Raw genomic sequence first — 72,089 nt, 5'->3', positions numbered from 1 at the left:
TAAAGATCTGGTGAGAAATAACATCTCTACCCTTCCCTCTTTCCTTTTCCCTTTCACGCTCATATTGTGTTAGGATAGAGAAGAGTGACGCTGCTTTATATGTCTATATAATCTGTTCGTCATCCCCTCTCCAGCAAAAAGATCTCAGTGCTCCCCTAGGTACCCAACTATTAATGTTAATGTAAGAGAATGTAAGAGATGCATAAAAACTACAACTGACTTCCAGCCACAGCCTTAGATGAAATAAACTGAAGATAAAAGAAGACATTAAAGATCTCAGCAGAGTATGGTTAAACGATTCCAAAAACAGCATTTCCAGCTTCATTTATTACAAACTTTATTTCTGTCATATTTCTGTGAATTAACAGAGGTTTAGATGTTGATGTTTGGTGGAAAATGTTTTGTTTGGACTCACCATTATGGTGATCAGTGTTTGCTTTAGTTGGCCTCTTGACCCTTTACCTTTATTAACTTATTTCTCTTTCACTAATTGCAGTTGTTTTCAACAAATTATTCTGCGTTGATAAAGATCTGAAGCAGGTCAACAACAGGTCTGTTTTAATGGCAGTCAAACAACTGCATTAAAGTGATTTAAACAACTGCTTTTTCTGTAGTTTCATGATTGACTTAATTATGGAGTTGAAGCATTAATGAAAAAGTAATAAATAAATAGAAAAACTAACAAAAAAATCAAGAGCCCAACTACATTAAACACTGATCACTACAATGGTGACTTTAAATGTTTCTCTTTCCTTCAGTGATTTTTACTCATTAACATCATCACTAATGGTCACACTGGGCAGTGTTAATTAAACACAGGATTTTGTTGTGTAACATCCAACATTACGCCATTTTTAAGACAAAAATGTTGTGATCCGTAATATTTAAAGGACGTTTGAATGGTGTTTAAAGAATATTTTCTGCTAGCATTATGAGAACATTCATCAAATACTAATGACAATATGTGGGGATTTCATGAACATTGTTTTGAAAGTGTTTAATTCTAACACTTGCATTTCCTTTACATAAATTTAAGAGACAAGTTAGGAACAATAACTATGGGACAGGCTTTTTTTTTTACCCACTTCTGGGTTAAGTTTCTCTGACAGTAGAAATTATGCACCTCCTCACAAACTACCCATTATAGTAACCCACTGCTGGTTTGCCAAACTGGATTAAACCGGATGTTTTTTTTTTCCTGTCCTGAGAGAAAACTTACTGAGGTGATCTTCGTGAATAACTTTAAGGTTTATAATCACTTGTATATCAAATAATTACTGTACAGACAACAAATATTTGTAGTTTCAACTTTTTAAATTACATTGAGCTACCATTGTTTGCTCCGCTAAAATTATTTCACATCTGCTAAGAGACAGAAATTTTGAATTTTGAATTGAGTTTAACTGAGGTCAGGGACCAAAGGAAATTAAAGTGACATGTCTATATTATATAAATAAGTAAAACTGTTCTAGCTTAACTCAGCTTCGTCAGTAGGGGGCACTCTAAGCTTTACACTAGATTGCATCAGTAGTGTGTGCTAGTAGAGCAGAAAAAGCATCCAGTACGTGATGAGTGAGTTCAAGTGTGCGGAGAGCACTCCTAATCTGACCTGTGTTTTTCATACTTCTTACAGGTAAGATGACAGTAATTGATATTTAAGTAATATATAGATATATTGTGTTTCTGTAGAACTTTAGTTTGTATCGCAGATTAAAAATCGCCATACGTGGGCACCTAAAATGGTGGACGATAATGTAACTCTGGAAAAAGCTAGTACATTTCAGCGTGAGCAAAGTGAGAGAAATAATTGCTTAGAAATACGTATTGTTAAGATAAAAATGTGAGATGAATGACAGACAATGAACATTAGCCACGTGTTGAGCAGGCTAAACTAAGAAGCACACGTGTGAACAGGCTTATGATCACCCCGATCATATTCAGATCTAACATGTTCATACCTCAGCCATTAGTCTAACACGTCATGGTGCATTATTAGCCAGAGTTTGTTTCAGACTCAGTGATAAAATGTTTTATTATCTCTTCAGTGATAATACTGTGATTAAAACAGGGAACAAGGCAGTGTTAAAAAGAGTAATAAGGCAAGATCATACAATTATCAATGCTGGAGTAAGGTTATGAGTAACTGGTTATGTGTTTAGAGTTTATGCATTACTCACCTGTAGTTATGTTACTTTAACTCATCAAAATAAGTTGAGCAGTTATTTTTTTTCTGGAAACATATGACTTTACCTTCACTACATTTAAAAGACTAATGTCTTTTCACTCCAGTACATTTCTATCAAGGTCCTCAAAGGCGAAAGTTGTTTCTTTGTAGCAGCTATGAAAGTCAGTGGATGTTTTGTTTTTCTTTAAAATATTATGTTTTTTTTTTGTTTTGTTTTTTGTTTTTTTAGCAGTAGTAAGCGCTCTTGTTGGGTCATGTGACGTTCAATGATTTCCCTGGATGTTTTTGAACACTAATCAGTTGACGGGTGAAATGGAAAAAGACAGTTCCTCTGTGCAGTGCGCACACCCATGGCCATACTTAGAAAGTGTGTTTCAGTTTTCTGAAAAGATTAAAGATTAGTTTCATTTTAAATGTTTGCTTTGTTTTCCTAAATCTAACCATTTCACAGCTTTCAAAAACTTGCCGTGCAACCTGCGGAAGCATATTGAGGTATGTAAACTTTTAATTTCTGGTGAAAGCTTGAAAAGGAGATGATAATGTTATTGACTTCAAAACTCGTTTTCAAAAACTTGCATTTTGAAACTTACATCATAGTTTGGGTTCTTAGGCCACCAAAACGCAGTTGTCGTGTAAATGAATGGCCAGAAAGCATTGAAAGTTTTCTGTTTTCAGTTGAAAATGATGTCGTGTAAGTGGCCCCTAAGTTAATAACTGATTATTTTTACAACGGAAATTAATCAATTAAAAACTTACTTAAGCTTGATAACCCTTACGAAAAAGAAGTATACTTCAAGTTCATTTTATAAAGTATACTTAATTTTCAAGTATATTTTTAAGTATACATTATGTAGTAAGTATACTAATGTCAATGTACTAGTAAACGTACTAGTAAACGTACTAGTAAACTTGTAAGTGTACTATTTTAAAAATAATATATAAATGGTAAACTATAAGTATGATATTAAGTTCACTTAAAGAAAACTTGTAGTATAAAACGACTAAACTAGTTGCAAAGTTGCAACTAAAAAACTAATCTGCAACTAAAAAAAACAAAGTTGCTACAAGTATTAAAATAGTAAACTACTAGTATACCCATAAGTTCACTTGCAGTACAAATGAGAAACGTAATTATGAACTAGTTGTGCACTTAGCCCCCTGCCCGTCAGGGATCACTGGTGATCCCGGATTTTTGTTGTTCAAAATTCATTACTCGTCAAAACATCACACTCTTCCTTGATCTGGACAAACTCAGCATCATAAGGAAGGTTTAAGACTCCAGCTTCGATATTTGACCACTGTTTGTGATTTACGTGGTTTGCAGTGACTTTAATTTCTTAATGTATGCCAGGAGTGCAACATAATTCATCTGTAACGATCGTTATTTAGAATCGAAATTATCACTCACACAACATTCATTCTCATCTTCTCTGGTTTATTTGTGGTCAAATACATATAATAAACAGCATCCGCCAGGGTTATTAGTCCAATAGTGCGCATATTTGGAGAAAAATGATTAATTATCACATGTTAGTAAAATATTTTGGTCATACAGAATAAAAACTATATTCATTTTCCACTGAATTATGCGATCTGAAGAGCTCAAACAGCGCACAGAGCTAGATGTGTTTCTCCTCTTCCTGATTTACGTCAGATTTGACCTCAGGCATTTATCATTCGCTGTACCAGCTGTCAATCATCTCACGTGGTTCAACGTGACCTCTTCTGCATGACGCGTCCTGTGTAGACTTCCTGATTCTGGAGATCCGTGATAACAAAGCGAAAGTGACATCTCTTCACCTGAAACAAGTAGCTAATAAATGCACAATACGAAGTATTTGTGTTTTGTGGGTGATTTTCGTGCGATTTGGGGTTTTCATATGAATAAAGAATGTTTACAGAATGCATATGCTAGGTAATGATAGCCCATAGCTTCATCTAAAATGCTAAATATAACATATTTCAAAATCTTTTTATGACTTGAAACAATTTTAAACCGCGACCGGAATATGATACAAATACCCGATGGTGTTTTAAAGTGACCTTTAATTAAAAGTGTAATATTAATAAATTAAATTTTGTCATGTAGCTTGAGGCTACCTGTTGTGCTAATGCACCTGCTGCAGGAGCTTTCTATTCCATACAATCATTTTTTTAAAAATAATTTGCATTTAAAAGTTCCGAGAATAGTTTTTTGTTGTTTGTTTTCTAACAAGGCTTAAGTTAATAGGTGGATTATTCGTCTATAGGGGGTTACATTATTTGTAAATGGCCAAGCATTATGCCTAAAGAAAGGCTATAATGGCTGAATTCAAACAAAAGAATAAGGCTAAAAAAATAATGAAGATCAAGTATCATACCGGCAGAGGTCTGAAAGCTTGGTCGATTTAAATGAAAAGAACATGAATGTGCCAGTTCTCCTCGCCAGACATTAGTCAGAGACTGTAAATGGGTGTTTAGAGGGCAATAAACTATTTGACGAGATTCTTGTTAGCCTTCTGAAACTTCACTGACATGGTCTCACAATAGGCTTCATAAAATGCATAATTTTAGTTTTATAATTATATAATAATAATAATAATTTTTGATATCATCCTCAGACTTGAAATGAAGCATGACCACAATTGTGGCTACACTTTAGTTGTGGTTATAAGTTGCTATCCTAAATTCACATAATATTTTTATACATTTAATAAATATATTCTTAATATTTGTTGTTTTTGTTTTTATGTTTGAGCTTATATATCTCAATATTAATAACAGTCTGGTTAATTTGAGTCTTGAACTATAAACTCTCAAGGGTTGGCTTTCTAAATATATGTTGGTTATGTGTCTATTCAGAATGACTTATGAGCAGCAACCTTTTTATTTTGGGTATGTCATGTATGCATCACTTGCCAAAATTGGGGGTGATGAGGAAGGGGCTTTAGAATTTATTACTCTTACACTTATAGTACACTTAAACATATACTTTTATATACTAAAAGTGGGCCAATTTAGTCCCAAGCGGTATTAAAATAGTACACTTACTCAGACGCCAGAGCACGAGTACTGAATTGAGTTCTCTTTTGCATCTTTTCGCACTTGAACAGACAAATACACACAAAATGATGTCCAAATGTCAGTTTTGGAGAGTATTCACATGTAAAAAGTCTATGATATCTTAAGTGAATGTAAACAGTTGGGAGAATATCAGATGTGTATCAGTGTATTGGATCCATGCATTTGGCCCTAAAGTGACAGCAGCCTAATAACTGCTGATGTCTGTCATTAATGCAATCAAACAACAAAAGAAAGAGAGAAAATTACTCAATGTTCTTGACTGAATAACTTTAATAGCTTTCATAAGGGTTAATCTATATAATACAACTATGTCTGCTTGAAAGAATGAAGAGTGTTGTATGCAATTTGTTATTAAGAATGCATTATTAATTAAAAATACCATGTTCTTGTTTCTTTATGAGAAGTGGTTTTATTTCATTTTTAAGATAAATAAAGATAAGTTACGTCACAACAGTTAAATATGTCTATATTCAGAAATTTTTTTTTTTTTAACATAATCTTGTCAAATAAACACAACGTAGAAACCTTTCTCTTCTAGTATGTTTTTGACTTGAAAAGAGCTTTATAACTTTTAAACAAGTATTGAAATAAGTTCAAGGTAGTCGTATGCTAGCATCACTTACTGGCTTAAACCACCATGATGGCACAGCGTGCACTCATTCACAATGCAACAACAATAATAATTAAATAATGCGTTGACATAAAAAATTAAATTTACTTACTTTTAAAAGCAAGTACCTCTGTACTTAAGTAAAAATTTGTCTTCACAACTTTCACTTGTAATGGAGTAGTATTTTACCAGTGGTACTTTTACTCCAGTAATGGAGTTGTGTACTTCCTCTACTTTAGAGAGAGAGAGAGAGAGAGAGAGAGAGAGAGTAGGGATGAAAATGGAAGGCAGAGCTCAGGTAGAGAGGAACAGCAAAGTCCCCCAGAAGAAGAGACAAAGAAAAGAGTGCTCAAATAAAAAAGAGACAAAAGAAAGAGCAACAGTTGCAATCTTCTTTTATCCCATTCTTGACAATGTACAGGCCTACATTTTAAGTCTCTCATAATTTGCAATGCTAACCTGAAATATTATTCTGAAAATTATAATTTAAAGTGTGAAATACTTTGAATTTCATTGACACTGTCATCAGGATTAGGTGTCATGTGATTAGACTTGAGTAAAAATTCTTTAGAATTAAAGAATATATGAAATATATATATTTGATGCTTATGTAAAACTGACAGCATACCTTGTTTGTTTAGATATTTTTAAAAACCTTGTCATATTTCATAATTTTAAATACTTTTGACAAAAAGCCACTGGCAGAAAAAATGGTGTCTAAAGAGAAAATGTCTTCAAGACCCAATGATATTATGTGTACAGTCTCCATCGCCAGATCATCTAGAAGACTTGGAAAACTGAGCATAATGTGTGCGGCCAGAAAAAGTGGATTTTTTTCAGTCAGGCTCACATCTCCTCCCATGTTTTCAGCCCTCTTCAACTTCATTACAGCGTCTTGAATGTTCATCTTGAGTACGTCTACAATCATAGACTTCACTCGAAACTGTGTAAGGAGCATAGCATCACCTTCTGTTGTCTGCTCTTGTCTTGATAATTTCACACAAGCAATAATATGTGCCAGATGTGACTTGAATGAATCTATTGCCTTGTCAGCCTTTTCCAGGTCAGTCAATGCTTGAGCAATATAGCCAGTGTTTTTCTTAGTAATAGTGGCCAGTGCACGATTATAAAGAGGAATAATCTTCCCAGATGCACCTTCCTCCAATGCTTTGGTGTACATCTCAATGCTCTCCGCAAGGCGTCCCTTCTCACGAAGATTGTTTCCAGTCCTTATGTAATAGTAGACCATGGAAGATGGGGACTGTTTGCTCAAGAGTTTCTGCTTTGCAATCAGCAAGTCCATCTTCAGCTGTTTCTTTAACATGTCAATGGGTTTTTCCTCACTGAAGTGCATCAAGAGCCACAAACCCCAGCACTCGTGAAGACAGGACACAATTACATCACGCTGGTCGGAGAAAACATTGTCTTCATAAACATCGTCTAAAATGTCAAGGTAAACAGAAAAAAGCTCTTCTTCTTTTAAGATTTTTGGAATGTCTTTTTCAAGGAACCTTGAGAGTCTGATGTTCACCATAATGTTTCTAGCATCTTTTGCCTCTTCCAGATTGCTTTCCATAAATGTTTTTGATTTCATTGTTAAGAGGCCTTTGAGAGCAGAGACCATTGCCTCATGATTTTGAGAGCTGTGATTTTCAGGGTAGCGATTAACAGTTTCCTCAAAAAGACTTTCTGTGCAACCATGTGACATCAATATAGTTTTAAGGTGGTTCAGATGGCTGAGTAGGCTGGTTAGAGATGTGTTTAAGTCCATCACTAGTTTAACAGAGTCAGAGAAATGACTGGCACACATGATGAGTTGAGCAGATCCTGGACTCCCTTGGCGAGCCGTTCGTCCAAACGCTTGCTGTTCAACGCGGATGTTCAGAGGTAAGAAGGTTTGCACCACAAACAGTCCTCCTGCTTCATTTACACTTTCACACACCTTTAGGTCCGTCCCTCGACCTGCTAGATTAGTTGCAATGATGACGTTCCCAGCTTGGACTGTTGAATCTATGATTTTAGAGTTATCCATGTTGTTGTTCACATAGACTTTTAGTTTGTCTGATGAGATGGTGTCTGCAAGGGTCTTGTAAAATTTTAGTGCATGATTGATTGTTTCACAGATGACGAGAGCTGCTTGTGGACCTCGATGGACTGTGGAGGTCACTTGATCCTGAACGACATTACAGACGGTCCTGACCCAGATAGCATGTAATCAATGAAACAATGTTGACTCAGTGTTGATGCGTCAACGCTAATTGCATTGAATTAATGTTAAAAAGTGATGTTGCTTTAGTATCACTCTTGCACCCTCAGTTAATGGTGAAGCAATGTTGAGATTTCAACCAAAAATCAACGGTTATAGTATTGAGTGCTTTTGTGTGCAGCAGAAGAAAGAAACTCATACAGGTTTGGAATAACTTAACTTGAGGGTGAATAAATTCTGACATAATTTTCATTCTGGGCTGAACTATCCCTTTGAAGCTGCAGATTCACCTTATGTAGAACTTAATCTCTTTAAAGGGGTCATGACATGGATTTTCTTTTCTTTTATTGTGTTCCCTTAGGTGCAATTATAGTATTACTATAGTTTTTTGGACAAAAAACTTTTAAAATTTAGTGATTTATGATCTTTTCCCACCCTGTTTCTCAGGCTCTGATTCAAACAGTCTGTTTTGGGGGTGTTTCCCCTTTAAGAGTTAAGTGTTAACACCTACTGTTATGATTGGATAACGTCAGTGCCTATGCATCAATTGTTAACGCCCCCTTGTCAAAACGTGCGGATTTTGCGGAGCTGTGTTTACCGTTACCATAGTAACGGGTGATGCATGGGAGGCGATGGCGATTGCAATGATGTTTGATGTTTGAGTCAGAATCAGAGGAAATGAACCATCAACACAACTTGCATCAGCCCGTCCACATAGAAAGTGTGAAACTATTTTGTCAGTTTAACAGCCTACATCTTTTAATAGCCTACGGGGCATGAACATGACGGTCATAAAACAATAAGTAGGCTAAAAAACACAGTAATTATTCATAATGAATTAAACTGCAATTAACATTTTAAAAAAGTTTTAAGTTTTAAATAGCCTACATTACTTACAGTTTGCGTCGTCGTTGTTGAGCCCAGAATAGTCCACACGGCCTTATCTTGTACAAAAGTTTTCTGGCAAAGCCAGCATCAAACTGCGATTGTTCTCAACTGTCACTCATCCTTGAAATGTGGAGAACACACGCTTAGCTAAATTAACACTGCCGTGACTGGGACGTCCGCGAAAAATAAACTGCATCCATCTTCCCCTGACGTCTGTGTCACAGTGTCTGGTTGTGTTTCCCCGGGTACCCACTAGATGTCCTCCTTACCCCCACGGTGTCTTGCACTAGGAACTTCATCTCCCACAATTCTGTCTGTGATTTGCACCCAGGTGTCTGTATTTTGTATCACCAGCTGTCTCTTGTTATCCCCTTGTCATTCATGTATATAAGCCCTGTTTGTCTTGTGTTCTTTGTGAATCAATGTTTAACGTTACACTGCGTCTGTTGCCTGAGTTTTTGCCCTGCCTTGTCTGTTTCTGGTTTTTGTTATTTGCCTACCTGGATTCTGACCTTTGCCTGTTTTGGATTTCGCTTTTTGGATTACCCTTTTGATATTAAACACCTCACTTTGCTGCACTTTGGATCCTGTGCTTATTACCTTGGCGGTCGTGACAGATTGATTCACCCTCTAGGATCCAAGCAGTATGAGCGCCCGCTGCAATTTCCCCGCTGCCAGAGGGGAACAAGGAGGACCATCAGCACCAGAACCCAGAATGAGCATTTTTGAATGCTTTGCACTGTGGGCTCCGATTATGGAGGAGAGAATGGCGGTCAACTCCCCTGAGCCACAGCGCAAGAACACCGGGCAAACCAAGTCGGTTAATGTTCCCCCCCGTGAACATTCTTTCGTGGGGACCCGCCTGGTAAAATTTCGCGGTACCCGCGGAGGTCGCAGAGGAGGTGGAGGTGGGCGGGAGGAGATCCCGTTCCATTACCCGTTCTGGCTGCACATCGATCCAGAGGTTTCCCCGCAGCAGGCTCCACCTAGTCCAGAGCCGTCCACTCACCATCAGAGACGGCGGAGAAGGAGGAAACCTCTCGGCCTCGACCACGGGTCCGAGATGATGCCCGTACAGCCTGCTGTCACGCCAGAGACGGTTCACGTCACATCTGCCCAGCCAGAGACGGTTCACGTCACGTCTGCCCAGCCAGAGACGGTTCACGTCACGTCTGCCCAGCCAGAGACGGTTCACGTCACGTCTGCCCAGCCAGAGACTGTTCACGTCACGTCTGCCCAGCCAGAGACTGTTCACGTCACGTCTGCCCAGCCAGAGACTGTTCACGTCACGTCTGCCCAGCCAGAGACTGTTCACGTCACGTCTGCCCAGCCAGAGACTGTTCACGTCACGTCTGCCCAGCCAGAGACTGTTCACGTCACGTCTGCTGAGCCGGTGTCTTCGGACAAGATGGCCGCCGCCGAAAGTGTTCCCGTCACGTTTACCGAGCCGGTGTCCATGGACAAGATGGCCGTACAGCCTGTGTCTGAGCCGGTGATGTCTGTTCCTGAGCCCTCAGTGACCGCGACACTGGCCATTATGGCCACAGCCATGTGGTGTGTGTGGGCTACGCACACACTTGAGCCGGTGGTGTCTGTTCCCGAGCCGGTGGTGTCTGTTCCTGAGCCGGTGACATCTATTCCTGAGCCCTCAGTGACCGCGACACTGGCCATTATGGCCACAGCCATGTGGTGTGTGTGGGCTACGCACACACTTGGACCGGTGGTGTCTGTTCCTGAGCCGGAGCCGGAGCCGGAGCCAGTGTCTGTGTCTGTGTCTGTGTCTGTTCCAGTTCCTGAGCCGGAGCCAGTGTCTGTGTCTGTTCCAGTTCCTGAGCCGGAGTCTGTTCCTGAACCTGAGTCGGTGGGGCCAGTTCCAGTGCCAGTTCCGGTGGTGCCAGTTCCAGTGGTGCCAGTTCCAGTGGTGCCAGTGCCAGTGGTGCCAGTGCCAGTGGTGCCAGTGCCAGTGGTGCCAGTGCCAGTGGTGCCAGTGCCAGTTCTGGTGATGCCAGTTCCAGTGCCTGAGTCGATGGTGCCGGTTCCAGTTCCTGAGCCGGTGGTGTCTGTTCCGGTGCCATGGCCGCCCGAGGGGTCTTCTCCGCCCTGGCCGCCCGAGGGGTCTTCTCCGCCCTGGCCGCCCGAGGGGTCTTCTCCGCCCTGGCCGCCCGAGGGGTCTTCTCCGCCCTGGCCGCCCGAGGGGTCTTCTCCTCCCTGGCCGCCCGAGGGGTCTTCTCCTCCCTGGCCGCCCGAGGGGTCTTCTCCGCCCTGGCCGCCCGAGGGGTCTTCTCCGCCCTGGCCGCCCGAGGGGTCTTCTCCGCCCTGGCCGCCCGAGGGGTCTTCACCGCCCTGGCCGCCCGAGGGGTCTTCACCGCCGTGGCCGCCCAATGGACTGTTCGCTTTGCCCCGACCACCCGATGGACTGTTCGCTTTGCCCCGACCACCCGATGGATTGTTCGCTTGGCCCCGGCCACCTGAGAGACTTTTGGTTTTCCCCTGTTTCCCCATCCTATTGTCCATGTTTCCCTGGCCCCTGTCTTATCCTAGTTCCCCCGTGTTTGTTCCCCTGCATGGACCTGGTCCCCCGTCCCTCCCCTGGATCCTCCACCGTGTTACCTCCCTCCTGATCTCTTGGTTTGTTCTGTGTTCCGTCTTGGAGTGTCTGGGAGCCACTCCGTAGAGAGGGGGTCATGTCACAGTGTCTGGTTGTGTTTCCCCGGGTACCCACTAGATGTCCTCCTTACCCCCACGGTGTCTTGCACTAGGAACTTCATCTCCCACAATTCTGTCTGTGATTTGCACCCAGGTGTCTGTATTTTGTATCACCAGCTGTCTCTTGTTATCCCCTTGTCATTCATGTATATAAGCCCTGTTTGTCTTGTGTTCTTTGTGAATCAATGTTTAACGTTACACCGCGTCTGTTGCCTGAGTTTTTGCCCTGCCTTGTCTGTTTCTGGTTTTTGTTATTTGCCTACCTGGATTCTGACCTTTGCCTGTTTTGGATTTCGCTTTTTGGATTACCCTTTTGATATTAAACACCTCACTTTGCTGCACTTTGGATCCTGTGCTTATTACCTTGGCGGTCGTGACAGTCTGGATCTTTCAGCAGCGTATATTATTCAAACATGTTGTTTGTCCACAGCCAGGAACGGCACATCTGCGTGACATCGCAATCTTCTTGTAAACAGACCCACTCGCTGCGTGTCGACTGAACACATGTGAAGCGCGTGACAGATGCGATGATGAAATGAGGTAGTTATCTTGCGCTTGAAGCGTAGTTGTCTACGCTGGAGGCGGTCATATGCAAACGACTGCTACGTCACTTCGTACCGTGACGTCACTTCATACCATGAATCCAGAATGAGCTGTATTTAGAGCTTGATTAAATAAATGCTTCGTTTATAATGGGGAGGACGTCTTAAGCTATGAAACTTGCAGGACGTTTTAATGGTACAAAGACCTCTTATATACCAAAAGATCAAGGCAAATTTGGTTTCCCATGTCATGACCCCTTTAAATATTACAAAATAGCCATGTCAGTCACTTTTCTCAAATTTAATACAGATTCAGGAATATGAATGCAGAGCTGCCAACTCTCCCGCATTCACCGTGAGACACACGCAATTGGCACTTTTCACACTCTCTCACGCCACACATCCATTTTCTCACGCACAGAAAAGTCGCAAAGCAAAGAGAACACGGAGACCAACAGACTAGACAGAGCAGGTTATGGAATGATTACCTGATTAAGCAGTGATAAGGCACAGGATATCATCAACAACTCAGTGTATAATCAATGTCAGCATTATCAGGAGGGTGCTTCTCTTTTTTTCATATATCTTCATCTGCCTTCACTCCTACTAAAGGCGGGCATACACTGTGCGATTTTCATCCGATTTTGAGCCGAATTCTGACTCGTGCGACTCTTTTTCAGGTCGGGCCGATTTTTTTAGCTTTGTCGTACGTCGTTTGTCGTGCAGTATTCGTGCAGTGTACAGGGGGAAATGAGAGGCGATTAACCTCTCACGACCGGCAATCGGATGGTCGGATGAATTTCTGGCATGTTAGAAATTTTGGTCGCTCCTCGTGACTATATCGCACAGTTGAAGCAGAGCTACGAACCGATTGCCCTAAACTCAGTGTTTTTTCCCTCACTGCGCCTGCGAGAAAAAAGTTTCATCTGCAGCAAAAAAAAAAAAAAAAACCCAAAAAAGGGAGATCTTTAACCCATTTAATCCCAAATTTTTCCCAGACACAAAAATATCCAAATCATGTGTCATTAGTATCCCTTTGAAACAATCAGTCATAATTTTTTGAAATTTTCATGGAAAAGTGTGTGAAAAAGTGTGTTTTATGATCGGTCACAATTGTGACCGGTGGGATACTGTGTTGTATCAACCATTGTATTGATTTAATATAGGTCTATTTGACCTATGCAGTGTGTTTGTGTGTGTTTTTGTGCGTGTGTGTGTGTGTGTTTTTTTTTTTGTGTTTTTTTGTGTCTGTGTGTGTGTGAGTGTGTGTGTGTGGGGAGATCAGACATCAGAGGAGACGTGACCATGTCTGAGTGTGTGTCTGTGTGTGTTTGTGTATGTGTGTTTGTGTGTGTGTGTGTTTCTGTGTGTGTTTCTCTGTGTGTGTCTGTGTGTGTGTGGAGATCAGACATCAGAGAAGACGTGACCATGTATGTGTGTGTGTGTGTGTGTGTGTGTGTGTTTGTGTGTGTGTGTGTGTGTGTGTGTGTGTGTGTGGGTGTGTGTGTTGTGTGTGTTTCTGTGTATGTGTGTGTGTGTGTGTGTCTGTGTGTGTGTGTGGAGATCAGACATCAGAGGAGACTTGACCGTGTGTGTGTGTGTGTGTCTGTGTGTGTGTGTGTGTGTGTGTGTGTGTGTCTGTGTGTGTGTGTCTGTGTGTGTGTGTCTGTGTGTGTGTGTGTGTCTGTGTGTGTGTGTGTGTGGAGATCAGACGTGACCGTGTGTGTGTGTGTGTGTGTGTGTGTGTGTGTGTGTGTGTGTGTGTGTGTGTGTGTATGTAAAATTAGGTAGAAAGTAAGGTAGAACAGTTAGCCTATGTGTATTAGTATGTAGATACAATGGGTTATCCCACCGGTCACTATTGTTGCCGTTGACATGTTTGTGAGTGCTATGACCACATTAAACAAAGTTGAGTAATTGCAAATGCATATATCAATACTAGACACCTTAAACATGATATGTACCAAAAATCTATGTCCTATCTTTATGTTAACATACTTTACCACCCTTTTCTTTGGGAGCTTTCTTGCTGCCATCCTTTTCTCTTGGCGCAAACAGGAAATAAACAGCTCTGGTCATGTGACAATTTACAGTAAACATGTGACACTGCACATATTTCATTGAGACCCTTTATTATTTCAATATCTGCTGGAAATGCATTGATAGATCATTCAGTAACATTTTTATAGCCTTAGAAATGAAACATTTTTTTACGGTCACTATTGTGACCGGTGGGATTAAATGGGTTAAGTTCTGTAGTTCAAAGCTACAAATTACTGTTGCTTACCTCCAGTTCGTGTTGCAAAATGGATTAACCATTACCCACTTCTTCCAAGCCATCTGCGATGTAGGCTACACTTTGCCTCTTTTATTGTTAAAAAATGTTTTTGAAATAAAGCTGTTTTTAATTTTCATTGATGAATTATTGCAGTGTTCGGACATATTATAGACTGTTAATAATTAATGATATGTATATAATTCATTGTAATCGACCTAAATGTTTTAGACCAGTGGTTCTCAAACTTTTTACACCAAGTACCACCTCAGAAAATATTTGGCTCTCCAAGTACCACCATAATGACCAATAGTAGCGTAGTAGGCCTGACTATTCAGCTATGGTTATGCGTACAGCTCAAAAATGATGCAGCTTAATTTCTAATAAGAATATTTATTATTGTCAGCCACATTAAACATTGTAAAAACACAGTTTGAACATCAACACTGCACTGTGCTGCTTACATACAGGTAAATAAAAAAACTTAAATAATGATTCAATTAAAATGTATTGCACCTAAAAGTTAAATAATGGCTCGTTTCCACTGAGCAGTACAGTACGGTACGGTACGGTACGGTACAGTACGGTACGGTTCGGGTCTGTTAACCATGATCTGGCTAGCGTTTCCACTGCCAACAGTACCCTTACTTGATAGGCGTGGTGTTTCGATCGACGTAATTTTCGCGCGAAGAAGAACATAGTAAACTACAATGGATGACATACAGCAGATCTTGTTCTTGCTCCTCGACATGTTTGTCACAAGAAGACAAGCGCCGACATTAGGCTTTTCTCAATATTAAGTACGCAAAGTTTGTACTTGCCATGTGCGACTCACTCCTACATGCACATGGTACAGCGCGTTCTTAAAAGCGTCACTCAGCTCGCTCTGCTACTCCGGTTATCTCTGTTACTCTGTATGTACAAATTTAAGCAACAATAAAACGAAATATGTTATAAAACACTACTCTGCCTCTTTTCGTTTTCATTTAAATAAATTAAACATTATAGGGACACAAATGTGGTTCATGCGCAACGCATATTGATTATTCACTGCACGTTATACGTTATTCTATTTATAACAAAACGATTTAAAACACAACCCTAACGTTACCTCTTTTCGTTTAAATAATAAAAAAAATTACACATTACAGGCAATATATGCATTTGTACAAATGTTGCAATAAACATCAGTGATAATCTTGTAAAAAGAAAATGACAAGAAACCATATTTCTTTTTGTAAAATTTCAGTTTTATCAATAATAGCCAATATAAAAGTTTAAGTAAAAGGTACAAGAAGCTATACAATAAGAAATAAAGCAAACAATTCAGTCAAATGTCCAAATGCTGCGCTAGTCTAACATTACAACAGTAAAGTTAAATACAAATAGCCTATAATATGAAACTAAACTTAGCCCTCAGTCAAAACGATTGACAGGGAACGAATTATATATTCACGAGACCAAAGATCGCCCGTTAGGTCTGCACAAGACGAATTATATCTCATGTTTAACCACTACCGTCGGAGTCATCGGCGAACGTCAGAAGAACTAACTTAGCCGAGGAAAGGCTCATCCAGCCGGGAAACATGAGCGCCGAGCGCCCGCTGATCGCATGGATCTCACAACCGGGGGAAAAACAAATCATCTTTATAAATAAACCACAGATTAGAGCTTTAAACAACTACATTCTCGCCTGAAAAACTCTTAAAATTACATTTCGTGACACAGTAACAGTATATTATATTAAACTGTATATAAAAAAATGGCGCTTCTTATGTTGTCATTCCCCTCGTAGCACGCGCAAGTGACGATTCTCTGTCAACCAATCAACGTCCTGCAGTGAGTCTAGCTCCACCTTTTAGTACCGTACCACTGTGCTAGGTACCCCAACGGAAGGGTACCCAAAAAGTGGTACGGTACGGTTCGGCTTTTTGGTACCATTCTCAACTTTTGGCAGTGGAAACGCAAATAAAAGGGTACCGACCCGTACCGTACCGTACCGTACCGCTCGGTGGAAACGCGCCATAAAAACTGAAGCCTACTGTACTTAAAATATGAAGTAAAAAAAGTACTGTAGGCCTACTTAATTAAAAAAAAAAAACACAGGCTGTGTATTGATATTTAACCTTTTAAAACGTACATTTAAAATATTCTGGCTGACCCCTGTGAGTTTTTCAAGGCGATCATTATTTAGAACTGATCACTATAATTGTTTCCATGGTAACGCGTCATTGCTTGTCACGTTACACACCGCAGCCACAATAGCGCTGACTGATGTGACTGACTAATGATCTGCTTTTATTTTATTTTTTATTCAAAATTTTCACAAATTTGTTAGCTATCGCATGAAATATTTGATATTCCGATTGTCAAATATATGCAAGTGGAAGTGTTATGTTGTTTAAACACCTTTATAACGATCGCGTTAGTTGAGCAGTGTATAAAATGTGTCGTCTAATTATAATGGAAATTATTATTATTTCCGCTTCCATAGACATCAGTGTGTATTTCACAAATTCTAAATGTATTTTTTTTAGTACTTGGGTGAATTTAAATGTCTGAAACCTAAAATAAACATTATGTGGTTAAAAACACTGAATAATTGTGATATTTGACAGCGCCTGAGTGGCGCACGTCCATCTCTGGCTCAGCGCCAGCCAACTGCAAAAGCACATTTGAATTTAGCAGTTGATCGCGTGATGCACTGGCCGTTCTACACCGGTGTCAAAGAGTACAGAAGCCTCTTTGCCGGTGTAATCGTATTGTACGCTCCAGGGACCAGCCAAGACTGAGCACACAATAATAGACAGTAAAAGATCACACCGGTTTGATCTTACGTGCGAAATTCAGTGATTCCTCTGCGTAGAACCACTGTTTTAGACAATTTTTAATGAGGAGAAGTAAGCTTCTATGTAATATTTTATTATCCTCACAGCGCGTTGGTTATGCGGTGATGCGCTATGAAATTGTTGCGTGGCAATTTAATTATAATAGTCTATCACTTTAATAATAAAAGTAGCCTAGGCCTTCCCTAATAATAATAATAATAATAATAATACAATAATACTAGCCTACTAATAATCTAATATATAAATTGGAAACGCTAAATCTTCTTGATATTGATAGCTGATGCTTGTTTTGACAATATCTCTGGATAGGCTACATGATATCATCCATAGGCGCAACCCGGCACGAGGATTTATCGCGCTGATTTGCGCATATTTCACACGTATAGTGTGACCATTCAAGACGCAGCTCGACGTTCGGACCGTATAGTGTGAGCACATAAATCCTGAGCTTTGGCTTTACATCGCATGCGATCTACTCGTTCAGTGTGAGTAGGTTCCTTGCTGAAATCGCACAGACATCGCACAGTGTACTGTGGCCTCAACCCTTTGCTTTGGCTTACTCTGAGCTCGATTGCTATGTCTGAGGTAAACCACGCCCTCCTCATTACCCTACGCAGGAAGAAATGTAGGAAGAAATAAATGAAGAAATAAATAAATGTAGAAATACATAAATGTAGAAATAAATAAATGTAAAAATAAATAAATGTATAAATAAATAAATGTAGAAATTAATAAATGTATAAATAAATAAAAGAATAAATAAATAAATATGGAAAAAAATAAATATATACATAAATAAGGAAATAAATGTATAAATAATTATTTATTTTCGTTTTTTTTGTGTTTTTTATGTATATTTATTTATATATTTATTTATTTATTTATTTTGTATTTATTTATTTATTTACATTTATTTGTATATTTATTTATGTATTTATTTATTTTTAATATTGGCAGCTTTGGCATTCCATACGCTAGAGAGCGTTAAAACGTTGAGCCCAATGGAGCAAGTATGTATCGATTTTTGAACCACAGAAGATTTCAAAGGCCGTAACGTGGACTTGTTGGTCGTAACTTTTCCCGGATGGCACATGCTTTTCTGTGTTGTGACCAGTCGGCAAAGCAGGTAGCCTGACAGTTGTGGGATCTATATTTTTGTGTGTATGGCTTCCCTGACAGGATCCATTCGGATCAAGGGGCTAACTTTGATCACTAACTTTGGGGGGATGTAAAAAAAAAAATGTTATTGCATCACAATAAGTATATTGTGATTGTCAAAACATTTTAGTAACTAAACTGAATTTTATTAGGTTTAGTGACAACATGTTACAATGTTTACATGGTACAATTTCTGGTAAGCTAATTTTTTTTACTATTGACACAAATTTCACGATTTCAATTTTATTCTTGTGATTTGATTTAATATTGACTCATTTGGATAAATATTAGGTACACAAGATAGGCGTTAATTTTTCTCAAGAAAAAAAAAAATCTCACCTAATGCTGTAAACATGCAGAGAGCCCTATCAGCTGGTAGTATCTATTATTTAAAGGGATACTTCACCTCTGGAGAGATGAATGTGTATTTAAAATAGGTCATTTATGTAGAAGAAATGTGAAGAAATTTTTTAATTTGGAGCTTTCTAGACTGAGAAAAGCCAGAAAATGTATTTTTGGCTTATGTGGATGAAAGACAACAACTCCCAGAATGCACTTGCTTCACTCCCCTAGGAGGCCACGCCTACCGGTAATACAGCCCAGTTGAAAACAAGGTTAGGCTACCCTATGAGGCTACCAGTGAGTCTCTGTGACGAGTCTGCCTGGGATTTCGGGATCGCCCAAAATGTCCGAGATTCGGCTTTTGCGTTCTACAGTCGCCATTCATTCATCATGTTTACTGTGGCGAGCAGGACGAGGCTGATGGCCGCGGGAGAACGGCGCGAGGCCGGTGGCGTCATTACTGAGACGCGCCGGTCTCGCAACGGAGGTGCAGGAATTTTCTTAGCAATGTTTAAAACGCACATCAACCGATCACTTGATTAGCGTTCATGTAAACACTACATTCAGACTAGTTCAGTTAGATTGAAACAAGAGGTGTGCATGCAAACAATGAATGGCGACCGCAGAAAGCAAAAGCCGAATCCCGGACATTTTGAACGATCTCGCCCGCCGGACAAGTCCGGGAAAAGGAGGATATAACCCCTACTTACTCAGCTTTCTCCTACTATTCAGCTTTCTCCACAGAACAAGAGCCTGCTAGACCAGTGGTTCCCAATTCCAGTCCTCGTGACCCACTGCTCTGCACATTTTGTATGTCTCTCTTATCTGACACACTCAGTTCAGTTCATGGAGTCTCTCCTAATGAGCTGATGATCTGGTTCAGGTGTGTTAAATAAGGGAGACATACAAAATGTGCAGAGCAGTGGGTCACGAGGACTGGAATTGGGAACCACTGTGCTAGACGGCTGACACTGTGTACATTCTGTGAGTGAGTGAGATCCAACCCTCTATGTGCGGGCTGAAAACATGCGGAACAACGCCTCCTACTGGCTGTAGTCTTTAGCCTCTGGCCAGAAAATCCTCCAATGACGCAAAATGATGATTTTTGCGTCATCGGAGGATTTTTTCCAGACAAAAAATACATAAATCTCTCCTCTCAGGGGGATATGAGGGTGGAAAGCATGGTAATTCGAAAATACTACAGGTTTTCTACTAATACAAAGCTTAATGTTAAATCCTGAAGTAACCCTTTAAGGTTATAAATAACTCAAATTAAATATAATGCATTTTTTATTATAACAACTTTATTTAATGATACAAGTAAAAATATAATAAAATATGTAATATAGTAGACCTATTTAGTAAAATACTCTCTAGCTCTTTTTTCTAGCCAACTAACGCGCTATAGCCTATTGTGGCGAGCAGGAGGAGGACGAGGGCCGTGAGAGAGCGGCACGGGGCCGGTGGCGTGATTACTGATGAGCGACTCCTGCGCGACGCATAGGTCTCGTATCTCTCATGGAGGAGCGGAAGCATAAAGGAGGAGCGACGACAGTGAAGAGAGAGAGGGGAACAGGCCTGAGTTTGTGTTGTGTTTTGTTTTATTGTGACAGCAGTCGTCCGTGAGGGGCTGCTGTCTTTTACTTTCGTTTTGTATTTGAATACAAATCTAACTTTACTTTACCTTAATCACTGTCTTGTTGGCTAAAACATAGCACCATTTTGAAACATATCAGCAACTCCTAGCGACTGTGAGCTAGGCTTAAAATATATATTTTTTTTTTTTACACAGCGGGGTTAGTTATAGCACAGTGTTACAACTAAGCCACCAAGGAAATGAAAACAGGGAGCCACACAACTTTTCAGGTTTGAGTATTTATTAATTTATGTATTTTGCCACATTTAACTTTGTTGGACTTTCACAAACAATGTTGGAATTTAAATGTCTGATTTTTTTTTCACATTTGTTAACTATGCATTGATCACTTGTTTTTGTTTTTGTTTTTTTTTATTAAAAAGCCTGTTTTTCATGCAATAAACCCTTTAAAATGTGACTTTGAGCTTGTTTTTATTATTATTACTGTTATTATTAATAATAATGATTTTGCATGCAGCTGTCACACACAAATATAATTCAATAGCAATTACGATATTTGATGATTTTATTTATTTATTGCAAAACTGTACAGCCCTTTCCTATCTCTATCCATGATATTGATCCATAATAGAAGGATGATTAGATGAAGGATGGATGTATGGATATCTATCTATACAGATGTACAAACAATATCAAACTATACAGATAAAATAGTACTGAATTATGTGTTACACAACACTAGTGTTACAACTAACCCTCTGTCTGTTACAATTAACCCCGCATATGGGGTAAGTTGTAACATTTGCACTTCTGTCACTTTCAGTGCAACTGTATGAAAATGGAAGGTCCTAGAAAAAAAACTTTAAGTCTGCATTTGTAGCAGAGATGTGTATGTTGCTTGTGTAAAAAAAGATTAATCTAACTTAATTCTTTTTTTTATTTTTATAATTGAGCCAAAACCAAAATGTGTTAGGTTGTGCCCTGCGCTCCCCTACCTTCATTTATTGCATTTTTTTTTTAGAAACCAATAGTTATGAGTACTCTGAAGTTATTTCAGTTGAGGTCACTAAAAGAAGATATACATTGTAGTCAATAAATTAAGTGATTAAAGTGATTAATTAAGTGATGATTGAGCATTAGTGAAGAAAACCTGCTGCTAACAAGCAGAATCATTAAAGGAAAGAGAAATAACGCAAGAGAAACACAAACTACAACTGACTTCATCCACAGCTTTAGATGAAATCAACTGAAGAGAAAAGAAGACGTTAAATCTCTCAAGATCTCAGCAGAGGAGGATTAAACAACTCCACTAACAGCATTACCAGCTTCACTTATTATGACCGCCGCTAGCGTAGCTAGCGAAAGCGGTCATATAGGGATTGTCAAAGTTTTTTTTTTTTTTTTTTTTTCGTCACCTACTGAATTTTCCGTCAACGATACCAGGGACACCAAAACACCGGGGAACATGAAATTTGGTGGGCATGTAGCCCCACTAGACTTTTACGGAAAAATTTCGTTTGGTCCCCGGGGGCCACTCCCCCCCCGCGCTGGGCCCTCCCAAACCCAAAAAATTCAGTTTTTCCTAAATAACTACCTGAACCGTGGCACCGAGGATGAAGAAATTTGTATGGTATGTTGCTCTTAAGGGCCCACATCAACCTAGCCCATAATCGATTGTCAAAGTTTTTTTTTTTTTTTTTTCCCGTCATCTACTGAATTTTTCGTCAACGATACCAGGGACACCGAAACACCGGGGAACATGAAATTTGGTGGGCATGTAGCCCCACTAGACTTTTACGGAAAAATTTCGTTTGGTCCCCGGGGGCCACTCCCCCCCCGCGCTGGGCCCCCCCAAACCCAAAAAATGCAGTTTTTCCTAAATAACTACCTGAACCGTGGCACCGAGGATGAAGAAATTTGTATGGTATGTTGCTCTTAAGGGCCCACATCAACCTAGCCCATAATCACTCATTTGTGATTTGCGCCCCTCCCATAAAAAATTAAAATACAATATTATTCTGCTTTAATCGCCCCTATCTTCAGTTGAGATGTTCAGAACTGCACCATATTTCATGTGTATGATTAACTTGACATCCTCTGGGGGTATGCTAAGTTTCGTAGAATTTCATCCATGGGGGGGTATAAAATAAATTCATTTATGTGCACATTTAGTGACTGTAAACTCATCGGCCTGTAGATGGTGCTGTTGAGCGAAGGGTTGCTGGTTTAGAATGATACTGTCACACACATACATGCAGGAATACAAACAAACGCAAGCATGCACACACACTGACATCCACACGCACAGACACACACCCATACACACACATACAAATCCACATGCACAGACACACACACACACAAACACACACGCGCACACACATGTACGCACGCATACACACACAGACACACACACACACACACACACACACACAAACACACACACGCCTGTTGCGTCCCTTGCATTTGCGAGGGCGGAGCTAGGTCACCACCAGCAGAGTTTCACATCTCTCGCTGCTGGTAAGTCGCATCAATAAGCGCTGCGTCATAAAAACTGAGTTTAGATTGTTTTCAAGTGTAAGGATGGTCTTTTTAACTACACACAAGTTTACTTCATGTGCCTGTCAGTCCCTAGTTCTGTCAGTCGAGTCAAATGTGTTATTTGCGATGATGAAACGTGATGAGTGTGTGTGTTACTGCTTGTGAACTCGAATCTCTGATTTCATTTAAGATCTGTGAGCAACATTGATGCGTGATGCACTGCCTTTGCTTTTGGTCCTGTTTTTCCCAGGTATGTTTTATATTTGGATTTGTCATGTTCTGTGTAAGAATATATTAGTCAAACTGAGTGTTAGCATTATCACATGTGCTATGTGCTCTCACGTGCTGAACTGTGTAACTGCGCCATTTTAGGTGGCCGTTCTTTTCTTTCTGCATTCCATTTTATACAAAATGATGGTTTCTTAAATCTAGTTTCTCTGCAATGATGTGAATTGATGAGAGATGACAACAGAGAAAGTGATGCATATTTTATTTTTTTCAATGTATGCTTTATTTTGAGTTTAATTCCACTATACGATCACTTTGTAAAAATGTATATTCAGCAGAGTTACACATCTCTCACTGCTGATCTGTGAGCAACATTGATGCGTGATGCACTGCCTTTAACCAGCTTTTGCTCCTGTTTGTCCCAGTCTGTTGTCTGTTGCAGGCTCAGTAAAGAGATCTTGAGTAACCATCCACCTGCTCTCCGTGTGATTCCATCCACACACAAACACACACTGTCACATATACATAAACACGCAATACAGCCAAATTGCTCCACGTCATTTATTTTTGTGGAAAGCCAGTGCAGGCCTGAGCGGCGGTCATATTTTGTACCGCCATGCGGTACATCTAGTTACTAACCAGACTGTCTTTATTTCTTTCACACGTCTATAGAAGTTGTTATTGAAAATTAACAGAGATTTAGATGTTGATGATTTATTGTTGCATTAAAGTTACCATGATGGAGAGTGTTTGCTTTAGTTGGGCTATTGACCTTGAGATTATAATGTAAGTTTCTCTCTGGCTGCTGTAACTGTGTGTTTATAAAACACACTTGCTGTGTCACAAAAGCCAAAAGAAAAATCTAATCAGATATTGATGATTGTGTTTTGATGATAAAACTCACAATTTAGTCATTAGATTCACTGAACTTATCCAGAGCCTAATCTCTGTTTAAATGGGTGATATCGTATTAGTTTTGTATTATTAATTATAGTAGAAATGTGATACTGTAAGATATATTGTTGTGACAATCAGATTTTAAAAACTATATTTTTATTATACTGGCTCACAAAGAGATCAAGAATCAGCATATAAATCTTAACGATGGTGACATTAAAAGTTTCATGTCGCAGTGCATGCTGGGTACCAGCACATGTACTCACCCAGACTCCCAGCATGCATTGTAGCACGAATACTTTTATCACCATTGCTGAGATTTATATGCTGATTCTTGATGTCTGTGTGAGTCTAATTGATGCCATAGATGTTGGCATCACTGGCAAATGTTTTTTTTTAATCTGTATGCCACAAAACTGCTGGCTCTAATGTTGTAGAATCACAGTTTTTCTATAATGAATAAAACTAACAACACATCACAAGCTATTAGTTTGACATTACTTTTCAGCTGTTATTTTGTCTATGGAGCAAATGACATGAATATTGTGTGTATGTGTGAAAAACAACATGATTACAGAGGCATAAAACTAGTTAGCGCCAACTACGGGCCGATTTCTTTCAAAAGTCTTACAGAACTCTAGAGCCATGAGTCGAATATGCTCACTGAGTTTCGTTGATCAGCCTCCTGTAACCTTGTGTGATAGCTACTCAAATTTCATTGGTGGCCATGTTTTTTGAGATACGCCAATGTCCACATAGACTATTGTGACACCTCGGACAAAGACAGTGCATGCCAATTTTCAAGTCATTTGGGCTAATGGTTAGGTGGTTATAGACATTTTTATGTTTTTTGGCGCCACCAAGTGGCCAATCATCGCAATTTTTTTCATGTGACCTCAAATTGAGCTCATACACATGTGTCCCGTTTGGCGAAAATATCTAGTTCTGTTCATAAGTTATTGCCATTTTTGTAAAAAACATTTTGGCACCCTCTAGCGACCGTGCAATGAAATTTACAATTTTCGTGATAATTATTGACAGTCAGATTCCAGAGAATCTTGCTGCAGTGGTTTGGTTCTGATCGGGCCAAAAGCCGAGGACTAGTGCGCAAAAGTAGTTTTTTCACAAAATCCAAAATTACTAAAAATTATCGCGAAGGACGAGCAAATTTTGATTCACTGAACTTATCCAGAGCCTAATCTCTGTTTAAATGGGTGATATATTACTTATATTGGCTCCACTTACTGTTTGGTCTGCCCAATCACTTTTAGGGGAGAATGCTGATCCTTTGAAAAATTAACAATAACAATAGGGTTTCAGCGCTGCGCGCTTGAACCCCTAATAAAAAGGGCCTAAAAAAGGGTCTCAGCACTTGATGTTTGAGCTGCTGGTTACAGAATCTTTATCAAGCATTTTAACATGTACATCAGAGAGGAAAAAGACAGCTTTTTGCACTTTCAGGTAATTTATCATGGAAATGTAGTATGCATATATATGCATATAGTATGCAAATGCATATTGATTTGTTCATGTCATAATAACAATTGTGCAACATTCCGCTATTCTTTTGTGTGTTCACCTGTTTCTGTAGTGAACAGAAGCCATTAAAGGGAGATATGTTAATTTCATTGCTGACTGCATGAAAACAAATAACTTCAGGAATTTAAATCTGTATGGGTAAATCTGAATTTAAATTTACATTTCCGTGTATACTTTGCTTAAAGGTGCTGTAAGTGATGCAACGCGTTTTTTAGGCCAAAAATTTTTTGTCACATACAGCAAACATCTCCTCACCATCCGCTAGCTGCCTGTCCCCTGAACACACTGTAAAAAAACGCGGTCTCTGTAGACACCACAGGCTCCACAAACGGCAACAACAACAAACTGGGCTCACCCACACCACGAAACACAGCAAACAGTGCTCCAGCCAATAACCGACAAGAAGTATTGGAGGGCAGGGTTTGGGGGGTTAGTGCGCATGCACGTGAAGGGGGTGTGTGGATGAGAGAGAACAGAGAAGCATGAAGAGGGAAGTTTGAATTATGGCCGACACACGACCAAAGAGACGACGTTCCGATGAACAAATTGCAAGGATAAGGAACGCGCATAGTCCCGAATTTACATCGGAAAAACCCTCGAAAGGTGGCGAGAACTCCGCCGGCAGAAGGGCTTCCAATCCGACATTCAGTTGCTCTGTTTTTGCAGAACAGGTAAATCCATTTTTCTTTCTAAATAGACGTTCATATTCGCCAAACCAACACAAGGATGTAATTTGCTAGAACTATGCAGTCAGCGTTAACTTTGGTGAATACAACATGTATGTTTCTAGCAGCGATCAATCTCTATTGTAAATGATCAAGCAAATTCACAGTAGGGCGACAATGTGTGTGAATGATTGTTTTCACCCACTGTTTGTTATGAATTTGAATGTTCATTTATAGGCTATTGACAACTTTGACTAAATTTGTTTATGCCGCCGCCGTTGTTTATGCTCACTGGGAAACGCGAAGCTAACGTTATCTTGTTATTATTGCGTCCTTGTATGGGAGCTATAGTTATAACCTCAGGGGGCGAAACGATTTAAGATAATGTTTCTCTTTTTCTGCATTCTGTTCTGCAATATATAAAAGCATTTATCTAACTTGGCGACATTACACATTGAATGAAGTATCAGTAAATCTTAACTTTGTTTGTAGTGACTATTTGGACTTTCCTTTATGCCGGAAGGGAGGGGAGGAGGGAGGAGATGGGATGAGGAGGAGGGAGGGTCTAGCTAGCCTCCGTTTTGTTTGACAACAATTCGAATGTCAACAAGAAGTAACGTCTCCCGGGATCGCTTACAGAACCTTTAAATTATATATTTTTTATTATCTTAAGATAATAAAAATCACCTGTGTGTTCACTATTTCATCTGTTCTGCATGTGTTATTTGCCAAATTTCAGTTTTGCCAGACCAGCTCTCAGATAACTCAGAGCATCTTTATTTGCTTCTTCAGATTCAGCGGTTCTCCTCATTAACTCCAGCTCTCGGACCCAGTCTTCTTTCCCAGCCTCCCTCACTCTAGGGATGAAGAACTCCAGATGCTGAAGAGTGAAGGCCGAGTCTGGCTTTAATGCGATCTGAGACAGATGCTTGATGGTCTTGTAAGCTTCAGTTAGAAGAATTGAGTTTTGGTCCTCAAGCTCCTGCAGATCTTTCTCAAGATGTTCCATTACATCTGAAAACCTATTAAAGGATGTATTCTCATATTCTTTTTTAAAATTGTCAAAGTCCATAATCATGCTTGCATTTCTGACGATGTATTTCTTCTTTTCTTTGACGTGTTTGCTGTGGTGACACTTCCTTGTGCACACGGTACAGTAGCCGTTATTCATGACTTTACATTTGCTGACATCAGAAACCCACCAGCAGTCAAACTCATGGCAGTTTTCCTCACAGACGGTGCAGGTCGTCATCTTTCTGCTCTTCCAGCTCTTCCATGAAACGCTTTCAATGGGAACCTTCATTTTGATAGGCTTTTTGACTTTAATGGGGAAGTTTTTACACTGTTCAATCTTTTCCTTGTTTTCACTCATTTCTTTCTGAATCTGAGTTTTCTCTAACTTTCTTGACTCTTTCTCTTGAATTCGCAGCTGTAAATTGCAGATGGACGCTTCAAGATGAATGCGTTCTATCAGGACATCTGAAGTCAACTCCAAACTTCTTCTGTTCTTTTCATCCAATGACTGAATGAAGTCCTTCATGCCGTCCATGCTGTCTTCCCAGGCGTCTCTTTGAGCTCGAACATGACGTTCTTTAGTGTGACGGGCTTCAGCCTGCCTGTTGTTGAATAAGAAATAAACAGGTTGGCCGCTGTGGTCTCGTCTGCAGGGGATTCTAGCTTCATTAATGGCGCTGAGGACGTTGTTGGCTGGCAGACCATCAGAGTGTGTGATTAGAAACACAATGTTGTTCACAATGTCTTTTCCAAACAAAGACAGAATTGAACTGATGATGTAATGCTGTCTGTCCGAGAGACGATTCTTAGACGCTTGAATCACAAAACACACAGCGTCGACTTCACGGACTCCATCATTACTCTGAAACAACATGGATAAATTCTCAGCAACTTCCAGATCTTTTTCCAGTCCTCTAGTGTCTCCGTATCCTGGAGTATCAATGATGGTGAGAGATATGGGACTCTCTTCAGGACAGACCTCATAAATGGTGATTTCAGAGGTTTGTGATTGTGATTGGTTGCTTGCTCCTTCTTCTGTGATTTCATACCATATTTCATCCTCAAACTTCACTCCCAGTAAGTAGTTGAACATGGTGTTGATGAGAGCCGTCTTGCCAGCGCCGGTTTCTCCCACCAGCAGAACAATTTTGTTTTTTTTACTGGTGTCTTTGTTCCCACAAGTCCATTTTCTGACTTTTCCATGATCATCAAGCACTTTTCTCTCTGTATGTAGACGATATCGTTTTGGAGGACCTTGTTCAATCAGAGTTGATCTGCTTGATGGAAGCATTGGCAGTCTGTAAAATACAGATGGAGGCAAATGATTGTCAGAATATTTGTGTAGCAAGAATTCCAGACTATAAGTACATTTTCAACATGAACATAATGCAAATAAACAATATTTTAATCCTAATTCAATTGAAATAACAATGAAGGCTATTCCAATCTGATCTCACAAGAAAACATTACTATTTTATGAGGTGGAGATTTCATATACATTTGTACGATGTGATTCTTACGAAAAGTATTATTTTTTAGAAAAAGAAGAAAGCATAAAGTTCCACCCCTAAACCCAACTGTCAGTAGGCTTAAGCTTTAGTGTTTGCTTTAGTTGGGCTTTTGTCCCTTGACTATTTTAATATTAGATTTTGTTTTGGCTGCTGTAACTGAGTTGTAACAGCCAGACAAGGAAATATAAAGGATGATCAGGTGGTATTGGTTATGTTTTGACAATCATTTGACCTAAATCACTGAACTCAATTAGAGTCTGATCTCGGAGTTAGATTTACATTATTGATTATAGCAGCACTGTGATTCTACAACAAAAGATCCAGCATTTTCAATATAGTTCCAATGATTTCTTAAGTTGTTCTGATTTAAAAAAAAAAAGTTTTTAAATCTGTCTTTTAGGCACACAGACATATGATAAACAGATTAACTCTGAACATTAGAAAACAAGCTAATATAAAGTTTTTTATAAAAACAGCAAAAAAAAAAAAAAAAGAAAAGAAAGAAAAAGAAGAAGAAATAGAATGAATAAAGGAAATTACTAAGACAATTAAGATCATACTTTATTCATGCAGCAATGCATGATGGGAGCCATGGATGAATTTTGATTGGTGGCACCCAGAATGCACTGCAACATGCTTGTTGATGGTCACCACTGTTGAGATTCACAGGCTGATTCTTGATGTATGTGTCTAAATGAAAGATTTTTATTTTCAAAGTTTTTTTTAATCAGAACAACTTTTAAGAAATCCTTAGAATTATATTGAAAATTATGGAACTTATGCTGTAGACTCACAGTGCTGCTGTAATCAATAAGGTCAATCTAACTAACAATCTAAGAGATTAGGCTCTAAACGAGTTCAGTGATTCAGGTCAAATAATGATTATGTCAAAACATAACCAACACACATCACATACCTTGTTAACGTGACCCCAAATTGAGACCTATCATCTGGCCAAGTTTCATGTCCCCTGGCCTTAAAGTTTGGTCTGCACAATCAGTTTATAGCAGATGAATAATAATAAAAATCCTTACTGTACGTTCACACCGCCGCCGACTTGAGCTTCCAAAGTTACCGGAAGTCATTCATTTTCAATGGAAGCTGGCTTCTCTCAGCTGCAAGGAGCGTCAAATCCATCGGCGTCGCGTTTTGGGCGTTTTGAGCGTCAATCTGAAAGTTGAAAGTAGCTCAACTTTATGGTAATGAGCTATGACGCGGTTCAGCGGCAAGCAGCGGCAAACGCCAGCAACCAATCGGAATATAGACGTCCTTCGCGCTGGCTGATTCTGGAGAAACATACGATGTAAACTTTCGTTCCTACCAAAACATTAGTTCCGAGAAAACGGAGGAGAAGCTGATCATCGCCGTTGCTGGGTTTCCTATCATTATCGGATTAATTGCACAGTTTAACCATCACAGAGTGAAAGTTTATCATTTTATCACAGAGTCCTGACCAGTTTAACAGGGCGCGCTTGACAGGGCATATTAGAACGAGCAGAAAGAGAGAGAGAGAGCCCCGGCCGTGCACGCGCACCCACTATTAATAATAATAAATATTAATGTGACCAAAACGGTTATACAAATGCGGTCATTATAAAAGGTTTCTAGTGTCAATGTATTGCTTGTTTATTCTGTTTACTTTTCATGGTGTGACACTTCTCTTCTCCCATGAACGAACATAGAACGCTGCTACGTCAGAGCGGCCAAAGCGTCAACAAGCTTCCTCGTACTTTTTGACAAGCGTCCTTGACAGGGCGGCCAGAGCTTCTTTGCCGCTCAAGTCGGCGGCGGTGTGAACGTACAGTTAGGGTTTCAGTGCTTGGCCCTCTAGAACCAAAGTTGCCCATCCCTGCTGTAGAAATTATTAACTCACCTGGAACTCATGATGATCACGGGACTGAATGTGTCCACTTCACAGAAGACCTGCACTCTTCAGCCTGCTTTCAGCAAAACAATGCATTAGTTTTTTTTCAGAATGTGATGTTTTTAATTGTAAAACTCTCTCTCTCTCTCTCTCTCTCTCTCTCTCTCTCTCTCTCTCTCTCTCTGTGTGTGTGTGTGTGTGTGTGTGTGTGTGTGTGTGAGTGAAAAAAAAAATACTAACAAAGACGTGCTTTCCTGTTCTAATCCCCTCTTTCTTGCCACAGGGGCAATTTAGAATCTGCTGATTGGTCAGTTTGAATGTCTCACTTTTGGGTTTCAGTCACATGCTCAAGGAATGGATAAAAGAAGAGTGTAACTGTTGCTCTGTCTTTCTTTTCCTCTGGGTCCCTTTCTTGGGTCACTGTTTCTTTGCTTCCTTTTTTTTCTGTATCTTCTTAGGGGCTTTGCTCTTCCTCTGTACCTGAGCTCTGCCTTCCATCTCTTTTACTCTTTACTCTTTTCTCTCTTACTCTCTCTCAGGTAACATTTTGGGTACAATTAACTATGACACCATATAACTCTTCTTGACACCGGCTTCAAACATCCGTCAAAACTACATGATTGACGGCTAGCAAGGTCAATAGGTCAAAAGCTTCTGTCAAAAACACATGATCTAGGGCTAGCAAGGGCAAAGGTTAGAGAAGGTTAATGAAACAATCAAATTATTATTAAGTAATGAATGACCTTTAATGATGAACACCTGTTGTTAACAACTGAAAAAAGAGAAACAAGAACAAACAAAGAGACAAATAGAAGCACAAGAACTACACCTGACTTCAGCCACATCCTTAGATGAAATCAATTGAAGATAAAAGACTTAAAGGGGTCATATAATGGCATTTTTGTACAAGCTAATATGATTATTTAGGGTCTAAATTAAAAGTTTGTAATATACTTTAATAAAAAATTATCATTAGTATTGTAAGAAAACACTCATTTTACCTGGTCAAAAACAGCTCTGTTTTCAGCACGCCGTTTAAGTGCATGTGTCTTTAAATGATAATGAGCTTTGCTCACCCCGCCCCTCTGTTCTGTGCATACACCGTTTGTAATAATAACACAATAACCATAACGCGTTGTTCATTATAAATGTGGGATTATGAATTATATTGATAACGTCGTACATAGAAAACATGCCGTAATGTACCCTGAGTGTAAAAATAGCCGCATTCATCACGAAGCGTGCAAGCGATTTGCAAAGATTAATATAAATATTAATATAAAGGTTAATAAAACGTTACACTCACTTCTTCTTCTGGAGGTGCAGCAAGAACACGAATAGTTGATACCGATCCTTTTTTCAGGAGCAGCTTCTTAGCAAAACCAGCTTTATACTGAACTCGTTTGTAAAGCAGTCTGGTGTGTGAAATGATTCGCGCAAACATGAAAGCATTGACGTTGATCGTGGGGAATATTCCCTTCGAAAACAAACTCAGCCACTGCGTCTTCAGCTGTACGGATTTAGAAACATCATCAATTTGACTGCTGTGTTCGTTATTACACCCAAGAACAGAACACCACAATCATTAGACGCCATTCTACTCAGCACTCCAGCTATCAACAATGAACGCACCGGTCCACGCGGACTATGATTGACAGCTCGCTCACGAGGGTGCGAGGGCGGGGCTGTGTTGAAACGCTGCTTTCAATCAACAATCGTGGGAGGGGCGTCAATTTTGTGATGTCACAAAATCAAACAGCTTGATTTGAGTTGGGAGGAAACATATAAGAAGATTAAAAAAAAAACACTGGATGGATTTTTATCATTTTATGATGGTTGTGTACAGGCACTGCCAACACACATTTCAGTACAATCAACTTGTAAAAGTGCATGTACCATTATATGACCCCTTTAAATACTTCATAAAATATCATTGGATGTAACAAATTAAATCCACAGTATCATATTTGAAACAACTCTAAACACTTGTACTTATAAGTGAGTTTTGATTGATTTATTTTTTTAAGTTGATAAATTAATACAGATTTAGCATGATTTGTTTTTGTTGAAAATAATTATTGTTTGAACTCAACATTCTGGTGATTAGTGTTCCCTTTGGTTAGACAATTGGACTTTGGATTATATTACATAATATATATATAAATAATCTTCCAACAATTACAGCTGTGCTCATAATATATACAGTGTATATTTGTTTGTACTATGGTAAAGGAAGATAATAAATTAGAGTTAATGCTATAATAGTCTAATTCAATGATTTCACATCTAAAGCAGGAATGAGGTTTGAGATTGGCTGTATAACTAGATTTGACAAGAAACCTGAGGTATATTTTTACAGACTGCCGAAAGCTACAGAACAGAGAAGCAAATGGGTCGCTGCAATTCATAGAAACAACTGGACTCCAGGCAGCAAAAGGTGGATTTGCAGTAATCATTTTGTCAACCCTTTTTTTTCAACCCCACAAAGCGTGGGGTTGCCTCCTCAAATGGTCTATTCCTCGGCCCTATCCCATCCTGCAACCACTTCCTCAGCAGTTCCCTGCCTCCCAACATATACTCTTAACTGCATCTGTTCTTCCAGTTTCTTCTAATGTTGTCACCACCTCTACTCATTTACGCTCACAGATTCTAGCAGGTGCAGACATTGATCTCTCTTCTCTCCTCCCCTCTGTTTCAATAAGTGAACCCCATCGCATCCTTAACTGTAGTCATAACTAAGAGCTGATTTTCCTGCTACGACAAAAGCTGAGATTAAACTCACCCTGCAATAAAGCAATAAAACGCACCCAGGACAGAAGATCGCAAAGTAAGAGCACAGGACATAGTCTTGTCCAAATTTTTCTCCTTCCTTATCTCTGCATTTCCCTCTCCCTCCTCCCTTCCTCTCTCCCTGAGTCAAGTCACCAAAAGTTCACTAAGAATGTCTATATATCACATATGATGTATCTTGTGAATCTATTGTTTCTCCTTTTCATGTTTGGTATCATTTTAAGTGTCTCAGTGTTATTGGTAAAATGCTCTTAATTTCATTGCAGTCATTGGTATTATGAGAAAGATTGAAAACTTCTGTTCTCCTCTTTGGGTGGTGTCTCTTTAAGATATCAGATAATTCTCCCCTCTCCCCCGAAACCAGGTGTTACCCCCTGGGGTACATGAATGGACCCAAAACAACTCTAAATATTGGTATAACCCTTTTGTTCTGGTCTGGGTATTGTTGTAAAGTTTTCTTTGTTCGAAGCAGAGACCAGTGAGACAGTTGGGATCGCGTTCAACAGAAGTTATTCTTTATTGAGAACTCCACTTTACGTGGCTGTAGAAACTTCCAACATGATCTAATCTAACATAACTTTACATGGTATCTTATAGGCATTTTAGGAGGAGGGACTTTTGGGGGTGGAGACAAATTCAAACAAAGCATGTAAATGAGTATACAGGTTAAGGTAACACCCTAGACTGAGGGTCTAGTCAATCCTAATTCAATCAGCATAAGGCTCCAAGGGCCATTTGGGTCCGAAAGCCATTTGCAGAACAAAAGGTGAGATTTCTCAGTGAATCATTCGTGTGCTAATCCCATCAGTTCTGAGTGATACTGGGACTCAAAGAGCCATTAAAGACAATGAGGAGAAAACAGGAAAGGCAACTTTGCTGAGCAGAATCATTATCTTACCCTTAAACACTAAATACAATATTCTTTACCGTGATGTTATGTAAGGAAGCATATTTGAAACATATTCTTAAATTTGAATCCTTCAGTATTTAAGGGTAGGTGACAGAGCAGTTTTTGGGAGCCTGCAACCAGGAACAACCCCCATACAGTGCTGTTCCAGTGTTTTCCCATTGGAACACACTCACACACCACTGCATGTCTCTGTCAGGAATGCATTGCTTATGCTGGGTACACACCAAAAGATTTTTTACATTTTACAAAATGTGATAGACCACAAACATGAGGACAAAAAATCCTAGATTTAAAGGACAAGTTCGGCATTTTACACTTAAAGCCCTGTTTACAGATCGTTTCTGATGAAATAGAACGGTTAAGAAATTTGGACACATGCTGCTGGCCCGAAAATTTTCGGTTTCTATAGTAGAAACCCCCCCCACCCCCACCTACCTCCACAATGGCTGCATAGGTACACTGGAACAATCCTTCCTAAAACGCATTAAACTTTCGTTTACAAAGACTTGATTGTTCCAGTGTACCTATGCAGCCATTGTGGAGGTGGGGGGGGGGGGGGGGGTGCTACTATAGAAACCGAAAATTCTCGGGACAGCAGCATGTGTCCAAATTTCAATCTTAACCATTCTATTTCATCAGAAACGATCTGTAAACAGGGCTTTAAGTGAATCGCTTTGGCGGCCTCTAAAAAAATTTCAATTCAGGAAAAACCCTGTTATTGCAAACGGCATAATTTTGTCTCGTTTAGTAAAATAAAGCCAAGCTTTAGATCACCTCTTCCTTTCCATGATTCCCTGCTTTTGCTCAAATCGTTTTGACGTCATGACGCACAGATGCGTAGGACACCGTGCTATGGTGCCCGATAAAGGACAAAAGGGTTTGAACAGTTGTGAGTTCACGGTCTGTATATACTATGGCTGGGACTCGGAGCAGGAGCATCGATAAGAGGACTCGTTAACGTCGAGGGCATACAATATCGATGGTTCATTAAACTTAGAACCGGTTCTCGAGTGGAACCAGTTTTCAATTCCCATCCCTATTCTGAAATTACAGCTTTTGGAATTGCCCCTAGACTGTGGTACGTAAGATGTAGAATTGACAAATCGAGAAGTGCCTGGATTGCTTGGAGGGGCAGGATTGAAAAGGGGACACAAAGAAGGCTCATGTGTGGCAGAATTACACAAAACACATTATGCTTCAGGAGCCCAGAAAAACCTTATTGTACAGCTCCAGGTCAAGAGCTCCCCAATAAGGACATTGATTCCACTGGGCGACTCGGGCTGCGCATTTTGGCTGAAAATAGCCTGTAATAGGTCATAAAATGTGCACAGTCAAAAGACTGAGACAGTTCAGCTATGATAGATTAAAAAAAAATATTCAGTTCTTTGCGTCTTTTAGAGGAAGACAAAACAAACAATTTCTGTGTATCTTCCAAAAGCGATGCAAAATTCAGCCATGGTAATTATACAATTAAATTTGGAATTTTGATTTTTAAGGTTGATAGTATAAAGACCACCCATTGGCCTAAAAGACGGAGTCCAACGGTCTGGGCGAAGGTATAGTGCGTGTATGTCTTTACAGTGCCCCAGTGAAGTTCACTTAATTTATAGGAAATTAGTTTCAATATTACTTTAGGTCTACACTTAATCTCTTAATGATAACACCACTCCGCCACAACAACCTCTGCTCACGGACTCAATCTCAGCTGAGCCCTACCCACAGAGCTCACCACAGACAGACATATTAGAACTGCTCCAAGATTCTAGCCTGGCTGCACCCTCCTACGCACTTCCGCTCAATTTCATTTTCCTTCAGTACTACGTCTGGGACTGCTGTATATTCTTAGGTTTCCAGAAACCAATTTTTTGTAGGACCAATCAGCGAACAGAGGGAGTGGCTGAGAAAGATGACGTTGATGTAGTGCGTCAGTTTGAGTTGGAGTTCAGTAATGGCAGTGGAGAAAGACGTGAGAAAAGCTATTCGGTCCGTTGTTGCAAAACTGCCGAATATATAGAAGTTAAAGCCGGAGCTAGAACAATGTTTGCTAAGTTTTGTTGGTGGCCATGATGTTGTGGCCCTCCTCCCCACGGGGTTCGGGAAAAGTTTGATTTTCCAGCTCACTCCGCTAGTGGTGAATGAGTTAGCTAAGGCGAACGATAGGGATGCAAAGCCGATAGTTGTTGTCGTCTCCCCTCTTGTTGCACTAATGTGGGACCAAGTGAAGGAGGCAGAAAAGTTAGGAGTTCGTGCTGGGCAGCTCGGCGTGCACGATGACCGTGACATTTTGGACGGTGATCACTGTACTGTACAGCATTTGCGGCAGATCCCGAAACGACCGCAGCGGCATAGATATATACACTAGATGTCGCCTTAAAGACATTCGTTCCAATGAACTGCCGTAGACAAGGCGACTTCTAGTGTACATATATCTATGCACCAGTCTGCGTACACGTCACACACCAGGATGCGCGCGCCCTCAGATCACTTGACGTGGTTGTGTATAAGAGGTAAAAACGATATGAATACTGTTAGTTTTCTCACACAAACCGCTCGTTTCGTGTCTTAGGCCATCAATGTGTACTTACGATGGGGAATTGTTTAATTTGGACGATGGGGAATTGTTTTAATTTGGACTCTGTGCATGCTCTTTAAGACAGTGACCACAGACCTGCATTAAATGACTGACAGACAAGAACGGTTTGACCTAAAAATATCAAAATTGAAACTACTGCGGAAAAAAAGACACCTACATCTTGGATGCCCTTGAGGTAAGCTAAAACATACCACAATTTAATTTCAAAGTGAACTATCCCTTTAATGATTAGACCCAGCTTCGACAGTTGACTGGATACATCACCTTCCTTAGTGTCAAATATACATTTAGAATTTACAATTGTTCCTTGAACTCTTAAATTCGATGAACAAAACCTGCAGCTCTCGTTACCAGACATCTTATTCTAAACATAATCCTCTGATCATTCGGACTTGTTGTTTCCGGACGGTTTCGGCACGTGACATACGTCACGACCACACGTTAGTGATTGGCTATGGCAGATCCTGAGTGACTCTGGGCAGATCCAATAGTTTTGAACTTTAACAGAGAACCCGCCTACAAGGAAGTAAAGGTTTCTCAATGGAGAGAGGCCAGACTCTCTGTACAAATGAAATGTACGAGAGTCTGGTAGAACCAGGCTACCAAGATTCAGCACCCAAGGACGACTTCCTGGAAAACAGCCAGGGAAGCCAGGACAGCATATTACAGCCTCCGATAACACCAGAGCAACAGTCCCTTTCAACAGACACTTTTTCCAGCTCTCCAGCATCGCCACTTCTGTGCTTCTCACAGAAAATGGAAGAACTGGTGTATGCTGGAACCAAACTATCCCACTCTTTTGCTGCAAGCCCCCAGATATCAACCAAAAAACGTCAGGCACCTCAACCACCCGCATCAAAGCCTGCGGGCCCAGCTCGCCCTCCCCCTCCTCCTGTGAGAGCTCTTCGGCCTCTGCCACAACGCCAGGGCCCACACCCTCCTCCATCTGCTCGAGGTGAACCAAAAACAACTGATACCAGCTCTCAGTGATATGTGTCGGGTCCCCGCATTGATAACAGTAACTTTCTCAAATGTTTACAAAACAAGCGGGAACCCAGTGTGCCTGTATCTTTCTCTATTGCTGTTCTATTACAAGATAGAAAGTCTAAGGCCTTCAATAGCCGTACAGCAAACCCAACTAATCTGGTGCCTATTACACGTCAAACTAATATTGCTGTGGGGAAAAGTAAGACTGTTAAGTTAGCACTTTTTAACATTCGCTCACTTAAAAATAAATCACTTCTAGTCAACGACTTAATAACCACAAACAACCTGGATTTTATGCTTCTAAATGAAAGACAGAATGAATGAATGGCTAGAAGACAGCTGCAGTGCAACAGTCCTCAATGAAACATCCCCTCCTAACTTTACATTTATGAGTGTCTGCAGAGCTGTTAAGAGAGGTGGGGGTCTAGCTGCTCTTTTTAAAGATATCTATCAATGTAAGCAAATACCATTTGGGAATTACCTGTCTTTCGAATATCTGGGTATTGTGTTAAAAGGTGCTCCACGCATTTTACTTATCATTATTTACAGGCCTCAAATACTCTCCAGCCTTTGCTGAGGACTTTACAGAACTGTTATCAACCATTACCTCAGAGTTTGATTGTTTTGCCATTGCTGGAGATTTTTAACATTCACATAGATATTGCAGAAAACAATATGGCAAAAGAAATCAAAACTGTTTTAAAAACTTTTGATTTGACTCAGCATGTACATGGACCCACACACAATCGTGGACACACGCTGTCTGATCATTTCTGTATTTTCTTTGATATATTGATCTCTCCCGCCACTGAAGCTAGATCTGTGTCTGTCAAGAAGAGATGCTTAAATGAGAACACTAGTGTACTATTTATGAAGGCTATATCCTTAACACCAAGCATATCTGCAGACTCTGTTGATTTTCTCCTTGATTCTTTTAACTCAAAAGTTAAAAGTGTAATTGATGAAATTGCTCCTGTTAAAGTCAGGAAGAAGAGTGGCAGACAAAAAAGCACCTTGGAGAAACTCAACAACAGTGCAAAATATTGTAGTCCAAAACTATTGTATTGTAGTGCAAAACTTGTAGTCCATTATAACATCTACAAAGACAGCATCCATGCTTTCAATATGGAACTAGGCAAAGCTAGACAGACTTTCTTCTCAAATATTATAAACAGTAATTTAAACAACACACACACTCTTTTTGCTACTGTAGAGAGACTGACAACCCCCCCAAGCCAGATCGCCAGTGAAATTCTCTCAGACAGCAGGTGCAGTGAGTTTGCTTCTTTCTTCTCTGAGAAAATCAATAATATCAGAAAGGTGATCAGCACATCCTTGAGTTGTGCTGGGGTCAGACAGATCAGACCACCTGAGAAAGTAGTTACTATGTCTGATTTCAAAGAAATTGATGGCAAAATTTTGGAAGAAACCGTACAGCACCTTAAAACATCAACCTGCGTTCTTGACACGCTTCCCACATCATTTTTCAAAAGTGTGTTAAACAGTTTAGAAGCAGATCTTCTAGAAGTGGTAAATGCCTCACTTCTCTCTGGGAGTTTTCCAAACTCCCTGAAAACTGCAGTTGTCAAGCCCCTCCTGAAAAAGAGCAATCTGGATAAGACCATATTAAGCAACTATAGACCGATCTCAAATCTTCCTTTCATAGGCAAGATCATTGAAAAAGTTGTCTTCAATCAGCTGAACAAATTCTTATGCTCGAATGGATACTTTGACAATTTTCAATCTAGTTTCCGACCGCACCACAGCACAGAGACAGCGCTCATTATGGAAGTAAAATAATGTCAAATGTTTTTGAAATAAAAAGCCTGTTGAATTGCACTACTTGAAAAAAAATAGGCATTGCATTAACCATGCTTGCATTTTAATGCATTGTATTTTTAGGGCTTGCATTTTTATGGGCTGAAATTCAACATGGTTGAATATTTAAGCTGTGAATATTTCAATTAAAAACATTTCAAACACCTTTTCATTATTAAAAATTCAATAATCCATATTCACCTTTCATATTTCACTTCCAAAATATTCAAACTGTTTAAAAATACAACCAATAATATTCAACAGGCAATTTTCGGGCCATTTTATTTCGCTTTGCAAAATTCGCTTCCACAAATTCAGTGGTTCAAATTCGACAGTAAATTCAACATTGACGTCCAGGAACTGCAGGAAAAGCAATAGATTACCGAGCATACTCTCCATCTGCTGTTAGTCGACCTCACCATCAGATGGTGCAAAAGCGCTTGTTGTTGACGAAGACATTCATTCATAAAATGGAAATGATTATCTGTGTCAGTATGTGCGGAAAAGATGATAAACACACAAAAGCTGTGTGTTTATGTTTCATTCAATAACTTCATTGTTACTTTCCCTGTGTATTCTACATGTCATCAGGTTTCTCTACCATAAACAGGATTATAATCGGTTTCCCTCAATACCTCATACTCAAGGATTCCCCTTCAGTTGGGACAAAACGCTTAACGTAGCTTAATGTACTAATACAGTGATATGAAAGATCAATCTTGCACCTTATTGGGGAAGTAGGCTGTAGGCTACTATATAGGCTACAGGCAAGCATGGACTCAGAATATGAACTTGACGCACAAAGTTTCATGCTGAGCGTTTCGTGATATAGCCTACTGGCGATATACATATAAGCCTACTGGTGATATATATACTGATATACTATATATAGTATGCCTACGTGTATTGCATTAGCTTAAACTGTCATAGCACTTGCATATTGTTGTCCTATTGTTAATTTAACTGTAAATCACTTTGGATAAAAGCGTCTGCTAAATGACTAAATGTAAAATTGGCTTGACATTGGACATTCGCACATTTAGGGACCGTCTCTAAAGTTGCATACAACATTGACACGTTTCTAACTTCAATAGCAAACTTAAATTTATTTGAATAAATATCAAAAATCCAAAGGGTGCGCATTATGCCTGACACTACATGAACACTTTACAGTTGGTTTTATGACTGTAAGTCGTTCTATTCAAATGCTATCGGAGTTAGAAACGTGTTTACCAAAGTCGTATACACTTTAGAGACGGTCCCTAAATGTGCGAATGTCCAACATCAAGCCAACTTTATACCAGTCTATCACTGGGAAACGCTCAGCTTTGCGCGTTATTCTGAGTCCATCTGCTTGCCTGCGAGTTTGGTATTTTACATCACTGTAGTCCATTAATCTACGTTAATCGTTGTATATGTCCAGAAGTATTGAGGGAAACCCATAATAGCCTGCATGCAGCACATTGCCACAATATAAAGTTAAGGCAACTAAACAACCAAGAGAAATATATGTCAACCTCAAAAATGTAACATTGGATCTGTACATCCGCATCGGGGAATAACATTATAATCTCGTTCACGGTAGAGAAAGATGCATGTAGGCTACACAGGAAAAGTAACCGTGAAGGCACTGAATTTAACATAAAACAGCCGTCATAATAATCACAAATACACTTACATTGCTGTAAATGAGTTTTATGAATGAATGACTTGCTCTAATTTTGCTGGTCTTCGTCAACAACACGCGCTTTTGCACCATCTGATGGTGAGGTCGACTAACAGCAGATGGAGAGTATGCTCGGTAATCTATTGCTTTTCCTGCAGTTCCTGGACGTCAATGTTGAATTTACTGTCGAATTTGAACCACTGAATTTGTGGAAGCGAATTTGCAAAGCGAAATAAAATGGCCCGAAAATTGACTGTTGAATATTATTGGTTGTATTTTTAAACAGTTTGAATATTTTGGAAGTGAAATATGAAAGGTGAATATGGATTATTGAATTTTTAATAATGAAAAGGTGTTTGAAATGTTTTTAACTGAAATATTCACAGCTTAAATATTCAACCATGCTGAATTTCAGCCCATAAAAATGCAAGCCCTAAAAATACAATGCATTAAAATGCAAGCATGGTTAATGCAATGCCTATTTTTTTCAAGTAGTGCAATTCAACAGGCTTTTTATTTCAAAAACATTTGACATTATTTTACTTCCATAGCTCATAAAGATAATAAACGATACTCGCTTAAATACTGATTCAGGCAAATTATCAGTGCTGGTGCTACTCGACCTCAGTGCTGCATTTGACACTGTCGATCATAACATACTTCTTAACAGGCTGGAAAACTGGGTGGGGCTTTCTGGGATAGTCCTAAAATGGTTCAGGTCATACTTAGATGGGAGAGGTTATTATGTGAGTATAGGAGATCATGGGCCCTATTTTAACGATCTGAAACGCAAGTGTCAAAGCTCAAAGCGCAAGTAACTTTGTGGGCGGGTCTTGGCGCTGTTGCTATTTTCCCAGCGGGATAAATGACTCTTGCGCCAGGCGCAAATCTAAAATGGGTTGGTCTGAAGTAGCTTCATTATTCATAGGTGTGGTTTGGGCGTAACGTGAAATAAACCAATCAGAGCGTCATCTCACATTCCCTTTAAGAGCAGACGCGCTTTGTTCTAAAGCGGATTCCTATTATAACGGCGGATTTGCCAGACGCGCGCCAGGAGCGGTTCACAGCCAAGGAGAGCAACGCTCTCGTCAGGGACGTTGGGGATGGAGAAACCCACCCAAATTAACTTCGGTTAAAAAGGAGTATGATAATTTGGGTAAATGTGTAAGCTAGATGTATGCTTTTATAATAAATTGTCTATCTATCTATCTATCTATCTATCTATCTATCTTAATAATGTATGATTTGCAAAAATGAAAACTGCTGCTTCTGTGTAGATGAGAGAATCAAAGTGTATGCGCGTTGTGCACACGCTACATTGATTATGGCCAAGCATGCGCCCTTAAAATAGCATATGAATAACATGCGCAACGCGCCACTGACTTTAAACTATTTTTTCCTGGTTAGTGGCGCAATTGTTTTCTAAACCTGCAAAATAGCATGAAGGAACATTTGCGCCGGAACACGCCTCCTTTTTTGCGCTGAACCGCCCAGGGAGCGCAAGTTCATTCCCTAGTTTAGCGACGTGCTTCTGTGGAGGGAAAAGTGCGCTTTGCGCGGGTGCAAAATAGGAATGATACATGCGTCAGTGTACAAAGTCAATTGCGCTGGGTGCAAGATAGGGCCCCATAAGTCTGAGTGGACATCCATGACATGTGGAGTCCCTCAAGGCTCAATTCTTGCACCACTCCTGTTCAACCTGTATATGCTCCCAATGAGCCAAATAATGAGAAAGAACCAAATCTCTTACCACAGCTATGCAGGCGACACACAGCTCTACTTAGCCCTATCGCCTAACGATTACAGCCCCATTGACTCCCTGTGCCAATGCATTGATGAAGTCAACAGTTGGATGTGTCAAAACTTTATTCAGTGAAACAAAGACAAAACTGAAGTCATTGCGTTTGGAAACAAAGATGAAGTTCTCAAAGTGAACGCATACCTTCACTCTAGGGGTCAAACAACTAAAAATCAAGTTAGGAATCTTGGTGTGTCACTAGAGTCAGACCTTAGTTTCAGTAGTCATGTCAAAGCAATAACTAAATCAGCATACTATCATCTGAAAAATATTGCAAGAATTAGATGCTTTGTTTCCAGACAAGACTGCATGCTTTCATCACCAGCAGGGTGGATTATTGTAATGGACTCCTCACTGGCCTTCCCAAAAAGACCATAAGACAGTTGCAGCTCATACAGAACGCTGCCGCCAGGATTCTGAGCAGAACCAGAAAATATGAACATATCACACCAGTCCTCAGGTCTTTACACTGGCTCCCAGTTAAATTTAGGATTGATTTTAAAGTATTATTACTGGTATATAAATCATTCAATGGCCTAGGACCGCAATACATTGCAAATATGCTCACTGAATATAAACCCAACAGATCACTCAGATCACTAGGATCATATCAGCTAGAAATACCAAGGGTTCACTCAAAGCATGGCGAGTCCGCTTTTAGCTATTATGCCAGCCGCAGCTGGAACCAGCTTCCAGAGGAGATCAGATGTGCTCCTACAGTAGTTACATTCAAATCCAGACTGAAAACACTTCTGTTTAGCTATTGCATTTAATGAATGAGCACTGTGCCAATGTTCGTCCGACTGTACTGTACTGTATTTTATTTTTTTATTTTTCTAAACTGTTTTAATTACTCTAATTTCTTTTTTATTATTTTAATTTCTTCTATGTAAAGCACTTTGAATTGCCATTGTGTATGAAATGTGCTATATAAATAAACTTGCCTTGCCTTGCATTAATCTGACTCCAATTTCAAATGATAATCAAATTTAGATTGTGTTTCTTATTATAAAATAATCATAAGCCTACTGCTCACTCGTACAAAAACAGTGTAGTTTATTTAGCCACTTCTGTACAACTTGCTAAATTTCTAAATCAGTGATAGACAGAAATCAAAAGGTCTTCAGATGACGTGCCTACTGCTCCATTCATACATGCACCTTTAGTTTGACCTATCCTGGACACAGAGCTGCGGTAGCACCAGCCTCCTCATAATCTACTAAAATAAGGATTTCAGAAAACTTCAGACTAAATCAAGATGTAACATTTATTTATCAGGTGAATGAATCTTCTCAGGTGTGAACTACTCAATATTCATGATGGTGTTGGATCATTCACGCATATATATCACTGCATATATTGCCTTTCCAAACAAAAAGCGTCTTACAAAATTTAAATCAATGTATTGTTTTATGTGAATGATTAGGCAGGGTGATTTTCAGATCATTTTGAAGAAAAAACTTCGACATCCATTAGTCAAAAGTCTTATTGACACATATTTAGTATGTGTTTTGTGGCCTTTTTTCAGAAACTTTAATTTTTAGTTTTTTCAATAACCATGCATAAACATTATTCTCTCAAAAATACAAACATGTACATACATGTTGCTCACATATTATGGTAGCCCTGTTTGTGCTAAATAAGTGTAATTACACCTTTGCCATTAATATGTTTATAAGCAACTGAAAAAGCACAAATGTCAGGGCATGTCAGAACATCTCAAGGACCCCATAAACACCTTAGGCCCCAGAAGGTTAAATAATTTACAATGAGGAGTAAGCTAGTCTATCTAATCTTTTATTATCCTCGCAGCACTTCGGTTATGTGGTAAATTATTGCGGGCCAAATGAATTGTAATATCAATTTAATAATAAAAGTAGGCCTACCCTAATAATAATAATAATAATAGTAATAATAATAATAATAATAATTGAAAATAGGCCTACATGAATTGGAAATGCTAAATCCTCTTGATATCGATAGCTGATGCTTTTGCCGATATCTCTGGATACACAATATCATGGTCTATCAGTGCAAACGGCACGCATGTTTCACACGTATAGAGTAGCAGTCAATTCACAGCTCGATGATCGGACTGTATAGTGTGATCACATAAATCGTGAGCTTTGGCTGTACATCGCATGTGATCTACTCGTACAGTGTGAGTAACAGGAGAATGATTTAAAAAAGCAGTTGAATAATACACATAAAAAAATTAATTAAAAAAATTGTCGGTAACACTTTATATTACGACCCGCAAACAACTGCGTAAGTAAACCGAAATTACGGTGTACGTTTCTGTAATTATAGTGTACTTCCGTGTAGGTATAAGGGAACAATATGTTAAGTTTTGGGTAATAAAGGGGTAACAAGCAGATATACAACCTGCAAAGAACTTCGTAAGTAAATCGAAATTACGGTGTACGTTTCTGTAATTATAGTGTACGTCCGTGTAGGTATAAGGGAACAATATGTTAAGTTTTGGGTAATAAAGGGGTACAACCAGATATACTTATTATTTATAATGTAATTATTTTAAAACTAACAGGTACCTATTCTGTATATATTCCAGGCAAAAATTGTCCTTGTGCAATGTAGTTACAGGGTAATTTTGACAGCTGTGGGTTGTAAATTAAACTTTTTGGCAATGCTATTTATTGGCTTTTCTTACTAAACTACTTAACGTTAAGCCAAAAAAATTAGTTTTTGCTATGATTTTAATTTAAAACGTACCATGTAGTACTTAGTACTTACCTTATCACATTGTATTGCAATGACACTTAAATGTCAGGGCAAATATACTGTGTAATTAAAAGTTTTTTTGTTTTGTTTTTTTAATAAGAGTACCTTTCTCTGTAATTACTGTGCAAATAGTGTTGTTTCGTATTGTTACATAGCAAGTAGTGTTTGTTACCCGTTTTGACTGTGTAGTTACAGGGTAATTGTAACTCCTGCGGGCTGTAAATTAAAGTGGCGCTTGTTACCCCCTTGTTCTGTGTATTTACAGGGTAAGTGTAACTCCTGCGGGCTGTAAATTAAAGTGCCGCTTGTTACCCCCTTGTTCTGTGTAGTTACAGGGTAAGTGTAACTCCTGCGGGCTGTAAATTAAAGTGGCGCTTGTTACCCCCTTGTTCTGTGTAGTTACAGGGTAATTGTAACTCCTGCGGGCTGTAAATTAAAGTGCCGCTTGTTACCCCCTTGTTCTGTGTAGTTACAGGGTAAGTGTAACTCCTGCGGGCTGTAAATTAAAGTGCCGCTTGTTACCCCCTTGTTCTGTGTAGTTACAGGGTAAGTGTAACTCCTGCGGGCTGTAAATTAAAGTGGCGCTTGTTACCCCCTTGTTCTGTGTAGTTACAGGGTAAGTGCAACTCCTGCGGGCTGTAAATTAAAGTGGCGCTTGTTACCCCCTTGTTCTGTGTAGTTACAGGGTAAGTGTAACTCCTGCGGGCTGTAAATTAAAGTGCCGCTTGTTACCCCCTTGTTCTGTGTATTTACAGGGTAAGTGCAGTAAATATACAATAAAGGATCCAATTTAATTTCTGACTTTTATTTTACAAAAACATTTCAAAACACTTTTTCATCTTAATAAAACATTGTCTTTTCTACAGTATACTCAAACAACAAAGTAACACATTATAAACTGTATTATTAACTGTAATTTTGAAGAAAACACATTTTGGTGAAGTTTGAGGCAGATCATGGGGGGGTTGTGATATTTTATAGTGATAATGACTGTAGTGCAGTGCAGCATAAAATGTTTTTAAAAAAGGCATAGTTGTTCTGACAGCAACAAAAAAACAAAAAAGCATGAAACACAAACATGAGGGCTGTGGCACTATAGTAACAGCATATCTTTGTGTCATTGCAGATGGGACAGCAGACTTCATCTTTTCAATTTCCTTTTTCAAAAAATCACACTCATCTTTGAGCAAGGTGATCTCTGCTTTAAGAGTGATAATCTTATCTTTGAAAGAAAGAAAGAAAGAAAGAAAGAAAGAAAGAAAGAAAGAAAGGTTAGACGTTTAAATTTTACTGCTGCCCTACTCCAGGGCTTATACTTGTGACCACTTTCCTATTTTTTAAAACATCAAATTGAAGAACTAAACATCACTGGTACTGTACATTATAAATGCACTTGTTAAAGGATTAGTTCACCCCAAAATGAAAATTTACAACGGACTTCATTGGTCACCATCGTTAAGTCCAAATCAATGCAGTTTCAAAAGTCTTTTAAGTGTTTAAACGGGCTGTACGCGATCACAGCTGAAGAAGAGGTTGTTATCTAGCGAAACGATAGGTCATTTTAAAAAAAGAAATATATAATTTATAAACTTTTTACCTTCAATAGTTCGGATTGAGCTGATCAACAAACGGACAGGGAACTACGTCATCACGTTGAAAGGTCACGCCTGCGCCGGCAATACTATTTGAACTACTATTCATATTCATCAGAATGTTATTCATATACTATTCATATTCACTGAATACGATTTCTATATATATAATCGCAAACAATACTATTTGAACTATCCTCCTACGTACGGTTGCATTGTAAACAGTGGGGCGGTACTTCGGCCGGCGCAGGCGTGACCTTTCAACGTGATGACGTAGTTCCCTGTTCGTTTGTTGATCAGCTCAATCCAAACTATTGCCACAGCCCTCAGGTTTGTGTTTCATGCTTTTTTGTTTTTTTTGTTGCTGTCAGAACAACTATGCCTTTTTAAAAAACATTTTCTGCTGCACTACAGTCATTATCACTATAAAATATCACAACCCCCCCATGATCTGACTCAAACTTCACCAAAATGTGTTTTCTTCAAAATTACAGTTACTACAGTAATATCAGGTGGCACAAAATGTTTTAGAGTGGAGGATTGTTCGACAACTTAAAATTGAAGGTGTAGCTTGCTAAGAGCATGTATATACTGTATATTCATATTTTTGCAGTGCAGCAAGACCAATGGGACTCCATCAACTCCTCAACTTCAGTCCCCAGTGGAAGTTAAGAAAAAGAAGAGCAAGAAAAGAAAGAAGAAGAAAAGCAAGGGACGCAAATAAAAGGGGGGGGGGGGGGGGTATAATGTGTTACTTTGTTGTTTGAGTATACTGTAGAAAAGACTATGTTTTATTAAGATGAAAAAGAGTTTTGACATTTTTTTTGTAAAATAAAAGTCAGAAATTAAATTGGATCCTTTATTGTATATTTACTGCACTTACCCTGTAAATACACAGAACAAGGGGGTAACAAGCGGCACTTTAATTTACAGCCCGCAGGAGTTACACTTACCCTGTAACTACACAGAACAAGGGGGTAACAAGCGCCACTTTAATTTACAGCCCGCAGGAGTTACACTTACCCTGTAACTACACAGAACAAGGGGGTAACAAGCGCCACTTTAATTTACAGCCCGCAGGAGTTACACTTACCCTGTAACTACACAGAACAAGGGGGTAACAAGCGCCACTTTAATTTACAGCCCGCAGGAGTTACACTTACCCTGTAACTACACAGAACAAGGGGGTAACAAGCGGCACTTTAATTTACAGCCCGCAGGAGTTACACTTACCCTGTAAATACACAGAACAAGGGGGTAACAAGCGGCACTTTAATTTACAGCCCGCAGGAGTTACACTTACCCTGTAACTACACAGAACAAGGGGGTAACAAGCGCCACTTTAATTTACAGCCCGCAGGAGTTACAATTACCCTGTAACTACACAGTCGAAACGGGTAACAAACACTACTTGCTATGTAACAATACGAAACAACACTATTTGCACAGTAATTACAGAGAAAGGTAGGCTACTCTTATTAAAAAAACAAAACAAAAAAACTTTTAATTACACAGTATATTTGCCCTGACATTTAAGTGTCATTGCAATACAATGTGATAAGGTAAGTAGTAGTACTAAGTACTACATGGTACGTTTTAAATTAAAATCATAGCAAAAACTAATTTTTTTGGCTTAACGTTAAGTAGTTTAGTAAGAAAAGCCAATAAATAGCATTGCCAAAAAGTTTAATTTACAACCCACAGATGTCAAAATTACCCTGTAACTACATTGCACAAGGACATATTTTGCCAGAAATGTGATAAAAACTTTTATATACAACAGACATACAATTTTTGCCTGGAATATATACAGAATAGGTACCTGTTAGTTTTAAAATAATTACATTATAAATAATTTGCTTGTATATCTGGTTGTACCCCTTTATTACCCAAAACTTAACATATTGTTCCCTTATACCTACACGGAAGTACACTATAATTACAGAAACGTACACCGTAATTTCGGTTTACTTACGCAGTTGTTTGCGGGTCGTAATATAAAGTGTTACCAAATTGTCTAGTTGGATCTCCATCAAATTAAAGATCTCTGAGGGAGTTACAGTAAGCACTGTTTGTGCATATAAGGAAAGGTGGGAATGATTCCCCACAAAGACGATGATCTTTTCAAGTATTTTATTCTACATAGATTTAAATATTACAGTGTTTTTTGTAATGGTATAAAAACCTTTACAAACAAAATGAAAAAGAAAAGAAAAAAAGAAAAAAACATAGTACAGCTACGCAAGCAAAGCAAAAAAATATACCAAACAGCCCATCAGATCTCTTGAATAGTCAATGCTACAAACTAGCATTATGTTCATTCACCAAACTGCACATTTCTTATTTGATTTATTAAATGAGCATCAGTGGCACAAATGAGTCCTGTACAAAAATGAGTTTAAATGACTAGAAAAAAAAAAATCATCTGCTAACAAATCAAGTTTACTGAATACGGAGGATTAAGAGTGAACCGTCTCCCTTACCTTCTCCTTTTAAGGGTGTCTCCAGAGATGTAAGCGAATAATGCAGAAAAGCAGAGATATTTTCAGTCTGATATCCAGCGAGCAATCAATGAGTCCACCAAGGCTACATCTGTATATTTTTAAAGAATCTCCAGAAGAGTGTTAGAAAATAGCATTAGAAGATGCAACAAAATCATGATCATTCTTGGTGATTGCACTCACAATAAGGAAATAGTTTAATATTTGACTAAAACAACCTTTAAACTCAAATATCATTCTTGGTAACTGCACAAAAAGGAAATAGTTTAATATTTGACTAAAACAACCTTTAAACTCATAAGTAGGGTGTGGGTGAATTTCTAAGAATTGTCTAACAGATAAGATTAATTCATGATTGTACAGTGGCAGTTTTATTTTTGCTGCATTTAAAAAAAAAAAAAAAAAAAATTGGATTTAGTTTTACTGATTGTTCCTGTTGGTACTTTTATGTTGTATGCCCTTGTGATGATGCACCTCCATTGATGAAAGATGGACAAAATATCTAACTGTCACACAATGCATCAGGCTAGCTCATCAAATCATTCAAGTCGAAAGACAAACATACAAAAACAAAAGCCATTAAAACCTGTATCTCCTTCAAAATGAAAGACATTAAATTGGCTGTAAAGACATATTTCGATTTTCAAAAATACAACAGATTTTATATGGTAAAAAGGTAAATATTCAAATACAAAAAAGTTTGTATGCTAATTTGTATATGTGCACACTACTGATAAGTAGTGAACCCGAAGAATCCACTATGCATGAGGACAAAACACACAGTCAATTATTTTCAGAGTGCATATTGTAATTATTATAATCTTAATGACTCAGCTAAGGTAAATTTAACTCATTCTCGTAAATATTCATAAACTGAATAGTCTATTTATCAGGTTCAGAGGTCATTTTGAAAGAAATTATACCTCCTTCGCACCACCTTTGAACCCTGTCACTTTCATATAGAGTCCAAAGTTAACACTCACTGAGTGTCAAATGATAAAATAAATGCAACATAATACGTTTAAACAGCATTATGAGAATGATAGTCACAGATATAAGTGAAGTCAGCATTATAACCCTGACCCTATGAAATTACAATCTGATATCACAAATAATGTATATGTTATGTTATAATGTTTATGTTATAAAAATCAAATCCACATTGAAACATAGTTATTACCATAATCTTTGAAAATGCTTTAATATCAAATACAGATGATGGGAATTGACCAGAGTGTAACAGGCACAGCATGCAGATTAAGTTTCGTTTGGTGTGAAAACATGGCGGAAATAAGTGAGAGGTTTTACAACCTTTACAACCGAGTGCTGAGGGAAATTTCAATGTCATTTTCTTTTCATCCTCCCTCTGTGTAATGCCTAATAAAGTAGGGTTTACAAGGACAGCACCATCTACTGTCAGAGAGCAGATTTACAGTTTCATTCAGCCTGTCTGACATTTTTGTTCAGACCAATGTGAAAATCACAAAAATTGTAAACAGTAGATGGAAAATAAGATGAAGTGCATTCGAAAAATCTCAACACTTCGGAAAATAAGGGAGCCTATGTAGAATTGATTATTACCTGTAATGCATCATTTTGACTGCTTTTCAAAAAAAATGTAAAGGATGAAATGTGAGGATTATCTTTTTTATAAAACTCAGGGTGGTTCTGTTGTCATATCAGCCTGTATTCATCTTTATTTCTGAGCATTTTTAACTCTAGTAGATTACATTAAATTCCATTTTACCACAAAATGATCTATGAAAATCTAAGTACTACTAATGGTACTAAAATCCAGCTTAGGTGGAGAATTGGGGCATGCCAACTGAGCTTTTATATGTATATGGTGTATACTCTTGTATTTTATACTTAAACGATGAAGTTTTATTTGCCTTTATATTTTTGTTTATTATAAAAAGTAACCAATTAAAAGAAATGTAATTGATTACAAAATCTGCCTACTGAGACTTAGATTTATGATGCTGGAAGACTTTTAATGAGAACATACCACAGAGGAGTCTTCTGACCAAATTGTAAGTACCTTTTGAATGCTTATGGTTTAGGTCAGATTTGACTTTCTTTACCTTACCTGAGAATAATAAATAAATAGGTAAAAGGTGTTAAGATTAAAGTACACACCGTAAAACAATATATATATATAAATAAATAAATTATATATATATATATATATATATATATATTACATGAACACTTTACAGATGGTTTTATAACCAACATACAGGCTCCTCCTGCTGGTGAGGTCGACTAACAGCTATGGAGATTATCAATCGGCAATCTATGATATTCCAGCCGTTCCCGGATGTCAAATGTTGAATTCTCTGTTGAATTTGAACCACTGAATTTGTGGAAATGAAATAAAATGGACCCAAAATTGCCTGTTGAATATTATAGGTTGTATTTTTAAACAGAATGAACATTTTGGAAGTGAAATCTGAAAGATAAATATGGATTATTGAATTTTAAACTACTCTATATTTTAGACATACAGACATCAAGCATCAGTGTATGATTCTCAATGATTTTGTGATGTTCAAGAGTTGATCTGTTTATCTGAATATCCTGTTTGTCACAGTTGTTGAGATTCAAATGCTGATTCTTGATGTGTGTGTGTGTGTCTAAAAAAAAAACTTTTTAGTTTGCAGAATCTCATGCCATAAGGTCACAGAGCTGCTGTAATCAATAACGTAAAGTTAACACATCCCCAAAAAGTGTGTGTGTGTGTGTGTGTGTGTGTGTGTGTGTTGAAGACCATCATATTCGGAGGAAACTAATGAATTATTTTGTTGTTAACAGACTGGAGACAGTGAAGGGGTTAGTTCAAGTGATCACCATGAATTCCAGGTGAGTTGAAAATCAGGGTTGTAAATCATTTACTTTAAAAATCTCTTTGAAGGCAATTTTTTGTTCAAAATGTTGCTTTTTTTAAAATGAAACTGAAGCTGAATGTCATTTGGCTTTGCAGTGAGCAACACTTGCATTTTTATTCACTAAAACATTTTCTCCTATGGTCAGCATATTTTTTTCAGTTGTTGTCAATGGGAGTGCCGCAAATGTAAAAATGGCAGCAGCGTGAAGATGTCTGTTTAATTTTTTTTCTGGTCGCCGAGAGTTGAAAAATACTCAACTTAGGGTAAAACGCAGTGCTCATCACTGTCACTTTTTACCCAGGCACTCAGTCACAGTGCTGAACACCCATAGCTAGCCGTTTTCAGTTGAACGCCTGGCGTTTTCAGCTGGCTAAAATGTGGACACACGGCCATGACCTGCATCTCGTGTTTTTAACGGCCGTGTCCATTACGTTGCTTTTGAATTGTTTTTCTGTCTAGACATGCACTAGAAAAACGTCTCACTAATTTTCCAGCCCCTCTCACGTTTTTAAAATCTCATGTTTTCATGCGCTGTGATTCTTCTTATCTTGCAGTTTGTGCTCACCACGGTCAGCCCTATTTTTATGAGGTAGTTTATATTCTGTTGAACAGCACCTGTTCGTTTGGCAGTAGGTGGGGCTGTTGTTTGGCAGGTATTTTTGTCCTCTAACACTTTTTGTGAGAAAAAGTTTGATAATGGTAATGTTAATGATAAATGGTCCCATCTGTTTAAGTCAAATTAACTGATGAAAAAACACTGGTATTCAGCCATCTACTGTATATGTAACAGTAACATGGCAACATGTCATGAGAAGTCTGCTGACCTCAAGGTAAATATGAAAACCTTTTAAATGTCAACTGTAATTGTAATAAAAATGTTCTTTACATTATTATGTTCATGTATTTAACACATAATGTCTGCATTTTGGTGGGTGTTTTTACTCTTGAATTCTTTCTACACAAAAGATTTCTGCTTATATATTCTGATATTTGCGTTCATGTCTTCCACTAAACAGATCAACTCTGATTGATCGAGGTCCTCCAAAACAATATCGTCTACACACAGAGAGAAAAGTGCTTGATGATCATGGAAAAGTCTGAAAATGGACTTATGGGAAAAAAGACACCAGTAAAAAAAACAAAATTGTTCTGCTGGTGGGAGAAACCGGCGCTGGCAAGACGTCTCTCATCAACACCATGGTCAACTACTTACTGGGAGTGAAGTTTGAGGATGAAATATGGTATGAAACCACAGAAGAAGAAGCCAGAGACCAATCAGAATCACAAACCTCTGAAATCACCATGTATGAGGTCTGTCCTGAAGAGAGTCCCATATCTCTCACCATCATTGATACTCCAGGCTACGGAGACTAGAGGACTGGAAAAAGATCTGGAAGTTGCTTCCAACTTATCCACACTGTTTCAGAGTAATGATGGAGTTCGTGAAGTCGACGCCGTGTGTTTTGTGATTCAAGCGTCTAAGAATCGTCTCTCGGACAGACAGCATTACATCATCAGTTCAGTTCTGTCTTTATTTGGAAAAGACATTGTGAACAATATTGTGTTTTTAATCACACACTCTGATGGTCTGCCACCCAAAAACGTCCCCAGTGCCATTAATAAAGGTAAAATCCCCTGCAGACGAGACCACAGCGGCCAACCTGTCCATTTCTTATTCAACAACCGGGAGGCTGACGCCCGTCACAGTGAAAGGCGTTACCTTCGTGCTCAAAGAGACGCCTGGGAAGACAGCATCGACAACATGAAGCATTTCCTCCAGTCTCTCGAAGAAAAGAACAGAAGAAGTTTGGAGTTGACTTCAAATGTCCTGATAGAGCGCATTCAATTTGAAGCGTTTATTTGCAACTTACAGCTGCGAGTCGAAGAGAAAGAGTCAAAGAAGTCTGAAAAACTTCAGATCCAGGAGGTAATGAGACAAAACAAGGAAAAGATTGAGGAACGTAAAAACTTCAACATTAAATTCAAAAAGACTATCAAAATGAAGGTTCCCATTGAAAGCGCTTCATGGAAGCACAGGAAGGCGACGGTCTGCACCGTCTGTGAGGAAAACTGCCATGAGTTTGACTGCTGGTGGGTTTCTGATCCCAGCAAATGTGAAGTCATGAAAAATGGCTACTGTACCGTGTGCACAGGGAAGTGCCATTACAGTAAACACGTCAAAGAAGACAAGAAATATGTCATCAAAAATGCAAGCTTGACGATAGATTTTGACGATTTTAGAAAGCAATATGAAACAGCTCAAGTACAATCCAAGAGATTTTCAGTTGTAATGGATGATCTTGACAAAGATCTGCAGGAGCTTGAGGACCAAAAGCAAATTCTTCTGTTCAATGCTTACAAGAACATCAAGCATCTGTCTCAGATCGCATTAAAGCCAGACTCGGCCTTCACTCTTCAGCATCTGGACTTCTTCATCCCCAAACTGAGAGAGGCTGGGAAAAAAGACTGGGTCCGAGAGCTGGAGGAAATGAGGAGAACCGCTGAAGCTGAAGAAGCCAATAAGGATGCTCTGAGTTATCTGAAAGCCGGTATGGCTAAACTTTTCCTTGGTGAGCAATCACAGGCATAGTGATAGGGCAGGGGTCCCCTGGGGGCTAATCATTTAAACAATCAGAAATGTTAGCAGCATCTCTGCATCGCCCCCTCTCTCATTATGCTTTTTCCGCCTCGTCTCGGCCGCCTTTTGCTAAACATGAAGAGGAATTATCCGTCTGGTATGGCTGCTCGTCTTACTTTGTAAAATCACAATAACAAAAGAATGCTGTGCTTTCGTAAAATAAAGAAAACCAACAGGGTGCGCTTTCTGTCGCTTCTGTCTCCGTGAACTGGATCACGTCTCAAAAAAGTATGAAACTCCGCTTATAGGCTTACCTGGCTTACAGACAAGATAAATATATCTTTGGAAAGCTTGAAATGTCTACTTTTAAACAAACTGATTTGAATCGAAAACTAATCTCTCCAATCTGTTAGTTCATGTTCTGTAATAATAAATGAGTATCATTACATTTTGGGTACTGGATGATAGCTTTATTTAACAGAAAAATTACAAACAGTGATTTGGTCACCATTGTGTTAATTCTGGTTGAGCCATTATATATATTATGTTCATCAAATTCCTGTTATCTCTTTTGCTTTTATGTTGATTATCAGTCTGTCTCTTTGTAAAAACTCTTGTTAAATAAAGCAAACATATTTTTATTTTTTGTCACTGGGTTTGTATTTCAGACAAGCTATGTCCAAGTCAGCAGACCTCCTTATCTTCAGGTTAGTGACAAACAGTTGCAAAAGCACACATTGATTGTCTGTGATGACAAGGGTGCCCGTAGTACACATCATCAGTTTGTTTGTCTCCATGAGCTGTTTGTTTGTTAGCCCGTTGAAGGATGGATTATGGAAATTCCAAGCAAGTGCCTCTATGTACCAGGTTTTTACACCTGAGAACACACACAATCTGTGTGTTCTTTGCTTAGGAAAGGAGCAAGCGTGTTCAGTGTTTGAGGGGATGTTGGACAAATGTCTGAGTCCCGCTGTAGCCAAGGCAAAGCTGCATGGGGATTGCAGGCCGAGCTCCCCGAGGAGTTTGAGAGAGGGATGACTGTTTCTTTCACTGTGTTTTAGGCTCGTGCGATTTGCTAGATCAGGATGAACTGTCTCTTGAGTCATCCGATCCAGCAGATAGTGTACTGCTGGCCCCCTCCAGCCAAAAGGAAGTGGATGTGGTTGATGAGGGGTGAGGGTAGTGTATGTATTAAGTCTTCTCATCCTGCCAGCCCTGCACACGGGGAACTGTTAAAAGTCATGGCCCTCGCCACATCCAGATCTATTTGGGGGGCATGAAAGATGGGAAGTCGTTCATGGTAAGCTGTACAGCGCTTACTTTCAGGCAATGTTTGTCCCTCCCCCATGAATCTTCCATTCCTTCCCAAACTTCAGAAGTGAAGTCGTGGAAGAAGCCGTTTTTACCATTTGAACTATGCAAATGTGGAAGGATTAGCTCCCAAGGTGAGTCATCTTCTTTGAAGGCTCCTGTCCTGCCGTTAAGGTCGCTTCAGACCACTTTGCGCTTGAATGGCAGGGCATATGCGGTAGCAGGTTAGGCCAGGGGGCTTTGCACACTATGATGTGTGTTACAGGCCTACCAGGCCAATCTACATAAAAGCCTGGATCAGTGCGTGAGGTCATTGCTGAACTGCGCTGCACCACCAACTTTGCTCTCTGGGCTACCAAACAAACAGCTGCTTATCGATAGTTTGATGGTGGCCACAGAAAGGCATCTGTGATTGAACTTGGTGGACATCGGGGAGAAAGAAAAGAAATTGCACCTCGATGCCCCAGTTTCACCCTCAGAACTTTTTGGCACATCTGTCGAGGCAGTGGTTAGGAAATAAAAGTCTGGGAGAAAGAGAGTAACAGACATATGGATAAATCTGAAAAAGCGAGATGACACAAAAGAGAGCTCAATTCAGTCTGGTTTTCAGAGCGTGCACAGAAAGCTGCCCCTCAGACGCCAGCGCACAAGTACTGAATTGAGTTCTCTTTCACATCTTTTCACACTTGAACAGACAAATACACACAAAATGATGTCCAAATGTCAGTTTTGGAGAGTATTCACATGTAAACAATCTATGATATCTTAAGTGAATGTAAACAGTTGGGAGAATATCAGATGTGTATCAGTGTGTTGGATCCATGCATTCAGCCTTAAAGTGACAGCAGCCTAATAACTGCTGATGTCTGTCATTAATGTGATCAAACAACAAAAGAAAAAGAGAAAATTGCTCAATGTTCTTGACTGAATAACTTTAATAGCTTTCATAAGGGTTAATCTATATAATACAAATATGTCTGCTTGAAAGAATGAAGAATGTTGTATGCAATTTGTTATAAAGAATGCATCATTAATTTAAAAAAAGACCATGTTCTTGTTTCTTTTTGGTAAGTGGTTTTATTTCATTTTTAAAGAGCACCTATTATGGCATTTTAAATGTTCCTAATATTGTTTTAGAAGTCCCCAACAACAGTTTTGCATGCATGCAATGACAAAAAACACTTTAGTTTTCTTATAATATGCATTTATTTTACCTGTTTTGACCGCGATTCTCAAATGATTCGTTTAGTGAATCACATTTCAAAACCCCGCCTTTACGTGACGCTAATCTGCGGTGATTGGTCCGATGACCCAGTCAAATGTTAGCAGTGTTTACAGAGATAATACTTATGTTTAACACGGAGTACAATGATGCTTTTATCAATTAAATTGTGTTATAATAATGATTATAGTGCACTGCTTTGTAGTTTGTAGTAAAAAATTAAAAATAAGATAAGGAATTTAATGTTATGTTAGCGAGCATAGCCCAGAGATATTGTAAAAGCACAATCAGTCTTTGTTTGCGTTAGCCCGATGCATAAACATAACGTTTAAAAAAAAAAAAAAAAAAAAAAAATGCAGTACTACGAGGTATTACTCTATTCTTTAAGACGAAAACAACGACAAACACTTCACATATCTCAATACAATTGTCATTGAAGTCCTAGAAGCTAAACGGTGCTTACACAACAAACAAAATAATTATTAAGCATGCTACATAAAACATAAAAGCAACAATTATTAATAACACTTAACTTACAGGTTGTGATACGGAGGAGGAAGCTGATGCAAATACACTTGGAACTGAACCTTCCTTCAATATCAGCCAGCTCGCGAATCCAAGTTTGATTGCATTTAAGTTGGTAAAGCAATCATCTTCAAAATGGCGCGAACAAAGCACAAGGCTCGGACTATACTTCTGTGGTATAGTTGTATATATGAATTGTAGCCACTTAGTCTTCAAATGCTCCTGAAAAAAAGTTTGTTTTTGAGTCGCACTTCAGTCGTTGCCATGACGTTTTCACTGGCGTCTTGGAGCGCAATAAGTGGGCGTATCGTATTCAAATAACTTGACAAGTTGACGTCATCTAGTCAGAGAAAAAGCTTCAGTCTTCTAACGATTCATAAAAATGACTCGGAGTCGACTCTTACTTTTGAAAGACAATAACTTTATATACGGTGCACTTTCATATTTAAAACTTTGCAGGATGTTTTTGTTCACTTAGATCTATGTTACACACTACATGAAAGGTAAATTTCGAAATTCCATGATAGGTGGTCTTTAAGATAAATTAAGATAAGTTAGGTCACAACAGTTAAATCTGTCTATATTCAGAAATGTGTTTTAACATAATCTTGTCAAATAAACACAATGTAGAAACATTTCTCTTCTAGTATGTTTTCGAATTGAAAAGAGCTTTTTTAACTTTTAAACAAGCATTGAAATAAGTTCAAGTTAGTCGTATGCTAGCATCACTGACTGGCTTAAACCACCATGATGGCACAGCGTGCATTCATTCACAATTCAACAATAATAATGAAATAATGCGTTGACATAAAAAATTAAATTTACTTACTTTTAAAAGCAAGTACCTTCGTACTAGTAAAAATCTGTCTTTACAACTTTCACTTGTAATGGAGTAATAGTTTACCAGTGGTACTTTTACTCCAGTAGTGTTGTTTTTGGCGGCCTGTTTTAATTTTAGTTTTAGTCTAGTCTTTGTGTCAGGCTGTCATTTTAGTTTTTATTAGTTTTAGTCACATTCATACTCTTTTTAGTCTAGTCAAGTTTTAGTCGACGAAAACTGATGACATTTTAGTCTAGTTTTAGTCAACGAAAACTGATGACATTTTAGTCTAGTTTTAGTCGACGAAAACTGATGACATTTTAGTCTAGTTTTAGTCAATGAAAATTGTATTTTAGTCTCTTTTTAGTAATGCGATTTTATTTAACCCAGTCAATATAGAATTTCAAACAAGGCTTATTATAGGCTATTTAGTAGGCCTATATTTAGAGCTGTGACGGTGGCAGGTTTTTTTACCACCGCGGTAATGGACCAACTACCGGCGGTGGTTGGGGGGTTATTAAAAAAAATACACTCTGCGCTTTGGATGTGGGACACGAGCAGGAAAACACGAAGATATCGATCTCTTTATGATATCTTCGTGTTTTCTACTTGATGTAAATTGGTTTGAAGAGCGAATTTTATCCTCCACAAGGGCGAGATATTTAGGCTGTGTTTGAGATTGCGCTGCCAGAGAAAGTGAAACTAAAAATCACCCACACGTGTCAAACGCGCTTTACAACTAAACTCGCGCCCAATGTCTAATATAACAAGCACAAACTGTGTTAAAAAGAATTTGACATGCAAGTACAAATGTAGGCTATCTGTCCTACAGCGTTTTTCTACTTTACCACAGTAAAGAATACGAATATAATAGGCCTAATTAGAAGCGAACTAAGAAACGTTTATAATACCTTTAGAAAATGGGTGAGATTTGGGAAAAGAAACAAGAGATTCCATGCAGGGATGAGTCACGATTTTTGGATATTCGATTAGTTTATTTAATTATAAAATATCGAATAGGTTGTGCGATTATACTCTAAAATAAAATCTCCATGTTCTGGCGCTGATGCGGTGACGTGTTCATGTAACAAGAGACGCTGCCAATAACAGCTGTCACAAAGAACCAGCAAAAGTAATGATTAGGAATGTGTCAAATATATCAATGAGACATTTTAATAGAATAACTAATGGAGTAATATATGGTTAAATTCGCTGATAATCGGGTGACCAGATCGCAATCCAGAAATTAAAGCCGACAAAGCTATGGGTTCACGCACAACTCTCTCATTCGTCGTGACGTTACATTTCGTCTCGTCTCGTTTTGGTCAACGAAAATGAAGAGACATTTTAGCATAGTTTTTATTTTTTAAACCACATTTAGTCTCGTTTTTATTCGTCAACGATATTGCATTATACATGTATTTTAGTCATCGTCACATGACCATGCATTTACGTCTAGTCTCGTCTCGTTTTCGTCAGGTGATAACGCTTCGTTGACGACAATATTTCGTCATAATTTTCGTTGACGAAAGCAACACTATACTCCAGTAATAGAGTTGTATACTTTTTCTACTTTTAAGAGAGAGAGAGAGAGAGAGATGGGATGAAAATGAAAGGCAGAGCTCAGGTAGAGAGGAACAGCAAAGTCCCCCAGAAAAAGAGACAAAGAAAAGAGTGCTCAAATAAAAAAAGAAACAAAGAAAGAGCGAGCAACAGTTGCAATCTTATTTTAACCCTCTGGGGTCTGGGGTGTTTTTGGGGTCCTTGAGATGTTCTGACATGCCCTGACATTTGTGCTTTTTTCAGTTGCTTATAAACATATTAATGGCAAAGGTGTAAATTCACTCTATATAGCACAAACAGGACTACCATAATATGTGAGCCACATGTATGTACATGTTTTCATTTTTGAGAGAATAATGTTTATGCATGGTTATTGAAAAAACTAAAAATTAAAGTTTCTGAAATAAGGCCACAAAACACATACTAAATATGTCATCGCCTAGAGTTTTTTCTTCAAAATGATGTGAAAATCATCCTGCCTAATCATTCACATAAAACGATACATTGATTTTAGTTTTGTGAAACACTTTTAGTTTGGAAAGCCAATATGCGGATGGGGCGTAAACGCTCCAACAGCATCATGCATATTTAGTAGTTCACACCTGGTGAGACAATGTCCCTGCATACTTAATGAGCCATTCATTCAGGTGTGTCACCTATAGCTAACTTAAATATACAAGCTTCATAAAAATGATCATTCTAGAAGAAAATTTCAGATGGCATTTAGAGGCTTTTGCATCTGAACTCTTCATATATACACACACATATATATATATATATGCATGCACATACATACTTTATAATCTTTTCAAAACTAGTCAACGTCTTTCAAAACTAAAGTATACATTTTATCATACGTATTTCAAAGTAAAGGATTCATTAGTTAGTTGATGACTTTATTTTTGACAAAACATACAATATATATTCCTCATCTCAGTATAGCAATAGAGTTTGCTAAAAGCTGTTCATTCAATACAGCAGTATTTGAAAATCGATCATATTTTGTAAAATTACATTTATATTTGCATTTATGTCAAAACCTAGACACTTTTAAACATCAAAAGGACATTTATTAATATGTATTTGTGTCAAAATGACATATAAACAGATTTTCCTATTCAATTTTGCATGGAAACGCTTCCAAGACGCTTGCGTGTCGCGTGAAAAATAGGCGTCGGTTCTATTTCTAGCATGCACGCGTTTTCCACGCGGCTCGTGCCGCGCGTCTCACACAGGCTGTTAACATGGGAGCCGAAATAAAAACGGACACGCCAAGCAGCTGAGACGCTTACGCCACGCATCCAGTGTTTCACCGGCCTTATCCAGCGGATGTGGGCGTTTCACAGGTTTGTATGGATCGCCTCACATTTGCGTTTGAATAGCGCGGAATAACTATTGAGACTGACAAGAGAGATGTCAGTCGTTCTCATCTCAGCTAATTAAGTTTTAATGTGACTCCGCCTAGGCGGAGTCACATTAAAACTTAATTAGCTGAGATGAGAACGACTGACATCTCTCTCTTTACATACATATTATATAAACTGTGAATATTTGTTTTTTATAAAAATTACTTCATTTAAAAGAAGAGAATTCAAGCTTCATGCCTGTGTGTCTGTATGCCTATTTGACTGAGTATTCGCTGAGTTACAGTTCATTTTCGGACGCGTTTCAGAATTGACTTCACTGACGGAGAGTAGGCAGAACTCGCATCATGTTTATTTTTCTTTATTTGGTGAAAAGCACAACACTTTGTTTTTATTATGAGCATACACAAAAAAATACACACTAAACAGGATTGATTGATGTATAACACAAGCATATAAGATAAATTTTTTATTTATTTTTTATTTTATTTTTTTGCACTCATATGGAAAAAAACAAGCCTATCGCGCCGGCGCGATAGCCGACCCCAGGGGGTTAACCCTTTCTTGCCAATGTACAGGCCTACATTTTAAGTTTCTCATAATTTGCAATGCTAACCTGAAATATCCTTCTGAAAATTATAATTTAAAGTGTGAAATACTTTGAATTTTATTGACACTGTCATCAGGATTAGGTGTCATGTGATTAGACTAGAGTAAAAATTCTTTAGAATGAAAGAAAATACGAGATATATTTGATGCTAATGTAAAACTGACGGCATACCTTGTTTGTTTAGATATTTTTAAAAACCTTGTCATATTTCATAAGTTTAAATATTTAACAGGCCACTGGCGGAAAAAATGGTGTCTAAAGAGAAAATGTCTTCAAGACCCAATGATATTATGTGCATAGTCTCCATCGCCAGATCATCTAGAAGTCTTGGAAAACAGTCAGGCTCACATCTCCTCCCATGTTTTCAGCCCTCTTCAACTTAATTACAGCGTCTTGAATGTTCATCTTGAGTACGTCTACAATCATAGACTTCACTCGAAACTGTGTAAGGAGCATAGCATCACCTTCTGTTGTCTGTTCTTGTCTCGATAATTTCACACAAGCAATAATATTAGCCAGATATGACTTGAATGAATCTATTGTCTTGTCAGCATTTTCCAGGTCAGTCAATGCTTGAGCAATATAGCCAGTGTTTTTCTTAGTAAGAGTAGCCAGTGCACGATTATAAAGAGGAATAATCTTCCCAGATGCACCATCCTCCAATGCTTTGGTGTACATCTCAATGCTCTCCGCAAGGCGTCCCTTCTCACGAAGATTGTTTCCAGTCCTTATGTAATAGTAGACCATGGAAGATGGGGACTGTTTGCTCAAGAGTTTCTGCTTTGCAATCAGCAAGTCCATCTTCAGCTGTTTCTTTAACATGTCAATGGGTTTTTCCTCACTGAAGTGCATCAAGAGCCACAAACCCCAGCACTCGTGAAGACAGGACACAATTACATCACGCTGGTCGGAGAAAACATTGTCTTCATAAACATCGTCTAAAATGTCAAGGTAAACAGAAAAAAGCTCTTCTTTTAAGATTTTTCAAGGAACATTGAGAGTCTGATGTTCACCATAATGTTTCTAGCATCTTTTGCCTCTTCCAGATTGCTTTCCATAAAAGTTTTTGATTTCATTGTTAACCCTCTGGGGACCAAGCTGTTTTTGGGGTCCTTGAGATGTTCTGACATGCCTTGACATTTGTGCTTTTTTCAGTTATTTATAAACATGTTAATGGCAAAGGTGTAAATTCAATCTATATAGCACAAACAGGGCTACCATAATATGCGAGCAACGTGTATGTAGATGTTTGTATTTTTAAGAGAATAATGTTTATGCGTGGTTATTGGAAAAAATTAAAATGAAAGTTGCTGAATTAAGACCACAAAACACATATTAAATATGTGTCCACAAGACTTTTGACTAATGGATGTTGTCCCTTTGAGTTCTAGCTTCAAAATGATGTAAAAATAGTCTTGCTTTTTGCTTTAAAAAAATACATTGATTTAAATGGTGTAAAACAGGTTTTGCTTGGAAAGCCAATATGCGAGGGGGAGGAGTAGTTTACACCTTAGATTATGAATGTCCCACCCACTCTGTATAATGAGCCATTCACTCAGGTGTGAAACTGACTGAGCCACAATGCAAGGACAAAAGATGTATTTAGAAGAAGACTTATATTGACCATTTAAGATTTTGCTTACATCTCTCTTGTAAATATGTTTTGCTATTTTATTAAAAATGTTACAATTACAACAATAATTACAATTTCAACAATATTTCAAGTGTACTCTTTCTTTGTAAAAAAAAAAAAAAAAGATTATAGGCGTACATTTTATCATATGTATTCATTAGTTTGAATATAGCCAACATTGGAACATCTAACATCTTAGTCTATGAATTTATTTTTGACAAAAATAGTATTTTTTTTGCAGTTTAATACGTTGCTTATACAAATACATTTTATTTTAACATATTCCAGTCGATTTTTACTCATCTCAGTAGGCTATAGCAAAGCAGTTTATTCTTTCACACACAGCCGCGCGATTCATATTTAGGCTAAACAGTCTTTACAAATATGTCCCCTTCATTCATCTCACAGAAAGGCGAGTCATATTATAGAAATGCGATTCATCTTTTTGCGGTTTACATAGGCCTACACTAACGTTATTCCATAACGTTATTCCATAACGTTATTCCACACGTGAGAAAAGAAAACAGCCTACCTCACTCCTCAGCGGAATCTGCTCCTCATTTCAGGAGATATTGCTCCTCATCAGCACTGTTCTGAGGAATCTTTTCTCCATAAGGTAGGCTATAATGTCTCACTCGCGAGGAGTCGCGACGCGCTTTGTTTACAGCTGATGTGGGCGTTTCACAGCTCTGAAATAGTTCTCAGAATTTGCGTTTGAATAGCACGCGCTCTCCGGGGAGTGGTCACATTACTGTGAATGAGCTCGTAATGAGCTCGACAGGAGTCGCTCTCTTTTTATACAGATTACAGAAGCTGAGAATATTTGTTTTTTATATAAATGACTTCATTTAGAAGATGCGATCTCAAGCTTTATGCCTGTGGGTCTGTTTGCCTGTTTGACTGAATTTTCGCGGAGTTATAGATCATTTTCGAACGCGTTTCAAATGGGAGTTTACTGACAGAGAGAAGGCAGAAATCGCATCATGTTAATTTTTCTTTATTTGCCAAAAAGCAAAACACTTTATTTTTATTGTGAGTATACAGAAAAAAAATAGAAACTGAACAGGATCGATTGATGTATTACACGAAAATGAAAGATCAAAATTAACAGAGCATTTAGTGTTTATTTTCATTGCTAAAAAAAAAAAACGAGCAAAACGCGCGGGCGCGTTTGTGGTCCCCAGAGGGTTAAGAGGCCTTTGAGAGCAGAGACCATTGCCTCATGATTTTGAGAGCTGTGATTTTCAGGGTAGCGATTAACAGTTTCCTCAAAAAGACTTTCTGTGCAACCATGTGACATCAATATAGTTTTAAGGTGGTTCAGATGGCTGAGTAGGCTGTTTAGAGATGTGTTTAAGTCCATCACTAGTTTAACAGAGTCAGAGAAATGACTGGCGCACATGATGAGTTGAGCAGATCCTGGACTCCCTTGGCGAGCCGTTCGTCCAAACGCTTGCTGTTCAACGCGGATGTTCAGAGGTAAGAAGGTTTGCACCACAAACAGTCCTCCTGCTTCATTTACACTTTCACAGACCTTTAGGTCCGTCCCTCGACCTGCTAGATTAGTTGCAATGATGACGTTCCCAGCTTGGACTGTTGAATCTGTAATTGCAGAGTTATCCATGTTGTTGTTCACATAGCAATTTAGTTTTTCTGATGAGATGGTGTTTGCAAGGGTCTTCTTAAATTCTATCGCACGATTGATTGTTTCACAGATGACGAGAGCTGCTCGTGGACCTCGATAGACTGTGGAGGTCACTTGATCCTGAACGACATTACAGACGGTCTTGATCCATTTGTCCTCTTCAGATACTATTACACCTTCCAACTCATAAAGTTTCCTTCGTTTAAATGAGGGAATCTTACATGTGTCAATGCCATTGTAGAGCTGCTTCACCATCTCAAGCTCTGATTGGTCCCCCAAAGTTCCCGTTATCCCATAGATCTGTTTTTTGTATTTCTTGAATAAACCCACATTAGAAATGAAGTTTGTTATAAGACTCATGTTGGACAGTTTAGTTTGGTGTTTCATCTCCAGGAACTGCTGAAGTCCTTCCCCCCATTTCATGTTGTTCTGCACAATGCCAGTGGACCTGTAATCGACAAGAGCGACTCCATCTCCATGAAGGATGTATTCGTGGCCCAGAGTCATTTTGGTGGCTTGCAGAGTGCTTTCAATCGAGGTTTGTACCTTGCCATTGACGAGGTCTTGAAGGTCTGGGATACGAGATTCAGTTTGTTCCCCTGTCGATTCAGACTGATAAACCATTTTTATACTTTTCCCTAGTGACGTAACTAGTGAGTCTTCATCAGAGTGCACAACACAACATTTTCCATTTCCCAGAAGAAGAATTGATATTCCTTGTCTGTCATTTGTACCGGTAGGATTAATTTCATTGAGTTTCCTTAAAGTCCCATCAGGTGCTTACTGGTAGAGTTTGATGAAATACTCAGGGAAGTTTCCCACAAACATGGTTAAAAATGCCACCATTTGCACAACACTTGCAGTATCTAGTCTTTTTAGAACGTTTGTCATGTTTTCTTCCACTTGCATTGGTTTTAAAGGCATTATTCCTGCATCCACCGCTGTCTGCACGATACTGAGTTGATCAATGTTTTTATTTCCATGCATGATTTCATACAGAACCTGAGAGAAGAGCTGACTGTGCCCTAAAATCTCTCCAGTATCTAAACACTTCATCTGGTTGATGACGAACCAAATTTCAGCCAGTGTCCCATTTAACTGTTCCATAAGAGGCATCCTACTATTCAAGTAGACCACTTCAGGACCTTTGTCCAACATCAGCGAGTCCACCTCATCCACTATAACTCACTGAAACTCTCTCTCAGGTCTCACATCTCTTCTGTGGAAATGTTGTCTCAGAAAATCACCTGCAAAGCTGTCAGTCATACCGTAGACCACCTGACATTCATAGCACTTCTTCTGATCATTGACATTTGATTTATTGGTGTTGGCATCAACAGTAATATTCAGTTCGTTATAAAAGGCAGACCATTCTTTAGCATCTCTTTCAGCAAGTACAGGAGAACCATCTTTATGCATGTAAAATAAAGTCTATGGTTGTAGTGTTAATTATCTTAATGATTGTGTCTGCTTATGTTTTTTTGTTAGTTAAGCTAAAGTTTAATTCCAAGTCTTCTTTTTAAACCACAGAGAGTTGCACTGTGAAAAATATCAAGAGTGAATTTTGAAAATGGAAGCATCTGGAAAACTGCTGTCATCACGACTGCTTTCATTGCTTAAGAACGGAAAATGGGAAGAAGACAATGTCGTTGAGTTGTTTAAAGCCCTTGTGAAAGATTTTAATGGCAGAAATGAAGATTTTCACACATGGATGATGACAATCCTTCATCAAGTGGAGATTCACAAAATAAGTGTGTCAGATCTGACATTAAATGACAATAAAATTGTGGATCACGTTGAGGACAAAATTAATAAAATAGCCAAAAACACTGATGAGAAAACACTGGATGAGATTGTGAAGGAAATCTGTGAACAAGCAGATATTGATGAACAAACTATGGCACACGTGAAAGATATTGTGTCCTCCGTGTCTGATTGTCTATTAACTTCTACCACTTCTCATCTAGAAAGAAAAAAAACATTGTTTGTTTAGGCTCAGTAAAGCCGTAGAAAGTTCAATGAAATATAAACCTCAAGTGACTCAGATGGTGAGCTGGTGCATTCTCGTTCTTTCTGAATCAAGTCGACTGGTTCAGGTTGGAACAGGAGAAGGGAAGTCGTGCATCGTGGCAATGTTTGCAGCACATCAGGTCATGATGGGAAAAACCCCTGATATCATCTCCAGTTTTCTTGTTTTAAAAGTTATTATTCAGACTTTTTCTCTGAGAAAGCATTTATTTATAATACTTACACCTTCTGAGACCATATTGTTGAGGAGTTGTGACAGCAAACCTCTTGTAGAGTCATCTGTGAAAAAGTATCATGGGAGTTTCATTATAGTGTGAGAAGACGACGACATGCTCGGGAATTTCCAGTTGGCATAGTATCAATTGTATTCAATTTGTCAGTGATTTGAAAGAATACAAAGTGTGCTATTATTTATTTACATATAGAGAACTGAAACTGTGTACAATGGATTTTTTTTTTTTTTTTTTTTAAATATGGAGGGAAAAAAAAATCAATAATGCCCTAGTTCAACATTAAGACAATTTTGCATGTGGTGTAATTGCAGGGAAATCTGTCATCAGCAAACTACTTATTTATAATTTCACCTTCTTAGTTTGCTCTCTGCATTTGTTGTTATTCTTTCACTTTCAGTTGTGTTGGTAAGTACCGAAAATGCTGTGATACAGTTGGTTAGTTGTGTATACAGGTTTCTTTGCAGTTCAGGTGTGGTGTGATGGTGCGTTTCTTCACTGACAGGTTATTTATGGTGTGCAGTTGTAACCGTATGCTTCTGTCTGCGTTGTGTTGTGAATTCAGTGCAAAAACGACAGGAGAGTGCCAGATTGGGTCTGCATAAGAGAATATATTTTGATTGACAGGCCGTCACGCCAGCTTCAGCTCAATCACACAGTGACACTCAGTTCGGGAGAAAGGCAGAAAAGAAAAGGACACAAGGAAAGAAAAAGAAAAAAGAAAAAAAAAAGCACAGAGACGGAGAAAACGCAATAACTCCATACACTTAAACATGAAACCCGATAATATAAACTTAAACACAAAAATAGGGTTTGTCAATGCATACCTGCATAAGAGAATATATTTTGATTAACAGGCCGTCACGCCAGCTTCAGCTCAATCACACAGTGACACTGCCAAAAAACATAACATTCCCAAATATTGTATACATATCTTACATCTGTGAATAAAATAAATAAAAACAACTTAAACATTGTGTGTGTGACTTATTTTCAACCAATGCTAACAACTAATCGGTAGCATGGAATACAGCATACCTCAGTTTGGGAGAAAGGCAGAAAAGACCGCTCAAAGATCAATACAGCGGATATAGCTGCCTGGACCGAACCACTTTGTTGTAAAGAGGAGGGGGGAAACGGTCGAACCATCACCCCTTTACAGACCATTTTTGATGAATTTAATGAATATAAACACTTGTTTAAATAATAGTAGAACAGCCTTACATGTATAATAACAGAAAAATCTTGTGAAATAAATAAAACCATTTTAACCTCGTTACACTCACCCCCATTGATTTCACTAGATTTTACGTAACATCATGAAAAGAGTAATACATTAAAAAGAAATAACAAAAAAATAACAAAAAAAATCATGCCCAAAATACTCAACTCTACAGTTAGATGACTCAGCAATCAAGTGTAAACCCCAAACATGAAGACTGAAGAAAGTCGACCAACATTATTGCTGTCCACAGAAGGACTAGGAAAGACAAAGGTTAGCTACTCCTTTACCTAACCATAGGAAGACATTCCATATACACATCTTATCAACAGATTACATCCAAGATTGCATAATTGTCTATTTTCATAGACTACACATAAATGTTTTTTTTTTTTTCAAGGACATTTAAAGCGTGAAATGAAAGAAAAAAAAACAATAATAATAACACATGAACTCTGTATCAACCCATTTTGTTTTCTCCAGATGAGATCGACAACAAATAGTTTAGATATAGTCTGAATGAGCCTATTTAACGGCTATACCAGTCTGAATGAGCCTATTTAACGGCTTTACTAGTCTTAACAGACTGTACACTATTAACCCTCTTAAACAAAATAGAAAACATAAAAGATTAGACATAGTCTGAATGAGCCTATTTAACGGCTATACTAGTCTGAATGAGCCTATTTAACGGCTTTACTAGTCTTAGACTGTACACTATTACATATTAACCCTCTTAAACAAAATAGAAAACATAAAAGATTAGACATAGTCTGAATGAGCCTATTTAACGGCTATACTAGTCTGAATGAGCCTATTAAACGGCTTTACAAGTCTGCCATGTCTAGTACGATAACCCTCACTCTGATCAGGCCTTTCCACTGACAGCTCCTTTCCAAAGGTAGATGGTTGTACAGAAGGGGAAGGCTCATTAACCAGGCTTTCTTTGTGAACTGCCTTAATCTCAGTGACATTCTCCTCACTCAAATTGACACCTGTTGCCGAATCATTCTGATTCCCATTCCTTAATTCAGAGAGGTCACAACCGCGTTTATCATCGCCCACATGGAAGTCAACACCAGTAACCGTAACATCACACTCACTGGTAGCAACTTCTACAACTTCACTTTCGTGAACAGTTTCCTCACACATCACATTCTGCTCATCCAATTCATCTCTATATGCTACAGAACCACCAGAGCTGCTAGAGAGGTCAGCAACCCACTGGGCAACCCACATCCTTTCTTCTGCAAGCTGCTCAAAACTAGAGTCCTCAGGTTCATCACCACTCATACTGGATAACTCTTCCTCGACAGCGTCTGCATCAAGCAAAGGCAGAAAGTCAACCGGCATAATCAGATTCCTATGAACAGTTTTAACAACACCCAAAGGGCTTCTGAGTTTGTACGTGTTCATCGAGGAATTTTTGTCAATCACTACATAAACTGTCCTCTCCCAACGATCTGCCAGTTTCTTTTTACCTCTTTCGCCTTTGTTGGCTAATAAAACTCTTTGCCCAATGTCAACTGACTGTCCTTTACTCCTTTTGTTATACATTTCTGCTTGTTTGTGTTGTTGTTTTTCTGAATGTGACTGTGCAAGTTTCATAGCTACACAAAGGTCTCGCTTGAGTGACTGCACATACGTATCAATGTCAACTGTTTCTCCACTCAAAAGTACAGGTTCAAACATCAGGTCAACGGGTAGTCTCGGAGTACGGCCGTACATGAGAAAGAAAGGTGAAAAACCCGTAGTTTCATTTGCGGCCATCTGACTTTAGATCTGGGGGGCAGTGCACGGATCATATTACCAAGAGTACGGTTCATTCGTTCCACCTGGCCATTGCCCATTGGATGGTACGGTGTGGTGTGCGTTTTGTCAATACCAGCCAACTGACACAGCTCCGCAATCAATAGACTCTCAAAATTGGCACCCTGGTCAGAGTGAATGCTAACAGGAAAACCATACACGCAAAACAAGTTATTCCAAAGAACCCATGCCACTGTCTTCGCAGATTGATTAGCACAAGGATATGCACACGCCAACTTCGTGAAATGGTCAGTGACTACTAAAACGTCAACAGACTTGTGGTCTTCAGCTGACCAAAAGTCTATACAGACTAATTCGAGTGGCGACGAAGTGGTAATGGAAACTAATGGGGCCCTAGCCTCAGGCTCTGGAGCTTTACTCACAATGCATCTCTTACAGTTGTGTACGTAATCCTTGACATCTTTCTCCATTGTATCCCAATAAAACCTCTGTCTGGCCAACCCCAATGAGCGCTGCTGACCCTGATGGCCCGCATTATCATGAATGCCTTTCAATACTGCCATTCGGAGCGATTCAGGCACAACATATTGGTAAGCTTTCTGT

At 38.7% G+C, this 72,089-nt stretch overlaps 1 protein-coding gene and 1 pseudogene across 2 annotated transcripts; one reads left to right on the top strand and one right to left on the bottom strand.

Moving 5' to 3' along the window:
- Positions 1-26,940: 26,940 nt before the first annotated feature.
- Positions 26,941-50,263, bottom strand: LOC311079133 (uncharacterized protein). The gene is made up of 3 exons (XM_084108339.1): positions 50,060-50,263; positions 30,690-30,753; positions 26,941-28,603 (listed from the first exon to the last, which is right to left on the bottom strand). Exons 2-3 carry the CDS (start codon positions 30,698-30,700, stop codon positions 27,013-27,015), a joined length of 1,602 nt encoding a protein of 533 aa, XP_083964465.1. The 5' UTR covers positions 30,701-30,753; positions 50,060-50,263; the 3' UTR covers positions 26,941-27,012.
- A 2,665-nt stretch (positions 50,264-52,928) lies between these two features.
- Positions 52,929-56,720, top strand: LOC311079860 (annotated as a pseudogene). The gene is made up of 3 exons: positions 52,929-52,939; positions 53,982-55,535; positions 56,605-56,720. The product of its transcript is annotated as an uncharacterized misc_RNA (transcript).
- The last annotated feature ends 15,369 nt before the right edge of the window (positions 56,721-72,089 follow it).

This window comes from Abramis brama (genome assembly GCF_963993115.1).
Source record: "Abramis brama genome assembly, chromosome: 3".
NCBI lineage: Eukaryota > Metazoa > Chordata > Actinopteri > Cypriniformes > Leuciscidae > Abramis > Abramis brama.
Note: the sequence above shows the minus strand (reverse complement) of the source record. Positions and strands in the feature narration are given on the sequence as shown.